The 72,089-nt window shown below is 42.4% G+C and overlaps 1 protein-coding gene across 1 annotated transcript; it reads left to right on the top strand.

The window, feature by feature from the left end:
- Positions 1-30,556: 30,556 nt before the first annotated feature.
- Positions 30,557-60,855, top strand: LOC127489831 (zinc finger protein 665-like). The gene is made up of 4 exons (XM_051841632.2): positions 30,557-30,853; positions 53,121-53,247; positions 53,492-53,584; positions 57,033-60,855. Exons 1-4 carry the CDS (start codon positions 30,827-30,829, stop codon positions 59,183-59,185), a joined length of 2,400 nt encoding a protein of 799 aa, XP_051697592.1. The 5' UTR covers positions 30,557-30,826; the 3' UTR covers positions 59,186-60,855.
- Positions 60,856-72,089: the final 11,234 nt, after the last annotated feature.

Raw genomic sequence — 72,089 nt, 5'->3', positions numbered from 1 at the left:
CTTCTGCCTTCACTCAGCTCTATCTCCTGTGTTCACCACTCACGTAAATTCACTTTGATCACTCCAATGGTTAATGAGGGAATTATTTCCTTAGCAACTCCATGATATAGAAGAGAAAAATCAAGTCTTTCATGTTGCTTCTCTCTAGGAAAATCTTTCATGGAGAAAGAAATGTTAATGTAAATGTTGGAAAGACATTATTTTATTTATTTATTTTTATTTTATTATTTTTTTTTGCCAGAGTTAGACAGAGAGAGTTATAGACAGTGAGAGAGAGAGAGAGAGAGACAGATAGAAAGGTCTTCCTTCCATTGGTTCACCCACCCAAATGGACGCTACGGCCAGCACACTGTGGTGATCCGAAGCCAGGAACCAGGTGCTTCCTCCTGGTCTCCCATGCAGGTTCAGAGCCCAAACACTTGGGCCATCATAAACTGCCTTCCTGGGCCACAACAGAGAGCTGGACTGGAAGAGGAGCAACTGAGACAGAATCTGGTGCCCCATACGGGACTAGAACCCGGAGTACCAGCACCACAGGTGGAGGATTAACCTAGTGAGCCACAGCGCCAGCAGGAAAGACATTATTGATTATTCTCTGGCCTGATATACCTGGACAAGGGTCCTACAAAAATAAAACTGGAGGGACCGGCACTGTGGCACAGGGGGTTAATGCCCTGGCCTGAAACACCGGCATTCCATATGGGTGCCAGTTCAAGACCTGGCTGCTGCACTTCTGATTCAGCTCTCTGCTATGGCCTGGGAAAGCAGCAGAAGATGGCCCAAATCCTTGTGCCCCTGTGCCCATGTGGGAGACCCAGAGAAAGCTCCTGTCCCCTGGCTTTGGATCAGCACAATTCTGGCCATTACAGCCAATTGGGTGTGAACCATCAGATGGAAGACCTCTCTCTTTCTCTCTCTCTCTCTCTCTGTGCCTCTCCTTTCTCTGTGTAACTCTGACTTTCAAATAATTCATTAAATCTTAAAAAAAGAATTAAAATAAATAAAACTGGAAATAATATTGTTGGATGCATTTAGAAGTCTCAGGCCAAGATGAGAGGCTGCCCATTTTCTTATAAAGGAAGATCCATTCATAGGATTCAATTGCAATTGCATTGTCATAAATTCAGCAGAGACTGGTGTATCTTCCTGCATTGTCACCCAAATACAGTGTGGTAACTAAGGAGACCAAGCTGGGGAGAGAAAAGAGATATGGCATTGCAGTCTTTCCCAACATTCCTAGATGACACCAGTCATGACTCTCTACTCACTTGGGAATAGCCTGCCACCAGCCCTACTCACAAACACCTGAAGAGTGACCAAAGACCAACAGAGGGAGCCCTTTTCTTATACAAGGTCAGATAGAAGAGGGCTTGAGTACTGTATCTCACAAGGGCAGTTGTCACTGTAAGGTAAGTGATGTATACATGTGTCTACACACACACACACCAGATTTCTAGGATTGTTTTCATCTAAAAGTTCTATTTCTACTGAATAGCATACCTTTTCTACCATCCATAACTACCCTTCTAATTTATGCTTCTCATAGTCTATTTTTTTAAAGATTTATTTATTTTATTTGAAAGTCAGAGTTACGCAGAGAAAGGAGAGGAAGAGAGAGGTCTTCCATCTGATGGTTCACCCCCTAGTTGGCTGCAATGGCCAGAACTGCATCGGCCCAAAGCCAAAAGCCAGGAGCTTACTCTGAGTCTCCCACATGGGTACAGGGGCACAAGGGCTTGAGCCATCTTCTACTGCTTTTCCAAGCCATAGCAGAGAGCTGTATCAAAAGGGGAGCAGCCGGGACTAGAACTGATGCCCATATGGGATGCCGACGCTTCAGGCCAGGGTGTTAACCTGCTGAGCCACAGCGCTGGACCCTCGTATTCTATTTTTTAAAAAAGATTTATTTAATTGAAAGAGTCACAGAGATAGGTAGAGCCAGAGAAAGATCTTCCATCCACCGGTTCACTCCCCAAATGACCACAACAGCCAGAGCTGAGCCAATCTGAAGCCAGGAGCCACGAGCTTCTTCCAGATCTCCCACAGAGGTGCAGGAGCCTAAAGACTTGGGCCATCTTCTACTGCTTTTCCAGGCCATAACAGAGAGCTGGGTCAGAAGTGGAGTAGCCAGGAATTGAAGAGGCACCCATATGGATTGCTGACACGGCAGGTGGAGCTTTAAACCACTGCACTACAGCGCTGGCGCCTCTGACTACTTTAAATACTTCATATGTTGGAATCTTACAGTATTTGTCTTTGGGGACTGATATTTGTGGTTAATTTCACTTAGGAAAATAACCTTACTGTTCATCCATGGCACAGGATTTTCTTTTCTCTGTGCCTGCATAACTTTGCACTGTGAGTGCAGGCCACACTAAAAGTCTTGGCTACAGTGAATTATGCTGTGGCAAACAGTGCCAATACTTTTTTTATATTGAACTTTCAATGCTTTTAGATAGTTAATAAGAACTGAGATTATCAGATAATATAAAAATTTTGTTTTCAATGTAATGAAGAACACTCATACTGTTTTCTGTGGTGGTTGCATCATTTTACATTACCACTGACACTGTACATGTAGCTGAAAATATATATCTTCATCAAATTATGCACCTGGGTTTTTTGTTTGTTTGTTTTTAAAGAACAGGAGCAGGAGGTCACATTGGCCATTACTGGCCATGGTTATGAAGATCCCTCTGCACAGTTATGAAGATCCCTCTGTACTTGCACTCAAGGTGAATCAGCATTGGGCTTCATTGTCAGTGTGGTGAAATTGCCCATCACCCAGGGAGAAGTGTATGACTGTTAAGTACATTTTCAACTTCCTGCGGTGGTTCTAAAGCCAGGTCTATAGGTATCATAACCCCATCTGGCTTTCAATATTGTTTCTGTTCCAGGTAACTTTCTGTTAGCAAGGTCAAGCACAGATTTCCATCTGAACATTTCTCTAGCTTGGGATTCACATAAAAGATGAGTGCCAGCACAACATTCCTCTACCCATTCTGCCTGCCATGACCTAGAGTGTAGACCTAACAGGCTAACCCAGATTTTAACTCTTCCAATAAATTGTTCCTACATGGGACAGGACAGCCTACATGAAGCTCCCAAAAATACCCACAAAAGGGGAAGTAGTGTTGCAATGCCCAAGTAGGATCAGCATGGTGACCTTGCCTAGAGTTTCCTTCTTTGGGACAACCCATGTCACCATGGAGTCCTTCCTGCCCAAATGCCTGAGGTATCAATAGCAAGAGCTGAGTCAATATCTGCAAAGTTATAAAGTATTCACATCCTAGATTTCTTGAGTCTGGGCCCCTAGAAAGTAAGGACAGAAGAGAACAGATGGCTTTCTCCAATGGGGCTTCAGCAAAGAAAGCTTAGACACCCTGAGTTCCAGGTTCTATTGTAGACTTTCATCAAGAAATTGATTTCATTTCTTGGGATTCTCTTTCATGGGATTCCTCAGCAGAAAAGACCTCTCCAAAGACTCATCCTCCATCTGCCTCATGCCATGTCAATAATCACACACATTTATGACACATAGCTCAATCTGAAAACCCCAGGGAGTGTCTGGGTACAATCAGGACCCAGCTTTGCAGACAAACTGAGTTCCAAGAGGGTTCCCTTTACCCTTTCAGTTATGTGACCCTGAAATATCACTGTATCTCCTAAAGACTCCATAGTCTGGGCAATGGCAAGTAGAATGGCAGTTACTGGGAGTTGGTGGTGGTGGAATTGTAAAAACTTTCCTTCAATGGGTAGAGAGTTTCAGTCTCATAAGGAAAAACAGTTCCTAATATTCATCCCACAACAATGTGCATATCCTCAACACTACTCAACTATACACTTCGAAATGCTTAAGATGATAAAATTCATCAGCTGTATTTTGTTTTGTCAGGACCACAATAATAGTACATTTTAAAAGTGGTCAAATAGGAGCTAGACCTGTGGCACAGCAGGTTAAAACCTTGGCCTGTAATGTCAGCATCCAACAAGGGTGCCAGTTCAAGTCCTGGGTGCTCCACTTCCCATCCAACTTTCTGCAAATGTGCCTGGAAAAGCAGTAGATGATGGCCCAAATACTTGGATCCCTGCACCCACATTGGGGACCTGGAAGAAACTCCTGGCTCCTGAATTCAGATTGGCCCGGCTTGGCCCATTGTGGACATTTGGGGAGTGAACCAACCAATGAAAATTTCTCTGTCTCTACCTGTCTTTCTCTAACTCTGCCTTTCAAATAAATAACAGAGATCTTTAAAAAAAAAAGTTGATATGAAAAAAGTGGCCAAATACACATCTCAAAAAAATTAACATATTCTCTCAGAAGTGCAGTTAATACTTACTAATTTTGTACAATCTCTTATATTTGCCCATTTTCACAATAACATTCCTAATTCCATTTTGTTGAGTTTTATGTCATCAATTTTTTTTGAAATAGGAATCCGATGCCATCCTCTCTCACTAAAGACACTGATGACAGAGTGGAGAAGCTGAAGCCATGTTCAGTGTGGGTGTGGCCTAGGTTCCCTCCCTCCTGGCTGTGTTTGAGGGAGACATAATTTGGTCACCCTTGGGCATCTTACACTTAGGTGGAAGCAGGTGTACCTTGTGCTGAACAGAGAGATGTTGTGTCAACAGCCAGGGCTAAATCCTGGGGCCTGTGCATTCCCTCATAAGATATGCACACCTGAGCCCCAACTCCTCATGCACCAACACTGCCACAGCAGGAAGAACAAGCATGACCCTTGCCCCTGCAGCAGGAGCTAGTTTTATGGTCACTTAACACTTGCATTGACAGGTGGGATGGATCACTCTGAAGAAATCATTGGATGATGCTCTCAGTAGAAGACGTGGACTTATGCCAGGGAAAAGCATCAGAGTTTGAGGGTCATGCAAGTCCAATCCCATTTCTACATAACAAAATGTTTTTTCTATTGTGTTTCTTTGAAGTAGAAGTTTTCTATTTATTTTTATTTCTTTTTATTCACCATTTTCTATATCTTGAAAATTGATTGATTCTTCATTGTTCTATGTGTTTTTTGAATTCCTCATTTTGTTCCTATATTATTATTGATATTGTTGAGTGTTCCTCTGTGTACTTTTCTAGGTTGAACAACATGCATACCCAACCTCAGGACACAGAATATATAAGCAAATGTTGACAGCTCTGAAGGGATAAAGAGCAATGGAACAAACAGAATGTATTACTACTCCACTTTCAAGAGTGGTAGATTTGAACAATATTATAAATCAACTTTTCCTAACAGTTATACAGAGAGCATTCTACCTGACAGCAGCAGAACATGTGTTCTTCTCAACAGCTGTCAACAATTCTCCAGGTGGGATCATCTGTTATTTCAGAAAATATGTGTCAACAATTTTTAGAAAATTGGAGTCATATCATTGCTTTCATAACTCCAATGGAATTAAAATAGAAATCAATTCCAGAAAAATGGGAAAAGTCACACGTATGTGGATGTCAATCCACACTGTGTCAAACAGCCATTGGCTTGAAGAGGAAATCAGAAAATATTTCAGTGGGTACATTTTGAGTTTTGAGCTGGGATCCATAGCCACAATCACAATCCTCAAGTCCAGGCTTGGTACAAAGAGAAACCAGGTGGACATGGAAGGTCACCAGCAGAAAAGCTCTCTGAACACTGAGAACCATGGGGATCTTTAAACAGAGCAGACAGAAGTCTTCTTACTGCCCACAACAATTAAGGAGACAAGGATACTGATGCTCATGACCGAATTCAAAGGCAGACTGCAAATTCATATATATATATATATTTTTTTTGACAGGCAGAGTGGACAGTGAGAGAGAGACTGAGAGAAAGGTCTTCCTTTTGCCGTTGGTTCACCCTCCAATGGCCACCGCGGCTGGCGCGCTGCAGCCGGCGCACCGTGCTGATCCGAAGGCAGGAGCCAGGAGCCAGGTGCTTTTCCTGGTCTCCCATGGGGTGCAGGGCCCAAGCACCTGGGCCATCCTCCACTGCACTCCCTGGCCACAGCAGAGAGCTGGCCTGGAAGAGGGGCAACCGGGACAGAATCCGGCACCCCAACCGGGACTAGAACCCAGTGTGCCGGCGCCGCTAGGCAGAGGATTAGCCTAGTGAGCCGTGGCGCCGGCCAAATTCATATATATTTTATATACAATATAAACATTTCATAGTCAGCTGAGCTTTATTTTATAAATGGACTGATTGAACATAAGCTCCTTCATTAACATTTAGTAAATAGTTCAGTTTGTTCATTCAACAAATGATCTTCATGTGTCAGGCACTAGACACTATTCTAAGTATTTGGGATGGAGATGCAAAAGACATACAATCAGGAAGGTTGCTTTGTAATAGGTCACACACTACATATGAGAAAATGAATGAAAACTCACACTGATGCTGTCATAAGAGCTATAAAAATGTAAGTGTGGACAGAGAAAGAACTGGGATACAAAAAAGCTGCTTTGAGTACTCTGAACAAATCAATCCATTTCCTCCTAAAGTGCAGTATCCCCCAGATGCTTGATCCTGAAGGGAGATATTTTAGAGATTTATTTATTTTGCTGAAAGGCAGAGTGAAAGGGAAGGAGATACACACACATAGGGGAGGAATAAAGAGAGAGAGAGAGATTTCCATTCACTGGTTCCCTCCCCTAAATGGCTGCAACAGTTGGGCCTGAGCCAGACTGAAGCTAGCAGTCAGGAACCTCATCTGAGTATTTCATGTGGGTGGCAAGGAGTCAAGTAATCAAGCCATTATCTGCTAATTCCTAGGCACAGTTAGGAGATTGGATCAGAAAGAACACAGCTAGGATTCAAGTTGGCACTCTGATAGGAGATGCAGGCATCATAAGTGATAGTTTAATGTGCTGTACCACAATGCCAGTCCCAGCAAGTGAGTTTTATGTTCATGTTCTTGATGATTGTTTCCTATTCCATATTTGCACTGGAACCTGTGAACTAAACTGCAGTGGAAGGTGAAGAGAAGTTGGAGAGGTCCCCTGCTCAGAGGCCTGGTCTGCCTCTGTGGTCTACTCTGGCAGTAGGCTGATATGGACGCCAGGCAAGGTGGTGAGGCGGCATCTTGGCTGGAGCATCTTGTAGTCTCCTTGTGTCACTTAGCAAGGGGGCTAGGGAGCTGGTGCTTCAGCTCCACATGTGAGGAGATCCAGAGGTTCGTACACACTGGGCCCATGCACACACACTAACACAGACAGTGGGGTTACAGCTCAGGGACAGCTCTGAAGGTTGGCTTGTGCCACTACCTGCTCCATGCAGAGTAGCGGGCTGCCTCTTCAACTCCGGATGTGAGGAGATCCAGAGGTTCACACACACCAATTTGGAAGAGTATTCATTTGGTGAAATATGAGTGGTTCAATTTAATTTCCATCCTAAACCACCTTGAGTTGCATTGTGGCTGATTGAGCAGCTTATAGTTACACTCCTATTACTAAGAAGAAAGTGGTGTTCTACTGTAATACTGCATGTCCTGTATGTGTGTTAAATTTAAGAGAAGTTGGCTGTTAAGTGGATTTTTTAAAATGTTTATTTTATTTGAAAGGCAGAGTTACAGAGAAGCAGAGGCAGAGAGAGAGAGAGAGAGGTCCTCCATCCACTGGTTCACTTCCCAGGTAGCTGCAATGGCCAGAGCTGGGCTGATCTGAATCTAGGAGTCAGGAGATTCCTCCCATACCCCCTCCACCCTGGATGCATGCCCAAGCACCTGAGCCATCCTCCACTGTTCTCCCAGGCCACAGCAGAGAGCTGGATCACAACTGAAGCAGCAGGGGGTGGCCCTAACTGGCACCCAAATGTGATGCTGGCACTGTGGGTGGCTGCTTTACCCAATATGCCACAGCATCCGCCCCTGTTTAGTGGATTTCCTATAGTAGAGGTTTTGTGAGAGATCTGGTAAATGCGATGGAGTAAACATTTAAATCCCTTAAACCATCCAGCAACTGTGTCTGTGGCTGTTGATGCCCAAGGAGACAGTGAGGAGTCCTTGTCAATTTAGAAAATGCAGGAGCTTTAGGGATATTTGTCCCATTCTTGACTCTTTCTTTTCCTCCCCTCCCCTCCCCTCCCCTCCCCTCCCCTCCCCTCCCCTCCCCTCCCCTCTCCTCTCCTCTCCTCTCCTCTCCTCTCCTCTCCTCTCCTTTCCTTTCATAAAGCATTTACTTAATGAATACAAATTTGATGGATACAGTTTTAGGAATACAGCAGTTCTTCCTCCCATACCCACCCTCCCACCCCCACTTCTCCCTGTCCCACCTTCTACTCCCTCTCCTATCCCATTCTTCATAAAGATTCATTTTTAATTATCTTTATATACCAAAGACCAACTCTACACTAAGTAAAGATTTCAACAGTTTGCTCATACACAGACACACAATGTATAAAGTACTTTTGAAGATGACAAGTTTTACCATTAATTCTCATAGTACAACTCATTAAGGACAGAGGTCCTACATGGGAAGCAAGTGCACAGTGACTCCTGTTGTTGATTTAACAATTGACACTCTTAATTATGAAGTCAGTGATCACCTGAGGCTCTTCTCATGTGCTGCCAAGGCTATGGAAGCTTTTTGAGTCCACAAACTCTGTCGGTATTCAGACAGGGCCATAAGCAAAGTGGAAGTTCTCTTCTCCCTTCAGAGAAAGGTACCTCCTTTGATGGCCCCTTCTTTCCACTGAGGTCTAACTCACAGAGATTCTTCATGTAGTGGTTTTTTTTTTTTTTTTTTTTTTTTTTTTTTTTTTTTGCCACAGTGTCTTAGCTTTTCTTGCCTGAAATGATGTCATGGGCTTTTCAGCTAGATCCAAAGGTCTTACGGGGTGATTCCTATGTCAATATGCTGTTTAGGGCATTTGTCATCAGCTCCCCATCAAATTTCTCTCAGCTGCGGCCCAGACAAGCTATGCAGGGTGGGTATGGATCACGGATGGGTGAGGGTGTATAGTGCAGGAAGATGAATAGGGTTAGGACTCATGGGAAGCCAGCCTTTATCATGTTGCTGTTTTTCCTTTTAATAATTTTTGGAGAATTATTAAAATCCCTTAAATGTCTCACCACCCTGGTAGGTAGATTTGCAACCTCTACAGACTGCCACTATTTCTAAAGTATACTAACTAAATACAATGTTTGGAGTTCTCTCATCTTATACTCTCACATTATGCTAGAATCTATATACAGCACCCATACTGGGGTTTTCAGATCTGAGATAGGTTTTGGAATTCTTGGTAATCAAGAAGCAAGAAATAGGACTCAGAATACTGACTCAAATTTAAAAATTTAAATATTTAAAAATCTGGACATTGCTAGGCAAGACTGCCTAATGCATGTAAGAATAACAGCCACTGATGTACTATGGAGAGGCAGAGCAGTTCACTCTTGGACAGCCCATCTCACTATTGCAACCTCATAAACAACAGGGAGGTTCCCAGCTCACAGTCACACGACCTGCTCATTAATCTAAAAATGATGAGTGTCAGCCACCTTTCTTCTAAAGCCTTCCGAGGAACATGTGCATGGATGCTTGGAACACTATAGTCCAGCAAGCCTGTATGTGATTGACATCCCCTTTAGAAATTCGGATCTGGAATTCATTTTTTTTTAAAGATTGATTTTCTTTATTTAAACAGCAGGGTTATATAGAGAGAAAGCGGTAGGAAACTATGCTTTTTCTTATTATGCAGGTGCCTATTGGATGGTGAAGGAGAGATAACTGAGCTTAAATTTCCCTACTGAGGAAGGCAATCGCCCAAAGCCAAATGGCTTGAAACACCCTCATGGCCATCCAAAGAAGAAATTTGTGCCTCCATCAAAACAAGATATTGTGTATAAAATCCCAATAGCTCTGGGATCATTTTCCTAGCTAACATGCCCATCCAGTTTAATACTATGTCTGACCTACAAACTGAGCCCTAGTCAATGGCTTTACTTACTTGAGGTTAAAAATTCTTAGTGAAAGCTGCCAACAGTTTTATGATTTGCTGTTTAGGTAGAGTAATGTTAATATGTTGTTGCTTTTATTATTACTGTGAAATGATAAGGCACCTGCAAGGTAAAACATGTGGAAACTACCTGTGTGGCTCCCCTTTCCCAAGGAGGTAGAGACTGGCTTTCAAATTCATTTCCTGGATACCATCTGGAACCAGGTCTATTTTAGGAGGAATTTTAAATGAGGACTAACATTCTAATAATGTTATTGGGAATTTACTTAGGGTTTAAAGTCACTATGTTACAGAAACTTTACAAATGAACCTATGAGCCAGAAGCTAAACAAATGTTCTTGCCTTTATCTCTCTTCAAAGGGAGAAAGCAAGGGTCAAAACAATGTCAATTTTCCATTCCAAAAATTCCCCTACATTACTTTCATTCAGCAGAAAGTAGCCAGAATGGAGTCAATTCCCCTATTCCATACATATGGATCAGAAAACTTGACAGTGAGGAATTATTAGCCATAATAAAGGCACCTTCCCTTCCCACATTTTACCTTCATGAAGGCATCTACTCTAACCCTAGTCTTGTGAATATTGTTTTCATAAGAATTTTAGGAGTCCACTGAAAGGGGATGATTTGGAATGGCAGACTTTTGACCAGCTACAGAAAGTCTCCTCCCAACTGATGTTGAGCTCTCCCAACTGATGTTGAGCTCCGCATCAAGAACTGCCAGCTGAGGGATCCATGCTACACTCCTCTGCCAAGGTAGGACCCTCATCAGAACAAAGCATGAAAATCTGCATAATTGTTAATCAAATAGACTCATTGTTCTATTTCCAACCTCACTCTGCAACTGTCCTGTTGGCTTGTTGGGAAAGAGCTCACTTTGGATTGGGGGATCTCTTTCCCCCAAGAGTACTGGATTTTTTAAATTAACCCTTTCCTTTTACCAACACTCTGATGAATTGACCATCTGAGCAGCAAGCAGCAAGGGCCTGATTATTTGGTAACTATCATTGAGATTTGATAGACTTCTGTGTCCTCGTTTGCAAAGGATTAACTGCTCTGTTTTATTCTCCCCAAAACCATGTCCTCATTATTTTAATTGGCACTTGCTGTGGGGAGATGGGCCCTGCTCCCCACAGGGCCCTGCTCCCCACAGCTCCCCCTTCTTTTTATTCTTTGTGGTGTTCATACACGCCTGTCTTCGGTGCCCCTTGGCACATACTCTGCTCTGCTAGAGTTGCCCACAGGTGCTTATCACCCTAGGCAGTCCGAATCCAAGCCCTCTCATCGCCATGTTGTGGGGAGACTTTCTTATTTTTTTTTTCTATTTCCCGACTCTCTTATCCCCCCGCAGCTTTTTTCCCCTCAGCTTTCTTTCTCTCCCTGCGGTTTTCTTCCTGCGGCTTTTTCTTATTTTCCTTTCTCCAGCTTTCTTATTTCTCTCTATGTTTCCCCCGTGGCTTTTTGTCTCTTGCTCCCCGCGGCTTTTTGTCCCTGCCGCTTTTTATCTCTCTCCCCGCAGCTTTTTCCCCCCATCTGTATCTGAGTTACGGAACCACTTGTCGCTCCCCAGCAAGCTCACGGGGGGGGGGGGGGGGCTGAGTAGCTACACCAGACTGGACGCTGTTGTTTAAGCGAATGACTCTGCCTTGTGTGCTCAAGTTTGCTCCGGTGCTAACCACATTCTAACCGCATTCCAGTTGGTGTGTGTCCGCATTCTTGTTATTCTTTCAGTGCATTTTGTGAGATGTCTGTGGCACATAAACGAATCCCTCCATGCCGCTTCTATCTTGCCTTTATAGTCCTCTTCCACCAATCCGTGCTCTGCTGCCCACGCACTGAGCATGCTGTTCTCCTCCAATCAGAGGTTGGATCAGGAATCAGCTAATTGATGAAGCAGCTGTGTAAGATTTGTTTACTTCCTCAGAGCACCATATGGTGGGACATCAGGCGCATAGAGTTAGTCTCAATAGTCTCAGTAGTCTAGTCTAGTCTTGGTAGTCTCAGTACTTATTTCACCATGTTGCAGGAGATGGGCCCTGCTCCCCACAGGGACCCGCTCCCCACACTTGGGACAGAGTCCAAGCCTTTGGAAACAACACTATTCTAATTTCTAATTAAATTTTAGTACTTTATCATCAGGTTTGATTTCCAAGTTATCTGGTTGAGCAGCTTGTTAAAATAAACAGACTACAAGAGAATATTTTACATATATGATTATTAAATGAGGAAAAGACATTTTATGTTTTGTCAAAATCTCATTCTCTACTTTTTTTGCTTTTGAAGATTTATTTATTTATTTATTTGAAAGTCAGAGTTACACACAGAGAGAGAAGGAGAGGCAGAGAGAGAGAGAGATCTTCCATCCACTGGTTCACTCGCCAATTGGCTGCAATGGCCGGAGCTGTGCCAATCCAAAACCAGGAGCCAAGAGCTTCTTCCAGGTCTCCCATGTGGGGGCAGGGGCCCAAGGACTTGGGTCATTTTCTACTGATTTCCCAGGCCACAGCAGAGAGCTGGATCAAAAGTGGAGCAGCTGGCACTCAAAGTGGTGCTCATAAGGGATACTGGCACTGCAGGTGGAAGCCCTACCTGCTCCACCACAGTGCTGGCCCCCAATATGTATTGTTTTTATAAGCAGATCATACAGGGGCCAGTGCTGTGGCACAGAAGTTTAATCTCCACCTGTGGCACCGGCATCCCATATGGGCATCAGTTCTAGTCCCGGCTGCTCCTCTTCCAATCCAGCTCTCTGCTGATGGCCTGGGAAAGCAGTAGAAGATGGCCCAAGTCCTTGGGCCCCTGCACCCATATGGGAGACTTGGAGGAAGCTCCTGACTCATGGCTTTGGATCAGCCCAGCTCCAGCTGTTGCCACCATTTGGGGAGTCAACCAGCAGATGGAAGATCTTTCTCTCTGTCTCTGCTTCTCACTGTCTGTAACTCTACCTGTCAAACAATAAAATATTAAAAAAAGAAAGCCATATGAAGACACACAGAAAGGAGATGTCATGACAACAGGGGCAGAAATTAGAGAGATACAGCTTCTAGCCACTGAATGTCAATGATTGCAGGCAATCATCAAAAGCTAGGTAAAGGCAAGGAGGCATTCTTCTCTAGAGCCATTAGAAGGAACATGGCCCTGCCGACACCCTGATATCAGATTTCCGGCCTCAAGAACAGAAAAAGAATATATATTTATTCCACATTTTTATATGCCTATCCCATTTTAGTTGTTTTAAGTCACCTATTTTGTCATGATTTTATGGCAGCCTAGGAAACTATACACGTTCACAATGCTTACATATTTTACTCTGTGACATCAGATTCCGCATTTATTCACTAGCAAGGCATTAATTTTTTTTATAGGCAAAGTGGACAGTGAGAGAGAGAGACAGAGAGAAAGGTCTTCCTTTTACCATTGGTTCACCCTCCAATGGCCACTGCAGCTGGTGCACTGTGGGCAGTGCACCGCGCTGATCCCATGGCAGGAGCCAGGTGCTTCTCCTGGTCTCCCATGGGGTGCAGGGCCCAAGCACTTGGGCCATCCTCCACTGCACTCCCAGGCCACAGCAGAGAGCTGGCCTGGAAGAGGGGCAACTGGGACAGAATCCAGTGCCCCGACCGGGACTAGAACCTGGTGTACCGGTGCCGCAGGTGGAGGATTAGCCTATTGAGCTGCGGCGCCGGTTGGCATTAATCTTTCAGTCTGTCCTTCTCCAAGATAAATCTACATTGCTTCAAACATTTTTGATGTAGCAGAATTACTACAACCTGGTTGATTCTGTATCCTGCAACTTTATGGAATGCATTTTTGGATTTAATAGTTTTTTTTTTAATTTTCCTTTTTAAAGATATATCTATTTTAGTCCAGCAACCACCTGCCATTCCGCTATACCACGTGTGCACTGATTAGAGTCCTGGCTCTTCTACTTCCTATCCAGCTTCTTGCTAATGCACTGGAAAATCAGGGAAAGATGGTTCAGGTGCTTGGACCTCTGCAACCTATGCTTCTGGCTCCCCAGCCATGCCACTGTAGACATGTGGGCAGTGAACCAAGATCAAAGATCTCTCTATCTCCCTGTAACTCTGCCTTTCAAATAAATGAAAGAAATCTTGAAAAATATTTATTTGCTATGTTTGCTTGCTATAATATTTATTTACTTGAAAAGCAGTTACAGAGAGAGAGAGAATCAATTTTTCCATCTGCTGGTTCACTTCTGCAATAACCAGGGCTGGGACAGGCCAAAGCCAGGAGCCAGGAGCTTCTTTCCAGGTCTCCCATGTGGTTGCAGGGGCCCAGGCACTTGGACCTTGGACCCAGGTGTATTACCTGAGAACTGGAATGGAAGTTGAGCAGATGGAACCCACACTGGTATCCATATGAGATGCTGTTATTACAGGAGGCCACTTAACCTCCTCTGCCACAGTGCTGGTCCCTATTTGTCTTAAAAGCAGGAGACTCTGAGATAGGCAGAGACAGATGGGGAGAGAGAGTAAGAATGACAGTTTATTTCTTGAATGGCTACAACAGGCAGATCTTTGGCAGGCTGAAGCCAGCAGCCATCATTGTCTCTTACATTGGGTAACAGGCACATAAGGCTTGGACCATCCTCTGCTGCTTTCCCAGGCATATTAGCAAGAAACTGGATCAGAAGCAAAGTAGCTGGGATTAGAGCTGGTGCTCTGATAGGGAATGCTGGCAGCACAAACAATGGCTTGACATGCTGCACAATTCAGGACAATGAATAGCCTCTCATGGAATCATTAGGGTTTTCTAAATAGCTAAGGTCCAGTTTTATTTCTTTTTCTCACTAATTGCTCCCACTAGATGTTTCAGTCCTATACACAATTGAGGTGATGAGAGTAGACATCCTTGTATATTTTGTTGTTATAGGAAATGTTTTTCTTTTCTTTTTTTAAGATTTATTTATTTATTTCAAAGTTAGAGTTACACAGAAAGAGGAAAGGCAGAGAGAGATAGAGGGGTCTTCCATCTGCTGGTTCACTCCCCAGATGGCTGTAACAGCTAGAGCTATGCCATCAGAGGCCAGGAGCCAGGAGCTTCCTCCAGGTCTCCCACATGGGTGCAGGGGCCCAAAGACTTGGGCCATCTTCTACTGCTTTCTCAGGCCACAGCAGAGAGCTGGATCAGAAGAGAAACAGCTGGACTAGAACCAGCACCAATATGGGATGCTGACACTTCAGGCCAGGGCTTAATCCACTGCACCAAGCGCTGGCCCTGGAAATGTTTATATTTTCAAGGAGTCAGGAGAGACAGAGAGAAATCTTCCATGCTCTGGTTCATTCCTGATGGCTGCAATGGCCAGCCTTGGGCCAGCTGAAAGACAGGGGCTTCTTTTGGGGCTCACATGGGTTACAAGGGCCCAAGCATTTGGAGAATTTTCTTTTGACATTTCCTGGTCATTAAAAGGGAGCTTCATCAGAAGTGGAGCATCTGGGACACAAACAATGCCATATGAGAGGTTGGCATTAGATGGTGACTTTACCCAGTATTCCACGATGTCTGCCTAAGAGGAAAAGTTTTCAAATTTTCACTGTTGACTGTGGTGTTAGCTGTGAGCTTGTCATTTATGGCCTTTATTTTATTGAGATGCATTTCTTTTTTTAAAAGATTTATTTAGTATTTGAAAGTCAGAGTTACAAAGAGAGAGCAGAGGCAGAGATCTTCCATTCACTAGTTCAACTCCCCAAATGAATGCCCAACTGATGGCAGGGATGGGCCAGGTCAAAGCCAGGAGCCAGGAGCTTCATCCAAGTCTCCAACATATGTGCAAGCAGTTGGGCCATCCACTACTGCTTTCCCTGGCACAGTAGCAGAGACCTGGATCAGAAGTGAAGCAGCTGGGACTTGAATCAGTGACCATGTGGGATGCTGATGCTGTAGACAGTGGCGTAACCATCTGTACTGCAACACTGGCCCTGTCTCTCTCTCTTTTTTAAAGATTTATTTATTTAATAGAGTTACACAGAGAGAAGAGAGGCAGAGAGAGAGAGAGAGAGAGAAAGAGGGAGAGAGAGAGAAAGAGAGAAAGAGGCCTTCCATCCAGTGGTTCACTCCGCAGATGGTGAGAGAGAGAGAGAGAGAGAGAGGTCTTCCATCCAATGGTTCACTCCCCAGATGGCCGCAACAGTTGGAGCTTCGCTGATCCAAAGCAGGAGCCAGGAGCTTCTTCCAGGTCCTCACTTGGGTGCAGGGGCCCAAGGACTTGGGCCATCTTCTACTGCTTTCCCAGGCCATCAACAGAGAGCTGGATTGGAAGAGGAGCAGCTGGTTCTAGAACTGGCACCCATATGGGATGCTGGCGCTTTAGGCCATGGCGTTAATCTGCTGCACCACAGCATCAGCCCCTGGCCCTCTCTCTTGAAATTTTTAAATAATGAATCTGGGTTTGTTTTGCCAGATGCTTTTTTCTTTGCAGCTGTTATAGAATACAAAATTAAGAGAATTTATATAACCTAAGAACCAATTTTTTGAAAAACAAATTCTAGCAGAAAAAATAAATATATAGGAGTGAATTTAATCTAGGAAGATAATTACCTGAATGCTGAATATTTTATAATGTTGGTGAAGAAATTGAATACAACAGAAATAATTGAAACATTACTCAAGTTCATAAGTTAGAATAGTATTAGGATATTCTTACTATCCAAATCAATATACAGACTCAGTGCAATTGCAAAGTTTCAATGCTATTCTTTAACAAAACTTTTTAAAAGATTTATTTATTTGAAAGAATTGCAGAGACAGAGACAGAGAACCAAGTGTTCCATCCACTGGTTCACTCCACAGATGGCCACAAAGGCTGTGGCAGGGTGCTGATCCAAAACCAAGAAACAGGATTTCTTCAAGGTCTCCAAGGACTTGGGCCATCTTCCATTGCTATCCTAGACCATAGCAGAGAGCTGAATCATAAGTGGAGTAGTCGGTACTTGAACTGGCACACTTATGGGATGCTGGTACTGCAGGTGGTGGTTTTACCCACTAAACCACAGTGCCAACCAGCCCCTCTTTAACAAAATATTTTAAAGTCCCCAGAATTGTACAGAACTGTGAAGGATAATGAATAGTCAAGTCAATATTAAAGTAAAAGAAGAAAGCTGGATTGGTCACACTACTTAATATATTTTACAAAGCTATAGTAATCAAAATAGCATATCACTGGCACTAAAGCAGATACATTAAGCAATGGGGCAGAATAGAGAACAAGTCATTAACCTATAGTCAATTGACTTTTTTTTTTTTTTTTTGGACAGGCAGAGTGGACAGAGAGAAAGGTCTTCCTTCTATTGGTTCACACTCGAATGGCTGCTGTGGCCAGTGCACCACATTGATCCGAAGCCAGGTGCTTCTCCTGGTCTCCCATGTGGATGCAGGGCCCAAGCACTTGGGCCATTCTCCACTGCCTTCCCGGGACACAGCAGAGAGCTGGACTGGAAGAGGAGCAACCGGGACAGAATCCAGCGCCCCGACTGGGACTAGAACCCGGTGTGCTGGTGCTGCAGGCAGAGCATTAGTCTATTGAGCTGTGGAGCTGGCCAGTCAATTGACTTTTAAGGTGTCTAGAACAGATGAAGAAAAATAAGTAGTCTCTTCAATACAAAGTGTTTGGAAAAGTCAACCAATTCTTTTTGCATTTGAAGAGAAATTATCCAGATAACATTGAGAGCCTGGAGTGCTTCATGAAATTTATGGGGTCATGTGAGGGTATTTTAAGGATGAAAAGAGAGGAGGTTGTAGGCATTTCTTTAATTTCTTTATTTGCTTACTTATTAATTAACAGGGAGAGAGAGGGGGAGAGATCTTCCACCTGCTGTTTCACTTCCCCAGATGGTGGCATCAGCCAGGGCTTAATCATGCCAAATCCAGGAGTCAGGAGCTTCTTCATGGTCTCCTGCCTGGGCAGCCGGGGCACAAGTACTTGGGACATCTTCCACTGCTTTTGAAAGGCCATTAGCAAAGTGCTGGATTGGAAGTGCAGCAGCCAAGACTAAAATCAGTACTCATATAGGATGCTGGAGTCATAGTTGGCAACTTTACCTGTTACACCACAACAGCAGCTGCTGTAGGTGTTTCTTTAAGAAAAAACTCCCAAGTTCTGGGTTTAGCTGTAGTGATCTTCTGCATAAATAGAAGGTTTACACAGCCAGTTTCTGCATAGCTTTATCTTGCAGGTGCATCACCATTCTACAGCAGTAATAAAAGCATCATGCTAGTATTTCTGTACCTCAAATGAAACCAGAGAAATTAGTGATTTTTCTGCCTGAAAACTTTCAGTTTAAAGCCAGGAAGAGTCACTGATTAAGACTTTGTGTGCATGGGGCTTCCACTTTAGTGTAGAGGATAAAGCCACCGCCTGCCTTGGCAGCATCATATGGATATGGGTTTGAGTCCCAGATGCTCCACTTCTGATCCATCTTTGATAATGCACCTGGGAAATGAGCAGAGGATGGTCCAAGTCCTCAGTTCCTACAACCACTTGGGAGACCTGGAGAAGCTCTTGGCTCTTGACTTGGGTGGGCCCGTCTCTGGCTGTTGCAGCAATTTGGGGAGTGAACCAGCAGATGGAAGATCTCTCTGTCTCTCCCTCTCTCTCTTTGTAAGGCTATCTTTCAAATAAATAAATAAATACTTAGCAAAAATAAAAAAGACTTAGAATGAGGCCAGACATTGCATTTTAAGACATGTTGAGTTCGGAAGCAGTCCACACAGCAGACTCATAGAATGACAATCATTTTAAAAGCATATAGGTGTAGCATTAGGTGTGAGAATATTAAGTATCATATCTAGTTCTCCTCTCTTTTTCAAAATGGGAGGGCACTCTAGAGATTGTAGTTCTAGCAGAGTCTTTTTGTGCCAGTTACTATCCATCATTCATTAAAAATCTTTATAACTTCTTTGCTTTATCTAATTTGCTTTAGAGTTCACACCAGTGACTCACTACATCTTGACTTTTGTTTCTTCCATGTGATCAAGATCTAGTTCTGAAATCACAGCTGATCAATCATGTTCCATCTGTCTCTTGTTGCAAAGTTGTATTTGACCTGGTTTTTCATGCAGACCCATGTCAAGATAGAAACATTTGATGAGAAGAAGTCAGTGTAAATATGTTTTTAGTCACATTTGATTAACAAGGAAGATTTAGGAGTGGTCATCAGGCTAACTTTATCTGTAGTCCATTGCTAAACTTAGATCTATCTGTTCTGTATACAGAAGTCATTGCCCCGAAGTACCTAGCCAGGATTATTTTGCTGGGAATTGTACTTCTGCAGAAGTATGCCATTCAATAGGCCCAAAGTTCAAAATAAAAGTGTTTAGCAAAACCAACAAGATGATAACAAATTGAGTTACATCTATGCATATAAGCTATACAGAAGTTATATGTTAAAACAATGAACAAGGTTACAAGCGAATAGCAGAATACCATAATTAACATCATATAAGTACACAGGAAATGCTTATTAACCTCAGTGAAAGTTTTCAGGTCCATGAACATGGGCTGGTATTGTGGCCCAGTGGTTCAGCTGCCATCTTTGATGCCTACATCCCATACGAGTGCCAATTTGAGTCACTTCTTATTTGGCTCCATGCTAATGGACCTGGGAAAGCAGTAGAAGATGACATAAGTGCTTGGACCCCTGTCACCCATGGGGAAGACTCAGATGAAGTTCCTGATTCCTGGCTTCAGCCTTGCCCCATTCCATATATTGCAGCCATTTGTGGAGTATACCATGGATGGAAGACCTCTCTTTCTCTGTCTCTCCCTCTTTGTCTGTAATTCTGCCTTTCAAATAAATGAAAAACTATATCTATGAAATAAAACAAAAACAATGAACAGAGTTGTGATCTGAAAGAAGGAGTATTACAGTGTGCTAACTACTTACATTAAATATGTATAATGTCTGATCCAAAAATTCTGAAAGTTAAAAATTGAATCCAAGACAGGCTTATATTTTCTTTTTTACCAGCAATATCTGGTATTTTCAAGTTTTGGGGTTCACCAAGAAGTGACAACTCTATTCACTAATTGCAAGGCTAGGAGTTCATGATGCCAGATATTCTGTGCATAATTTTTGTATATGCTAACGTTTTCAAGGATATTGTGGTATGATGATAATAGATTCTTCTTTTTTAAAATTTATTCATTTTTACTTGAAAGCCAGAATTACAAAGAGGCAGAGGCAAGAGGGAGAGAAAGATGTCCTCCATCTGCTTGTTCACTCTTCCAAATGGCCACAATGGCCAGAGCTGGGCTGATCTGAAGCCAGGAGCTTCTTCTGGTTCTCCCACACTGGTGCAGGGGCCCAAGGGCTTGAGCCATCTTCCATTGCTTTCCCAGGCCATAGCAGATAGCTAGATCAGAAGTGGAGCAGTCGGGACCTGAATCATTGCCCATATGGGATGCCAGCACTGCAGGTAGCAACTTTGCTTGCTATGCCACAGTGCTGGCCCTGATAATGGATTCTTACTGAGCTCATACAATAATGTTGCCACAAGAAATCAAAAAAGTTTTGCATTTCAGAGGAATTAAGTAGGTAGAAAGGTAAACATTTCCATCTATTTATAAAACTATACTAAAGTATAGTAACCAATAGAAATTGTAGAAATCTTCCTGAATCTAGATGAAACACTGAAATGCAGAACCAAAAAATTTAAATAAAGCATAGAAATCCATAAATATGATTAATTCAATCTCATGTAACTAATTCTATGTATTTGAAAGACAGTTACAGAGAGAGACAGAGACAGAGACAGAGAGAGAGAGCACTTGCATTTGCTGGTTCACTCCCCAAGTGGCTGAAACAGTTGGAGCTGAGCTAATCTGAAGCTAGGATCCAGGAGTTTCTTCTGGGTCTCCCATGTGGATGTAGAGGCCCAAGGACCTGAGCCATCCTCTGTTGCTTTCTCAGGAACATGAATAGGGAGCTGGATCAACAGTGGAGCTCCCAGGACTTAAACTGGTGCCCATATGGAATGCTGGAGTGTCAAGCCAGGGCTTTAACCCACTGTGCCACAGCACTGGCCCCTCTACTAGCAGTTTAATGGGATTTTTAGTTTTTTTCTTTGCCGCAGCATTCTGGAAATTAGTGTCTAAAGTAGCCTAAGATCTGTATTTAAGAATATTTTCTGCTAAACTGATTTCAACTGTTTTTAGAAAATACCAAATTATCCTTTGACATATTCAAGGGTCCAGCTAGATATCTCAAGGTCAAAATGCTTAGAACCTTGATCCTGAGAAATCCTATCAAGAATGCAAAAAGGGCTTCACATGTTTGGTCAAAACTTCTCTTGTCATGAGCTGTACCAAATCCTCTCTGGATGTGGGGGACCAAAAATTGGGAATTTCTTACACCCAGGGGGCTGAAGCTCATGGCTCTAAGGCAATCACCATGCTGAAAAATGACTATTTGACTCCTCAGGTACCCTAGTCTCTACTGTGGACCACATATTGATTGTCAGAGTGCTTTGCTTGCACACTAGAGTTTCTCACCTGATTTCACTCAGATTTAAAAGCTGTAGGAAATCATGGGAGTAGCCATTAGGAGCTTAGGTCTCCAGACATCACCAGTCACTGGGTTCCACATTCCCCTTCCTTCCCACAACTAAGTTCAGCTAAGTCAAAGGAAAAGGATAGCTCTTTGTATTTCCTTTCTGAAAACATCAATGCTGAAAACATTTAAGTGAAGTCTTCTCTAGAAATTTCACTTGGTTAATGCTCTGTCTGCGGTGCTGGCATCCCCTATGGGCACCAGGTTCTAGTCCCAGCTGCTCCCCTCCCAGTCCAGCTCTGCTGTGGCCCAGGAGGGCAGTGGAGGATGACCCAAGTGGTTGGGCCCCTGAACCTGCATGGGAGACCAGGAAGAAGCACCTGGCTCCTGGCTGCAGATTGGTGCAGCTCCAGCCATTGTGGCCATTTGGGGAGTGAACCAACAGAAGGAACACCTTTCTCTCTCTCTCTCTCTCTCTCTCTCTCTCTGTCTGTAACTCTACCTGTCAAATAACAAAGAAAAGAAAAGAAATTTCAAGTTGGAGAGAACATTTATCCAAGGTCTATGATCTAGATAGCTGATTATTTTTAGCATCTTTGAGCAAGAATTGTTAATGAGCTTTTCATCTTAGATCACCAAAGTGTTCCAAGTTTCAGTGAAGCACCACAGAATTCAAAGGAAATCTCATCAATCTCTTCCTAGCAGTTTATTTCCTGACAGTCACCTCCCAATTAAAGCAGCCAAAAGAACTTCTAAGATCACAGACACACATTAATGGAGCCACATTCCAAGTCCATGTCTATAAATTAGCTTTCAAATGGTCGGGGATTGGGGTAGTAATCTTAAATCTCCATGCACAAGTCCACAAAACAAGACAAGCTGTGTGCCAAGAAAGAGGAGACAGAGCATGGAGCCACAGGCAGACCAGGTTTATTCAGAAGATTGATTCACTCCAAGATGAATGCATGGCAGAGAGTTCCCAGCAAACACAGCAAAGAGAGAACCCCCTGTCTTACAGACTGGTGCTTTATATAGCACAAAGTGGTGGGAAGGAGCTTGGAGGTCTGAGCTAAAGCAGGGCTGCTGAGATAGAGAAGAGCTTGGGCTAGATTTAAAGGTCCTTTGAGGTCACAGTGTGAGCTGGGAGGGGTTTGGGCTGAGGCTGGGCTCTGAGGCTGAGCACTGAGATAGAGGGAGACAGCTTGGGAGGAGTGGGGGAGATCTCAGGCTGATAGCAGAGTTTTCACATAGTGTTGTGTCCAAAAGTTGAGGCAGAGCAAGGCTGGTCAAGGCGGGGTGGGGGGGAGAGGCTGTATTAGCAAGTCAGAGAAACAGGGGACTGCTTGTTGTGTAGGTGAGAGATCAACATGGACATAAGGATTTTTGTCCTTTCTCCATCACTGTGTTTGACAAAGTCAGAATAGAGCAGACTTTGGTGGGAAATTTCTGATATAAATTCTATAATAAAATTTAGCCAATCACAATCTTTTGCAGTTCGGATAGATTTCTGTGGGTGATCCCATGGGACTGCCTGCCCTGCCCATGCAGGAGGTTGAGAGGGCATGGTGCGCTATGCCTCCCAGGAGGGACCCCACAGCCTGGCTGCTGGCAAGTGGCAGGAGCTCCAGGCCCATTTCCTCCATCCCCTCTTCCTGTTGGAAGCCTTGTGGCTATGCTTTTGTGGTTCATAAACAGAGAGCTGATAAGCAACTCCCAGACATGGGCTGGTTGCACAAAGGAGCCCAGGGACCTATGTGTGCTAAGTGACCTAGAAGTCAATTAGTTGGAGGTCTTTTGGCATGTTGCCCCTTCTGCTCTATAGACTTGCTGTTGCCACCCAAGGTTTTTTCTTCCCCTCTTCCCCTATAAATTCTGAGCCTGATTGCTAAAAAACAGACAGGCTCATCAGGCCTGTCTCCAGTGTTTCTTGTGGAGAGATGCTGTTGCACTTCCAGCCGGACAGCTGAGGGTCTCACGCAAAGAGACCACAGATGTCAGTCTTTAGATAATGGGATTCATGTTTGGCTGCCTTTCAGCTGGGAACCTGAGGAAATGTCTAGCAAGGGTGAATGCCATAGGAGTTGTCAGAGACCTAGTTGAGAAAATGATGTGCACCACCAATGGCAAAATCCAGCTCTAATGACAGAACTCCCAATCCCAATATGGAGCCACACATTTAGCATCTTTCAAGTCAGCAAGGAGTACTTACATTTTGCAAGAACTCTCAGTCAAGTCTCAAGCTATGTGCATGCCTATATTTGTTTTAAGCAAATATCATTTGTTGGGCCATGTGTAGGAAAGATAAGCAGGATATTAGCCACATTAGGCCCTTTATTCACAAGTTCCAACATCATTACTGGCACCAATTCAGATTTAAGAGGAAGGCAATTGCTAACCTTGGGTGTGCATCTTGGAGAAGGGGCAAAGGAGATGCTGTGTTTCCTGTCTCTTTGCTCATTTTCTAGCCTGCAAACCTTTCTTCTCTAGTAGCCCCAGGCAAGAAATCAGCCTGCCTCACTTGCTCATAGGTTCTTCTTGAAAATCCCATGGCGCTGGCGGTGCCATAGCTCACTAGGCTAATCCTCCGCCTTGTGGCGCTGGCACACCGGATTCTAGTCCCGGTCTGGGCACCGGATTCTGTCCCGGTTGCACCTCTTCCTAGGCCAGCTCTCTGCTGTGGCTAGGGAGTGCAGTGGAGGATGGCCTAAGTGCTTGGGCCCTGCACCCCATGGGAGACCAGGAGCAGCACCTGGCTCCTGCCATCAGATCAGCGTGGTGTGCCGGCCACAGTGCACTGGCCACGGCGGCCATTGGAGGGTGAATCAACAGCAAAAGGAAGACCTTTCTCTCTGTCTCTCTCTCACTGTCCACTCTGCCTGTCAAAGAAAGAAAGAAAGAAAGAAAGAAAGAAAGAAAGAAAGAAAGAAAGAAAGAAAGAAAGAAAGAAAAGAAAATCCCATTGCCCACTCTCCCTCTGTCTGACCCTCATTCATATCAGGCATGTGAGTGAACACATGGGACAGCACCCAACATTGCACATCAAGTTGTCATTATGACCCATAACCTGCATACATTAACCAGAATCTCATCTGGTGGTCTCTCAATATCACCCACCCAGCTTATTGTACTCAATTCAGGCTCCTCTAAGTTCAGAGGAGCATAAGGGGATGGACATGTAGTCAGGAGTCCACCCTGCCTTGCAGGGCTACCCCTGCCACATCACCTTCTGAAAATATTGTTGCTATGGCAACTTTCCAAACTTGAGGCCAGTGCTGCATACTTCCTCTGCCTGTAGGTCTACACACATCCCTTGGCCTCATCAGGCACTCCAGGAGCAGACTCACTCCATGCATACTGCAATGCTGGCCAGACAGAGGCAGGATTAGCTCAAACCACTGCCACCAGTCATCCCTGATGTGTCAACAGCTGCAGCCAGTACCACGAGGCCACAGCTCACAGCACATCTGTGACCATCCTACTCTGTGGGCAGATGTGTGATGTGGCAAGCCTCTGAGTCTTTTGCTGGATCCTTTAACCAATGGGCTCTAGAGGAGCAGGGCCTTTCCTCCCCAAATGTTTTCTACACTGTCAAGACAGTGCCTGCCCAACTCTGGTCTTAGGGGATTTGTCATTGTTCCAGGAGCATGTACTCAGGGGTGGATGGCTGGGCACTTCTGAAGTGTGAACAGGATTTTCTGTGTTTTGTTTTGTTTTCTTTTTTTCTTTTTCTTTTTTTTTTTTTTTTTGCTTTGTAAGGAGGACTCTATGGTTGAACATGACCAAAGTCCTCTGCCTCAGTTTTCTCACCTTCAAGTACACCCATAAGGTGAGAATAGATTCATGAGTCTTCCATTTATATGATACCTCAAGATTCTGTTCATTCAGCCATTCACATTCACATGTGCCCAGTGATGTGGGGCTATGGGAGGTCTGGTGGCTTGAGAGGTTTATGCTAAGAAGACAAGGTCAGGAGTGAGCCTTCCTATGAAAGAGGGAATCTCAGGGTTAAAAAGATTCTGGCTTCAAATGTGGGGAGCTCCCACAGTCCCCTCAGCCACGGCCAGAGATGATTTTCTCTTTCTTGGTTATGCCTCTCTGCCAAGACATGGGCACTAGGATAGAAGTTGGGAGATCCCAGCCTAGTCCAAGTTGATGATTGGTTTGACAGCCTGCCAGTCAAGATCCGTGTGCTGATCCCAGCTTTAGTTACCAAGCTTCTACCTACCATCTGCCTATTTTCATTTCATACAATGGTGTCATTTCTGGGCTCTGCTACCTCTGAGATCTGACTCTTTTTTAAAAAAAGATTTATTTATTTATTTGAAAGTCAGAGTTACACAGAGATAGAAGGAGAGGCAGAGAGAGAAGAGGTCTTCCATACACTGGTTCACTTCACAGTTGGTGGCTGCAATAGCTGGAGCTGCACTGCTCAGAACCCAAGAGCCAGGAGATTCCTCCAGGTCTTCCCATGAGGGTGCAGGGGCCCAAGGGCTTGTGCCATCTGCTTTCCCAGTCCACCGCAGAGTTCTGGATCAGAAGTGGAGCAGCTGGGAATTGAACCAGTGCCCATATGGGATGCTGGCACTGATGGGGGTAGCTTTACCCTCTACACCACAATGCCAGCCCTGAGATCTGACCTTAACCTGGTGGGTTCCTGCCTGATGGGCATGGCATCCACAAATGATGTAGGTGATTGTATTCTGCACCCACAACTTTTGTCACATTGTTTTGAATTATCTATGTCCTTGTCATTTGTCCACCAGGACTGAAATCACCTTTAGGGTAATCATGACATTCACATTATTCGTATTGCATCAATCATACCCAGGAGAGTACCAGGCATAATGCAGACAAGTCACCCCTGTCTCCCTTCCTCCTCTGCTCCTCGTTCCCACAGTGCTAGGGGCTCTTGCTCTTCTCCTCCTCCACCCCTCCCTCTGCACAGCTACCACCACCATGAGACCCACACACCATGCTCCTCTACTCCCTCTGACCCCATACACTCTCCAGTTCCAGTGGATCCTAACAGGATGACATATCAAGTGTGGAGGTTTAGTTGTACTCATGAAGCGAAGCTACAGAGCTCCACTATCACTAAGTGAATTGTGGATGTTGGACTTGAAAGCTCCGATTCTTGTGCTCAGTTCTATGGTCCTATGACAACTGAGAGCATGGCAGAAATTAAGGAGATGCCTGCCTGCATAGCCCATTCAGTTAGGAGCCACAGAGCTCTGCAGCATTGTTGTTGGAGCCCTTTCCATTTATTCACTGCTCAAACCTATTGCTTTCTTTTCTGCTTTGTGTCCATCCACTCATATCAGAGTAGCCAGGACAGTGAGTTTTTATGAGTCATGATATGGAGAGCCAGTGGCTAGACACCTTACTTGGACTTTATAATGTGCATTTTGGCTATTCCAGGAAATTGTTTTTTTAAAGATTTATTTATTTATTTGAAATAGTTACACAGAGAGAGAAGGAGAGGAAGAGAGGGAAAGGTCCTCCATCCGTTGGTTCATTCCCAATTAGCTGCTATGGTCGGAGCTGTGTCAATCTGAAGCCAGGAGCCAGGAGCCTCTTCCAGGTTTCCCACATGGGTGCAGGGGCCCAAGGCCTTGGGTCATCTTCTACTGCTTTCCCAGGCCATAGCAGAGAGCTGGATCAGAAGTGGAGCAGCCAGGACTTGAACCGATGCCCATATGGGATGCCACACTGCAGGTGGCAGCTTTACCCACAATGCCATAGTGCTGGCCCCTCCCCAAGGAATTTTTTTTACTTCTTTCCTGCTTAATTGTGCTTTAGTTACCTAAGGTTGATGAATCTATAAATTGTGAATTAGTGAGGTATTCCAAATTTAGCTTTGAAATATATGATTTTGTGGGTTTTTTAACTTAACTTTTTTTTATAATTTTTTTTTTTGACAGGCAGAGTGGACAGTGAGACAGATAGAGAGAAAGGTCTTCCTTTTACCATTGGTTAAACCCTCCCATGGCCACCGAGGCCAGCGTGCTGTGGCCGGCGCACCGCGCTGATCTGAAGACAGGAGCCAGGTGCTTCTCATGGTCTCTCATGGGGTGCAGGGCCCAAGCACTTGGGCCATCCTCCACTGCACTCCCAGGCCACAGCAGAGAGCTGGCCTGGAAGAGGGGCAACCAGGACAGAATCTGGCGCCATGACCGGGACTAGAATCCGGTGTGCCGGCACCGCAAGTTGGAGTATTAGCCTATTGAGCCACGGCGCTGGCCTTTTTATAAATATTGAGCATTACCACTCCTTTTTAAAAATATTTATTAGCTTATTTATTTCAAAATCAGAATTACACAGAGAGAGGGGAGGCAGAGAGAGAGAGAGAGAGAGAGGTCTTTTATCTGATGGTTCACTCTCCAATTGGCCACAATGGCCAGAAGTGTGCTGATTCAAAGCCAGCAGCCAGGAGCTTCCTCCAGGTCTCCCATGTGGGTGCAGGGGACCAAGTATCCTCTACTGCTTTCCCAGGCCATAGCAGAGAGCTGGATTGAAAGTGGAGCAGCCAGGTCTTGAACAGGGGCCCATATGGGATGCCGGTACTTCAGGCCTGGGTGTTAACCTGCTGCACCACAGCGTCAGCCCCTGAATTTTACTTTTGTATTTAGACCTTTCTTATAGAAATGGATTATGTCTTTTAGTTTCTAAGTAACTGCATCATAATGAGGACCATTGTAGATTGTAGCAGTGAAAAATATTTGGCTTGATGATCAACATAAGGCTTATAGATAGTAGCTACCCATGAGATTGTGTCTTGGATTTAGGGGAAGTTTATGTCAGTTGGAGGTAGCCTTTAATTACTGATGAACATGAATGTACTGAGAACTCCTTGTCCATTAAATAATAAAATCCAAATGAAGATTTACACATGAGTTCCCTCCTGCCTTCATCTACCATTGAAATCCTGTTGTTTCTGCCTTTTGGATCTCCCTGTAATCTGTTGCCTCTTCTTCATTCCCACTACCACCATACCTTGGTTCAGGTCCTACTAAATTACCTTTGATATACTTTTTAATTGACCTCTGTGCTTTTTGTTTTTCTTACCTTTGTGTAAAGCCTCTTAGTTCATCCAAACATTTTTCTGATTGCTCAGGTTCTCTTACTCCAATAACTAGGAAAATCATGTGGCTGGTAGTTCTTTCAACACACCACACAAAAGAATGCTCAGTAAATGCTTACTAAATAATGAATGGAATGCCTTACAAAGCTAGGGTGAACATTTAACCTGCTTGGCCCTGGATGGTTTCTGTTTATACATTTCAACCCTGCGTCATTATGAATATGTCTCTTTTATTATCAAAGTTGTCTCTGAGCAACAAATTATACATTCATCTAATTGTGTGTGTTATCAAATAGATATCTATTTCATTGTCTCTTCAACTAGGTAGTTATTGGGGATCAGAAATTGTATTTGTTTAATTTTTATAGCCTCATTTATTCATTCAACTAAAAGAATGACTCTATCAAGATGCTGAGTTTCAATGTCAAAGCAAACATGTTTCTTGCCCTCCTGAATTTTCAATCTGGCAAGAAAAAGCAGTCTACACAAAGAATATCACCTGACATAATAAACATTAGTGTGAAATGAATGGATACATTTAAGCATTCCTAATCCAGCAATTCAAATCCCATGAATTATAATTGACAGAAGTAATCACAAACAGAACTCCATGTCATCCTGCTTCCATTTACATTTCTACTTAAAATCTTAAAAATCAAACACCACAAATATACCTAAGAATGCATAATATTTATATGCTATCTTGATATTAAGCATGAGAAAAAAAACCATACAGCAATAGCAATTTTGAACCTCTTTTCTTTTTTAGATAAGTTATAATCCTATGTGTTTCTCTACAGTGAAGATTAGGATTGTAGATACTCTTCCTCTCCCTCACTTTTTATTTTAGAGATGAGAAATCTGGGGTTTTAGAAACTGAGCTCCAAGATAAAAGAAATATTTCTTTTTTTAAAAGAAGATTTTTTTTATTTGAAAGGCAGAGTTACAGAGAGGCAGAGGCAGAGAGAGAGAGAGAGAAGTCTTCCATGCACTGGTTCACTCCCCAAATGGCTGCAATAGCCATAGTTAAGCTGATCCAAAGCCAGGAGCCAGGAAATTCTGGGTCTCTGATGTGCATGCAGGGTCCCAGGCATTCGGGCCATCTTCTGCTGCTTTCCCAGGCTACCGCAGAAAGCTGTATTGGAAGTGGAGCAGCAGGGACTTGAACTAGCCCCCGTATAGAATGTCGGTGCTGAAGGCGGAGGCTTAGCCCACTATGCCACAGTGCTGGTCCCGAAAGACTTCTTAAACCAATATTTCATGTTGGTTGGCCTATAACCTAGACTTTTTTTTTTTTTTTACCATACTTCCATGGGCAAATTCAATTCTAATCTCTTTCCACCTCAGCTTTCTCTTTGTAAATTGAGAATATGGTCTCCAGAATTAACCCAAGGTATAATTGATACAAAGTAAGGCATTTACTCTGTTAATCTGGCCCCTAGAAGATACTTGGCAATGTTATCCTGTATCCAGTTCTTTTTTTGTGTGTGTGTGTCTGTGTACTTGGTGAATTAGAGGGTGGTGTAAAATGCTTTGAAAAGAACCACAAATAAAAGACACAAGTAAAAATCGTATTCTCAAATCTAGATGTTAAACTGTGCCGTGTAGACCTGTGCTGAGAGTTACATTGAAATCCTTGTCATTGGTTACTTGAGAGAAGCTGTCCAGGAATAAAGCAGCAGGGGATTTTCCTGAGGGAAACAGCGTGTGTGAGGGAACCGGGATTTGGGACTCAGCAGCAGTGGCTGTCACTTCTTAAGATTTTGTTCAAGAAAGGAAGAACAGCAGCTGACCCTTGAGATCTGGGGTGGGAAGGAAGGGAAGGAGGGATGGAAACAAAAGCAAACGCTCTCTGGTTCCCAGCCTGTCTCCACCCACCCCGCACTGAAGCCCTAGGAGAGGGCCAGTAAGTCTATCTAGGAATGCCCTGGCCTGGACTCCATTTCCCAGAGTCACCCGGTGCTCTAACGTTTTCTGCTCTGAATGCCTGTGCGTGTGCATGTGGGAGAACGTGCGCATGCGTGCCTTTCCCTGTGGCTCGGGGCTGGGAACAGAAGTTCATTTACTGATCAGAGAGGTCCCTGAGAGGCCGCGCTGCTCCTTCTCCCACATTCACTGGGGAGTCTTGCTCTGCAAGTGCAATTGCAGGCGGTTCGGGAGCACACACCCCGGACCTGCCGCCCACTGCTTCTGTGCCTCTGCATCTGCCACCGTGGGCCCCAAGTTCCAGCGACTTCTCCTGTCCCACACTCTCCGCTTTGCTCCCCATGTGTCCTGAAGGAAGGGGATGTGCTCCCGAGATTTTCCACAGCAAGTATGGAGAACAGGAGGGGCACAGATGTGTGTGTGGGAGAGGGGAGGGTGCGATGGCGGGTGGCGGCTCCCAGACCTCGATCACTTGCTTCTCAGTGATGCTGGGAGCTTCTCCAGCAAAGTCAAGTCTGGGAACCAGGTGTTGTGTCTCCCACCGCCACTTCCCAGTCTCCTGATGCTCGGCCAGTCCCACGGGCTGCCTTACTCAAATTCTCCTTAAAGTACACTGGGTGAGGAACAGCACCAGCAGGGCAGTTGAGAGCACGCTGAAGGAAGGAGTCCCATTCCCTAAATTTAAATAAGCCCAGTTCTCACTTTGGGTGGGTCAGAGAATGCCTTGTGGCTGGCCTCCGGCTATATCCCCTGGTAGTTCCAGCTGGGCGGGGCTCGGTGGCCCTGAGCCAGAGCCTGAGGCAGTGGAGAGGTGGAGATGGAAGATCAGAGTAGGCTCTGGCTCCTGGCCCCCACGCTGGACCCCGCGGACACATTTTCAGCTGGGGCGCTGTGTGTTAGGCTGACTTTCCCAGCAGCACGTGAAGCTTGTGCAGTAGCTTTGTGGATTGATCGCTGCTCCGTGTTTAATTAACAGACTCTTTTTCAATCTGGAGCTTGAGGCCATAGAAACCTAGCTGATTTATTTTCCTGCGTTTCGATTTCTGTCTTCAACCCTTCTTTCTTCTCATGTTATTAGGGATGTGAACTTTTATTACCTGCTGCTAATCCCTTTGCAAAGTGAGAAGTGAGCTGAAATTAATGCAAGTCTACCGTGTGAGTTAATAATGAGCTACTTCAATCTGCATTTTCATAGTGGAGAGCTACAAAAACATAAATACAGAAAAGTATCAATTTTTCTTGTCTAGTTCTTTACAGTCACTCAATGCTCCACCAAGCTGATTATCTTACAGTCCATACGATTTTAATTAAGGGGGCCAGTTACATTTTTTTTTTTTAATTTGACACGCAGAGTTAGAGAGGAAGGTCTTCCTTCTGGTGGTTCACCCCTAAATGGCCACTATGGCTGGCGTGCTGTGCTGATCCGAAGCCGGGAGCCAGGCCCTTCCTCCTGGTCTCCCACGTAGGTGCAGGGGCCGAAGCACTTGGGCCACAGTAGAGAACTGGACTGGAAGAGGAGCAAATGGGACAGAATCCGGTGTGCATATGGGATACCGGCGCTGCAGGCAGAGGATTAACCAAGTGAGCCACGGTGCCGGCCAGTTACTTTTTTTAAAAAAATTATTTATTTATTTATTTGAAAGGCAGAGTTACAGAGAGGCAAAGACACACACACACACACACACACAGAGAGAGAGAGAGAGAGAGAGAGAGAGAGCTCCCATCTGCTGGTTCACTCCCCAGATGGTCACAATGGTGAGAACTGCATGGATCTGAAGCCAAAAGCCAGGACCTTCTTCCAGGTCTCCCACACAGGTACAGGGGACCAAGCACTTGGGCCATCTTCCACTGCTTTCCCAGGCCATAGCAGAGAGCTGGATCAGAAGTGGAGCAGCCAGGTCTGGAACCAGCACCCATATGGTTTTACCCGCTCAGCCACAACACCAGCTTCAAGTTACTATTCTTATTCTGGGTTCTGTGTTTAACACCATGATATTTTCAACATGGGAGGATATTAGTGATAGATTTGCAAAATGACTGGTCTGTGGAAGACTTTGTACAAGGTGTTGATGTGAAGACGGGTAAGGAAGAAAAGAGAAAATGTGCCCCTCTCCCCCACAGAGATGCCCACACAGTACGGTAAAAGATGTGGCTTTGGGCTGGCACTGTGGCTCAGTAGGTTAATCCTCTGCCTGTGGTGCCAGCATCCCATATGGGCACCAGTTTGAGTCCCAGCTGCTCCTCTGATCCAGCTCTCTGCTATGGCCTGGGAAGGCAGTAGAAGATGGCCCAAGTGCTTGGGCCTCTGCACCCATGTGGGAGACCCAGAAGAAGCTCCTGGCTCCTGGCTTTAGATCAGTGCAGCTCTTCTGGCCATTTTGACCAACTGGGGAGTGAACCAGCAGAAGGAAGACCTTTCTGTCTGTCTATCCATCTCACTATCTGTAATTCTACCTCTCAAATAAATAAATAAAACATCTTTTAAAAAAAGAGAGATGTGGCCCTGAAAACTATTGCTATAGACTAACTTTCAGTGTAATGAAGTTTTCACTTGATTAACTGAGTGATTCATAGATTCTGTTAGAGTCCTGTTGTCACCAGATTACTAATCTGTGAAACTCATTTAGCATAGTAAGGTTACCTAGGAAGTAAGAATAGAAAGGGAATCCTGGATAGAGGTTGCTAGGGTGACAGCATTCTTCCTCTCAAACTCAGTGTGTTTTGACCTTTTCTCGCATGTACTCCCTATCACAGTGCTTGTGAGTGGGCAAGCAGTTATGTGTTTCTGCTGAGAAGAACTGCTTCACACCCGGGAAACAACCAGTGCCCATGTGGGGTGCTGGCACTGCCAGGGTCTGCTTAACCTACTACACCAGTCCCATGTGCATGTTTCAAAGAGGGGGAGGGGTTACATTTTTTCTAATATAACTCTCAAAATAAAGATTATAATGTGTAGTAGATGATGATTTTGGTTATATTTTGAGTTTCATTAAATTTCTATATTTTTTAAGTTAATGAGTACTAGTAGTTATCTTATTTTTTTTTAAGATTTATTTATTTTACTTGAAAGTCAGAGTTACAGAGAGAAGAGGCAGAGAGAGAGAGTCTTCATCTGCTGGTTCACTCCCCAATTGGTTACAGTGGTCGGAGCTGTGCCGATCCAAAGCCAGGAGCCAGGAGCTTCTTCTGTGTAGTAGTTATGTTATGTTATCCTTGCTTTGGATAAACAAACTCTCTCCCATCCCTCAGTTAAAATGTTTTTTAAAACAGGTTTATTTTGAGGGCTGGCACTGTGGCATGGCAGGTGAGGCTGCCACCTGCAGTGCTGGCATCCCATATGGGTGCTTGTTTGAGATCTAGCTTCCTGCCGTGGCCTGGGAAAGCAGTGGAAAATGGCCCAAGTTCTTGGGTTCTGCACCGCATGGGAGACCTGACAGAAGCTTCTGGCTCCTGGCTTCAGATAGATCCAGCTCTGGCCATTGCAGCCATTTGGGGAGTGAATCAGTGCATGAAAGACTTCTCTCTGTGCCCTGCCTCTCTGTAACTCTGCCTTTTAAATAAATAAATAAATTTTTACATGCTACACCACTGTGCTGGCCCCAAGACCTAACAGGTTTTCTGGGTGTACTAAGCACAGTTATTCTGTGTGACTGCATATTTCATGTTCCTTCTTATGGAAAAGTTTTTCTCATGATCTGAGTGATTGGCTACATCTGCCCGTAGTGGAAACTAAAACTTAATTTGGCGTTTGAACACCCAGAGTGCTGATTCCTGTAATCTTTTGAATTTAATCAAAAAATGTGTTTTGAAACATTTGGTCTGTGGGTAGGCAGGGCAGTTTTCCTGGATCCCTGTGAGAACTGATGAGCTGATGGTGTGTTTCTACCCCACATTATATTCTGAAATTTACTTCCTTTTATTTTCTGAAAATAACTATATTTGAAATTTGCTCCTCCCTTCTGAAATGTTTGTGCTTCTGTCCTCCTTATAACCATGGACATGAGTAGCCCTTTTCCTTCTCTTTATGATGTTACAGGAGCAGTGGGACATTGCAGCTCTCTCCCCTGGCAGCATATCTTCCTCATTACGTCTCTTTGAATTAGACCCTGGGTTAACTTGGCTGCACAAAGGCATATAGCTAAACCCAGTGTACCTAATGAATGAAAGTCATCATAAAGTCAATATGCCTTGTAAACCTCTCATCTCTTGTTTTGGAATGTGTTGTGAATGTGTCTTTTATGTCAGTGTCTGTAAGCTGGAGACTTCCCACTTAAGGCAGAAGGCTGCTGAGGGACAGCACAACTATAGCTTTGCTCTGTTACTTTACTGTGGCTACTCTCTCACCCTCTCTATTTTATTAAGATTTAAAAATTTTATTTTAAAGCAGAGTTACAGAGGAAGAGGCAGAGACAGAAGGATGGGGATCTTGCATCTGCTGGTTCACTCAAGAGACTGCAATGAATAATGCTGGCCCAGCCTGGAAGTCCAACCCAGTGTCCCACATTGGTGCAAGGACCCAAGTACTTGTGCCATCTGTTTCTGCTTCCCTAGTTGCATTAGCAGGGAGCTGGATCAGAAGTGGAACAGCTGTGACTCAAACTGGCACTCATGGGGCACAATGGGGAAAGCCACGATCTGCAATGCCAGCTTCCCAGATGAACAGCCGTTCATGTCCCAGTTGCTCCACTTCTAACCTAGCTCCCTGCTGATGGTTTGAGAAAAGCAGCAGCAGATGACTCAAGTGTTGGGGCCATTGTAACCCATGTGGGAGACCCAGATGAAGTGCCTGGCTCCTGGTTTCTGTGTGCTTCAGCCCTGGCCATGGCAGCCATCTCAGATGGAAGATCTCTCTCTTTTTTAGCATTTATTTATTTATTTACAAGGCAAAGATAGAGAAAGGGAGAGAATGAGAAAGAGATTTTCCATCTGCTGGTCTACTTCCTGGATGGCTGCAATGGCGAAGACTGGGCCAGGCCCAAGCCAGGCACCAAGAGCTTCATCCAGGTCTCCCACTTGGGTGTCAAGGACCCAGGTATTGGGCCATCTTCTACTTTTCCAGGGCCACTAGCAGAGAGCTGGATCAGAAGTGGAGGAGTCAGGACATGAACTGGTGCCTATACCAGATGCCAGCACTGCAGACAGCAGCTTTACCTGGTAGTCCACAATGCCATCCCTTCTGACTCTCCCTCCTCTCCATAACTCTGACATTTTTTTTAAGATTTATTTTATTTATTTGACAGAGTTACTGATAGAGATAGAGACAGATAGAGAGGTCTTCAGTCTGCTGGTTCACTCCCCAAATGGCCACAGTGGCCAGATCTGAGCTGATCTGAAACTAGGAGCCAGTAGCTTCTTCTGCATCTCCCACGTAGATATAGGGGACCAAGGACTTGGGCCATACTGTGCCACTTTCCCAAGCACATTAGCAGGCAGCTGGATTGGAAGTGGAGCAGCCAAGACCTGAACCAGGGACCATATGGGATGCAGGCTAGTGTCTCAACCAGCTGTGCCACAGCACTGGCCCCCAAAACTCTGACTTTCAAATAAATAAATCTTTTTTAAAGGATGGACACACATATTGGATCCCAGCATTTTATTTGGTGGTGGTTTAATCCACTGTGCCACAAAGCCATTCCTACCCTTTATCCTGGTGACTTGTGTGTCAAGATCTGGGTAATATCTGCTGAACAACTGTTGGTATTATGGTAGACTCTTCTGTTTTATTTTGGTTCTCATTTGTTGAGTTTATTTTGGCTGCCACTTTTGGGTAGCAAGCTGTGATGTCATCAGTGGCTAAAGCTGCTGTGTGTTAGGCTGGCACTGATTCTACCTTTCCATTTCTTCAAGTAGAAGTGGAAAATGAAATCCTCTCAAAAGTAACAAGCTACAAAGTAACAACTGGAAATCAAGCTTCCTTTCTTCTCACCTAACAGACCCAGCTGGTCTCTGTGTTTCTCATTTTAGCCCAAACCTACATCAGATTCCTAGAGCAGAAGGAAGCTTATTTTTTAATGCAGAATTCATAGATGTGGTTGTCCATTCACCTCTGAGAATTAAAGCCATCACTCTGCTTTTTGACTGGTTTTCAATTTGTGGTGGTGTCCTCTCTCACAGGAGGACAGATTCCTCACAGAAGAATACACCTAGGTGGAGAAAACTTTATGGAGTGGGTTTTCCAAAGTGAAATGGAATTCTGGCCTGGACATCCTTGAGATCATGATCAGCAGAGTGGGGAAATTCTTTGCTATGTCCATTCACATCCTTTCCCTTTTGTTCATTGTATTCCTCCCTTACATAGTGCTCTGTGCTCTCCTTCTGTTGCACACACACAAGGCATGTCTGTGATTGAGGCTGTTTGTGTACCACTGCAGCATCTGGAGTTGCCTTTGTCTCCATCTCTAACCAGAAACTCAGATGCAGAGTGAGAAGGGGACTGCCAGCCAGCCACACAGGGTTTGGACCCCTTGCTCCTTTACTTTTTTTTTAACCCGGTGTGCCAGCTCCACAAGGAAGAGGATTATCCTAGTGAGCCGTGGTGACAGCCGCCAGGTGTTTTTAAGCTGCTAAATATTCTCCTAATTTGTATTTATTTAAAGACTATTAACTCAGTATGACAATTCTTGTTATAATAATTTGATTGCCAATAAGGAATTTACAAATTCATACCTTGACTAGAAGTTTTACTTTGTAACAATCACAGACTAGCAGAAGTCATTAACCATTAACCCTCATTTTTCTAAAATAAGAGGTTGTAATTAATATGTATATTTAAAGAATATATTTTTTAAGATTTTATTTATTTATTTGAGAGGTAGAATTACAGACAGAGGGAGAGTGAGAGACAGAGAGAAAGGTCCTCCTTCCATTGGTTCACTCCCCAGATGGCTGCAATGGCCAGAGCTGCATCAATCTGCAGCCAGGAGCCAGCTGCTTCTTCCTGGTCTCCCATGCAGGTGCAGGGGCCCAAGCACTTGGGCCATCTTCCATTGCTTTCCCAGGCCATAGCAGAGAACTGACTGGAAGAGGGGCAGCCAGGACTAGAACCGGTACTCATACTGGATGCTGGCACCACAGGCAGAGGATTAACCTCTGCACTGCATCACCAGCCCCAAGTACATGAAGAATTTAGAACAGAAAATCTACCAACCTCATGGAGTTTATCTCCCTTTCAAAACTTTTAATAGCCTTTGGGATGGAGAATGCTAATTTAAGGTACTGTAATTAAGTTCACACAAACAAAAGATGTTTTAGGATGTTTTCCTTCATTATTTAAGTTAGATACTGTTAGGAAATTCTAGATTATTTGGGGATAAATTGTAATTTCTTTTCACAAGTGTATTTGAGTAGAAACACAAGCTTTCATAATCAATTATTTATGTTTAAAACATATGCTTATGTATGTTTTGTATTAAAATAACAGCATTTTATGAAGTTTAGATACATCTTGTTCAATACAAGCCTATACTTTTTTTAAGTTTTCTTTAAAAAGAATCTTCGTATTCATTTTTTTAACACAGCAAACTCAGGTGACACAGTAAGTCCATTATTTCCCACAAAATTCATAAACTTAACAACTGAGTATCTTAAGTCTTATAAATCTTCTGAATCATTCATAGTTATGCACTTGATGGAACGTACTCCTCAGCAGCTGAGAAGAATCTTAACTTAAAAGCACCAACTCTTCAGGCATCTCTACAGACCTCTATTTTTCATTCCCTAAGACATGCAGTCAGACTGCTGATGCGCAAATACCAATTCACCTTAAGCTGAATGGATAAGAAAAAGCATTTGGGAAACCAACATTCTTAATATTAAGTCTGAAAACATTTCTACCTCTTTACTGAATGACTTTCCCTTCTGTCAATGTTAAACTCTAATGAATAAAAATTGTGTTTTGAACATAATTTTTTCAGGTTAATCTAGCACTTTAGGACATTTGTATTTGTTTTATAAGCCTTAAGGAAAACAGAAAGATAATCTCTAATCTAGACAATTCTGGACTCTTTCATTAGATTTAGAATTTTACAGCAAAGTAATATGATGTGTCCAAATAGAAAGCCTTTTAAAAACTTCTCTTCATGTATGTAAATTAGTCAAGCTTATTTCCAATATATATTTTCTGTATTTTCATTTGCTGAAGCAGGGTTCAAAGGGTGTTTTTAGGATCTTGCCAACATCAGCCCTATGTACCCATAAATTATTGGAGCCATTAAATGGACAATAAAAACTGATTGAGGCTACTGATGAATGCTTCAAAAGGAATCTGAATCTTTTCCAGGTGTCTTTTTAGGCCATTAAGGCGATTGATAACATCCCAAAACCCTGTAGTTTGGAACATACACCCTAGCGGTTTGGACCCTACACTTTAACCAATCATTTTAAAAAGCATCACCCCCAAAGCCATCTAACCACCTTTACTAGGTCTATTCCCACCACTGGATTTACTAATCAATTTTAAGAGATGTTCTTTAAATTCCCGCAGAATGAGGTGATTTGCTGAATGGTGCTATAATATGTAGAATGTCTCTGAAAACTCTATATAAACCCCACAAAGTATATGGGATGGGTCCTCATCAGATGACCACTGTGATGATTGGAGTGGACCCTAGATCAAGCTAGAACAATAAACCTCTTTGCTTTTGCATCACTGAAGTCTCTCATTGGGATAATTGAGTTCCATCCAAGTTCGGTCTAACAGAAAGAGAGTCGGCCTCTGCCATGCACTAGTTCACTCCCCAAATGACCACAGTGGCCAGAGCCTTGCTGATCTGAAGCCAGGAGCCAGGAAATTCTTCCAGGTCTCCCACATGTGTGCAGGGGCCTAAGGACTTGGGCCATCTTCTACTTCTTTCCCAGGCCAGAGCAGAGAGCTGAGTCAGAAGTGAGCAGCTGGGACTTGAACTGGAGCACATATGGTGTGTCAGCACTGTAGGCCAGGGCTTTAACCTGCTGCACCACAGTGCCAGCCCCCCAAGTATTTATTAAGAGCTCCTAACTGACCTGTTAATTTTGATAAAAATTTATGACACTCATGAGTTTTATTATGAATCTTCATTCTAGTTTGCATGGCATATAAATGACCCCCTTGGTGAAATACATAATGATCAAACAATGGCTGACAAGAAACACCCCTCAGATCAATTCTTGAGCAACTGTTCAGTAATAGGCCACCACAGGGCCCTACTTATCATGCTCCTGAACTATCAGGTGATGCTGTATTTCTTTTATTTTTTAAATTATTTTATTTTATTTTTTTATTTTGACAGGTAGAATTACAGACAGTGAGAGAGAGACAGAGAGAAAGGTCTTCCTTCTGAATGTTGTTGGTATTTTGATTGAGATCATGTTGAATCTGTAAATTACTTTTGAGGGGCTGGCACTGTGGAATAGTAGTTTGAGCCTCTGTGGCATTGGCATCTCATATGGATGCCAGTTTGGGTCCCAGCTGGTCCTGTGATCCAGCTCTCTGCTCATGGCCTAGGAAGGCAGTGGAAGATGGCCCAAGTGCTTGGGCTCCTGTATCCACATAGGAGATGAGGAGGAAGCTCCTAGCTCCTGGGTTCAGATCAGCCCAGCACCAGCCATTACAGCTATTTGGAGAATTAACCAACAGTTAGAAGGCATCGCTTTTTGTCTCTCCGTCTCTCTGTCTATAACTTCTTCTCAAATAAATAAATGATTGTAAAAGTAAAATTAAAAATAATTTCTATTGGTAGAATGGGAATTTTGATGATATTTGTTCTTCCAATTTATGAACATCAAAGATTTTTCCTTTGTTTGTGTTTTCTTTTTTTTTTCTTTAATGTTTTGTAATTTTTCTTATAGAGATCTTTCACACCCTTGACTAAATTTATTCCAAGGTAATAAAAAATTTTATGGTTATCAAGAATGGCACTGATCTGATAAGTTATTTTTCAGCCATGGCATTTTTGTGTATATAAAGGTTATTGATTTTTGTGTGTTGATTTCATATTTTACAACTTTGCCAAACTTTCTTGTGAGTTTCAATAATCTCTTGGTGGAGTCTTTTGGTTTCCCAATATTTAGGATCATGTCATCTGCAAACAAATTATTGGACTTTCTCCTTTCTAATTTGTTTTCCTTTGATTTCTTTTTCTTGCATTATTGCCATGGCTAAAACTGTCAGTAGTGTATTGAACAGCAGTAGTGAGGGAGAGCAACTTTGGTTTCAGATCTTAGTGGAAATGCTTCCACGATTTCCCATTCAATATGATGTTGGTTGAAGATTTGTCATATATTGCCTTGATAGTGATAAGGAATGTTCCTTCTATTCTCAACTTGCTTAAGGTTTTTATAATGAAAGGCTGTTTTTTATCAAATACTTTCTCTTCCTCTATTGATCATCATGTGGTTTTTATTCTTTAGTTTGCCAGTGTCACATATCACATTTATTGATTTGCATACGTTGAACTATCCCTGCATACCATAGGTACATTCCACTTGGTCCAGGTAAATTATCTTTATGATCTGTTGTTGGATTTTATTAGCTAGTATTTTGTTGAGAATTTTGGGACCTGTGGGTATCAGAGATATTGTTCTTTAATTCTCTTTATTGTATCATTTTCTGGTTTAGAAAATAAGGTGACACTGGCCAAGCAGAAGGAGTTTGGGAATACTCTTCTCTTTCAATTGCTTTGAATAGCTTAAGAAGAATTGGAATTAGTCTTTTTTTTTTTTTTTTTTTTTTTGGACAGGTAGCCTGGACAGTGAGAGAGAGACAGACAGAAAGGTCTTCCTTTGCCATTGGTTCACCCTCCAATGGTCGCCGTGGCTGGCACGCTGAAGCCAGCGCATCGTGCTGATCCAAAGCCAGGAGCCAGGTGCCTCTTCTGGTTTCCCATGGGGTGCAGGGCCCAAGCACATGGGCCATCCTCCACTACACTCCTGGGCCATAGAAGAGAGCTGGCCTGGAAGAGGGGCAACTGGGACAGAATCCGGCGCCCCAACTGGGACTAGAACCCCGTGTGCCAGTGCCACAAGGCAGAGGATTAGCCTATTGAGCCATGGCGCTGGCCAATTAGTTCTATTTTTAAAAGTCTGGTAGAATTTAGCAGTGAAGCTTTCTGGTCTTGGGCTTTTCTTTGGAGGGTTTTTGTTACTGATTCAATATCTGTTTTGGTTTTTGGTTTGTTTAGGTTTTCTATATGTCTTCATGGCTCATTTTTTTTACCTAGCATGTGTCTTGATTTCTTCCAGGTTTTCTAATTTGTTGGTCATTGCATGTGATGCCCACATTCTATATTGCAGTGCTAATCTAAGTTTTCAGTGTTTCACTTCCAAACTAGTTTCCTGCTTAATATCTCTGAGAAGCATGGGGTAATGGCTCAAATTCTTCAGTTCCTTTCACCTAAGTGCAAGATCTACTACTTATTAGGGGACCTGAGAGCCTGGTCCAGCCATAGCTGTTGCAGACATTTAGAGAGTGAACCAACATAAGCAAGACCTCTCTTCCTCTCTTTCTTCACCCACTTTCTGTGTGTTTCTCTGCCCTTTCTAAAATCATTTTAAAAGTTATTTACTTCTTTATTTGAAAGTCACAGTTAGAGAGACAGAGAGAGAGACATAGAGAGATCTTCCATCATCTGTTTCACACCCCTGGTTTCTCCAATGGCCGGTGTAGGGCCAGGTTGAAACCAGGAGCATCTTTTGAGTCACCCATGGGGGTGGCAGGAGCCCAAGTACTTGGGCCATCTTCCACTCTATCAGGCCATTAGCATGAAGCTAAATCAGAAGTGGAACAAGTGTGACTTGAACTGGTGCCTATATAGGATGCCAGTATAACAGATGGCAGCTTTGCATACTGCAGCACACCGTCCTCCTCTCTGCCTTTCAAATAAACAAATCTTTAAAAAAGAAATGAAAATGTCCTTAAGATAGTAAAAGTCATCATGATTGAGCACTGAGGAATCTATTGAAATAATTACATTTTAAAAGATTTATTTATATATTTGAAAGGCAGTGTTAGAGTGAGAAAGGGAGAGACTGATCTTCCTTCTGGTTTGTTCTCCAAAATGGCTGCAATGACTGGGGCTAGACCAGGCTGATCTCATGAGATAGGAGCTTCTTCCAGATATCACATGGGTTCAGGGGCCCAAGCATTTGGGCAAGCCTTTGCTGCTTTCCCAGACACATTAGCAGGGAGCTGGATAAATTTGGAGCATCAATATCTATGACATCTTCCTTGCAGTACAAGGATATAGAGCCCATCTGGCACAATTTACGTTCTATATATGGGTGGGCCAAGTATAACAGCTTCCAACTCTCAAGGTTTGGACTAGATGGGTTCTGAGGAATCATGTTATAACAGATATTAATCCATAACTCTTGGTTTAAGCTTTTGTTAGCAGATAACGACTGTGACTGCTTTGGGTCTCTGGATTGTCACCAGTGAAGGCATCCAGATTAATAGTAATGAAATCAACAGTCAGTAGAATGGTGTCCAGCTGAACTTAAATGGTTTTTCTTTATTATTGTTAGAATAGTGACCTCCTGCTGTACCCTGGCATCTGGACATAGACAGCAGACATTGGAAGCCATCCCCTTTGCCAAATGGAGTATGCCAAGTTTGGGTCCATCATCTATTAAGGAGGCCTTAGTAGCCATTCTCATGTTTTACTGTTCTATATCCATGGCCAAAGTCCTACTAGATAACAAGGTTTGGAGAATCACAGGCTCAAGGTGTGTAGGTGACTGCTTTTCCAGTCTAGCACAATTAATAGAAATCTAATTTAATTTTACTGGCACATAGCAAGGTTCCAAGAGAGGTTATTCCTTGCATCATAGCCCTTGAGAAGCAGTGGATATCACAAATGATCCAGAGAATTTAGAAGGCATATGATCTCCACGAGTGAAGAAGTCACTGAGAGCACTAAGGATAGTGCCTACAGTATTCAATTTGACTTTTCATTGGAAGGGGGGCCATATAAGCTGGACTGATTTGTAGCATCCATGACAATTAATTTTTTAAATGAGGCATGCATTGCACCAAAACCCAGGAAGGACTAAAAGGTATTAGCATTGTATGTTCTTCACAGTGTGTCAAATAGTCTCATGAAGGGAGGAAGTCATCAATGTGATATATTCTTGTGCTCCTGATAAAAGCTGGGTACAGTTAAATTCTTTGCAAAAATTATGTTTGATGGCCAAGTCAATGAGATGCTCATGTACACCCTAGAAAAAGTGTCTTTCCAAAGTGAAGGCAAACTAGACTGAGGAGCTGTTGGAAAAGCTTTAAGCAAAAACACATTTCCCACTTTTGTAATAGTTAAGACAGGTCATTTATCTACTAAGAGGCATCAGATATGTTAATATTAGATATAAAGTATGGTGGACATAATCAATGGCATATAGCATTAAGATTTTAGTAATCTACCATGAGATGCCATTTACTTTTTTCCAGATTCAACAGGTAAAATTGGGCTGCCAAGTGGGAAACAGCTGGAATAATCACCTTTTTGTTTATTAAGTTTAATGTAATACATTTTAATGCATGAAGACATTGAGTTTCCTTTTATTATGTCATCTTAATTATTTTAGTTTGGGACCTGTGGAGTGTTATTTTCCCTGGTTAAGTTGTAGCTTAAAATTTTTATTTTAATAATTACTCGCTGTGTTAGGCCATCTCTCCCACCTGTGGGAATTTTTGAGTACATCTGACTATTGGAAATTTAGGTAATACTATAGTTAAAATGAGATGTACCAAATAAATAATTTTTTTCTTCTGATACATATTTTGGAACTTTTCTAAAATGGTATTGAGCACCCGTTTAAATTTAGGGGGATTCCCTGTGTAAGACTGTTATTTGAGACACATTACTGATTACTTCTATGAAAATCTGTGAATAAGTGCATCTAGAACCTGGAAAAGTTGATGTCTTATGTTGAAGAGACATAAGAATCAATGTCTTTTTATCTTTTTTAAATTATATAATTATAAATAAGTTTTAGATGACAAAAAGGATGAAATTATGTACTTTTCAGAAATTTATACCTATATACAACTATAATTGATATATTATACATTTTCTTTCTTTAGGTTTTTAAGACTTATTAGGGCTGGCACTTGGTGTGGGCAGAGGCCCACACACTTGGGCCATCTTTTGCTGCTATTTTCCCAGGTTCAATAGCAGGGAGCTGGATCAGGAGTGGAGAGACTGGGACACAAACTGGCACAAATATGGGATACCATTCCCATCTAGTAAAACTTGATCAGATAACACTGGTTGCTTCTATTAGTGATAAGTAGCTCAAGCTTGACCTCAAATTTAGTCCTTGTAGGATCCTGAATTAGTTTCAGTCTGTGATCCTCACTCTCTTTACATCTTAGGGACTATATTTTTCATTATTGATTCAGTAAAATCAAGTGTTAGAGCTCCTATTTCTAAGTGCCTGAAATTATAAATGCTGGTCAGAAGGTGTATTTAGGGTTTGGTGCCATGGCTCACTTGGTTAATCCTCCACCTGTGGCACTGGCGTCCCATATGGCCACCAGGTTCTACTCCTGGTTACTCCTCTTCCAGTCCCGCTCTGTGCTGTGGCCACGGAAGGCAGTGGAGGATGGCCCAAGTGCGTGGACCCCTGCACCCCCATGAGAGACCAGGAAGATGCACCTGGCTCCTGGCTTTGGATCAATGCAGCACTGGTGACAGCGGCCATTTGGGGAGTGAACCAGCACAAGGAAGACCTTTCTGTCTCTCTCTTACTGTCTATAACTCTACCTGTCAAATAAAAACAAAGGTGTATTTAAAATCAGTGAGAGAAAATGAATTGTAAAAGATCAATCAACAACAATTGAGTGTTGCGTGCTGCCTTCCCACTTTCTTCTCAGGAATCCCCACAGAATTTTCCAGCATAATTCTAAAATCAGCAACTCCTGCTGTCAGAAGTGTGTGGCTACCACTATGGGGAGCAATAATTTTTAGAAAGGACAAGGGAATTCACTATTTCATGATACTATTCTTGTTTGATGCCTACAACTTCATTTTCTGTTTACACTGTATGATGCTGGGAACTAAGTAATAATTTTATTCTGGGTCTGAGGTGAAGTTATGTAAGATTGAAGTTTAAGACTGAGATCCTTCAATTTGCAGAATGAAGTCACTGAAAGGCAATTACCAGATAAGTGCTGATACAGGCATTTGCATGGCACAATTCATACACTATACATAGAAAAAATGACCAGTAGCTGTGGGCCAATAGTCAATGTCCCATGAGACCATCACTCAAATCCTCAAGAGTTTGTCTATAATTTCATGGCAATTCTCATTTAGACTAGAAGAGGAGTAAAAGCAGGAGCTCCACGATACCCTAATATTTGTCTCTTGCCTAATTTGTGTCAGAAACCACTAGTTAAGTGCAGTTTTTTTTTTTTAAATATAGCTTTGTTAAAAATATACAGATAACTGGATGTGATGGATAGATGAATTCAGGATGTTTTGGGTAAAGAATTTCTAGATAGTGCAGTTTTAAATATTCACAAAGACTTTACAAGGCATTCACCCTGTTTTCCAGCCATATTAATGCACCAAATTATTACTATTTTACTGTAAAATATGATCCATTGATGGTCCACAAATTATTTTAATAGGTAAGATCAAGCATCATTTTAAAATCTAGTCTGTTATATACTTGGTACCTGGGCTATGCTTCTGCCCACTGTATTCTTTTTCTCTTTAACTTTTATTTAATAAATATGAATTTCCAAAGTACAGCTTTTGGATTACAATGGCTTCCCCCCCCATAACTTCCCTCCCACCTGCAACCCTCCCATCTCTGGCTCCTTCTCCCATTCCATTCACATCAAGATTCATTTTCAATTATCTTTATATACAGAAGATCAATTTAGCATATATTAAGTAAAGATTTCAACAGTTTGCACCCACACAGAAACACAAAGTGTAAAGTACTGTTTGAGTACTAGTTATAGCATTAATTCACATTGAACAACATATTAAGTACAGAAATCCTACATAGTGAGTAAGTGCACGGTGACTCCTGTTGTTGATTTAACTATTGACAGTCTTGTTTATGGCATCAGTAATCACCCTAGGCTCTTGTCATGTGTTGCCAAGGCTGTGGAAGCCTTTTGAGTTCACCGACTCTGATCTTACTTAGACAAGGTCATAGTCAAAGTGGAAGTTCTCTCCTGCCTTCAGAGAAAGGTAGCTCCCTCTTTGAAGGCCTGTTCTATCCATTGAGATATCACTCACAGGGATCTTTTATTTAGGCTTTTATTTCTTATTTTTTTAATTTTTTTTTTCCAGTGTGTCTTGGCTGTCCATGCCTAAAATACTCTCATGGGCTCTTCAGCCAGATCCAAATGCCTTAAGGGCTGATTCTGAGGCCAGAGTGCTGTTTAGGACATCCACCATTCTATGAGTCTGCTGAGTATCTTGCTTCCCATGTTGGATCACTCTCTCCTTTATTTATTCTATCAGTTAGTATTAGCAGGTACTAGACTTGTTTATGTGCTTCCTTTGACTCTTAGTCCTTTCATTATGATCAATTGTGAACTGAAATTGATCACTTTGACTAGTGACATGGCATTGGTACATGCCACCTTGATGGGATTGAATTGGAATCCCCTGGCACATTTTTAACTCTACCATTTGGGGCAAGTCTGATTGAGCATGTCCCAGATTGTACATCTCCTCCCTCTCTTATTCACACTCTTATATTTAACAAGGACCACTTTTCAGTTAAAGTTAAACACCTAAGAATAATTGTGTGTTAATTAAAGAGTTCAACCAAAGTATTAAGTAGAACAAAAAAGTACTAAAAGGGATAAAGTATTAAGTTGTTCATCAATAGTTAGGAAAAGGGGTGATCAAGTCACTGTTTCTCAAAGTGTCTGTTTCACTTCAACAGGCTTCCTTTTAGGTGCTTGGTTAGTTGTCACAGATCAGGGAGAACATATGATATTTGTCCCTTTGGGACTTGCTTAATTCACTCAGCATGATGTTTTCCAGATTCCTCCATTTTGTTGCAAATGACCAGATTTCATTGTTTTTGACTGCTATGTAGTATTCTATAGAGTACATGTCCCATAATTTCTTTATCCAGGCTACTGTTGATGTGCATTTGGGTTGATTCCAGGTGTTAGCTATTGTGAATTGAGCTGCAATAAACATTATGGTGCAGACATCTTTATTATTTGCCAATTTAATTTCCTTTGAGTAAATTCCAAGGAGTGGGATGGCTGGGTTGTATGGTAGGGTTATATTCAGGATTCTGAGGAATCTCCAGACTGATTTCCATAGTGGCTTGACCAGTTTGCATTCCCACCAACAGTGGGTTAGTGTCCCTTTTTTCCCACATCCTCTCCAGCATCTGTTGTTGGTAGATTTCTGTATGTGAGCCATTCTAACCAGGGTGAGGTGAAACCTCTAAGGTCTAATTGATAGGCAAAGATTGTGTTTATAGGAGCTTTTTTCTAAGTTTTTTAAAAAAATTATTTGAAAGTATTGTATATAGAGGAGAGACCCAGAGAGATCTCCCTTCTGCTTGTTCACATCACAGATGGCTGCATTGAGCAGGGCCAGGAAAGAATGAGGTCAGGAACCAAGATCTTCACCTGGATCTCCCACATTGGTAGCATTTGCCCAAGTATTTGGATCATCTTCCATTGCTTTTCTCAGGCCATCAGCAGGAAGCTGGATCAAAAGCAGAAGAGCCAGAACATGACCCAGTGCTCATATGGGGTGCTTGTATTGCAGACGGCAGGTTTACTTGCTATGTGACAATGCTGGCCCTGTTTTATGGGAACTTCCAAATGAAATTTTGAAGTTGTATGCATTGTAGTTTGCATGTAATTCAACTTTCTGCCATACTTACTGATATATATCAGCATTTGATGTAGGACAAATCAGAAAACACAATGGCTTAACAAATAGCCATTTGATTTGCAGTTCAGACTCTGTTATGGGCTGTATTCAGCTGGGCAGTTCCTATGATCAGTCCAGGAGCAGAAATGAGAGTTCAGCCATTTGGGGAACTGATTGAGGCTTCACTTAAGTGTCTGGGGTTTGTGGTGAATCTTGGCTATATATTATCTCTTTTTTCTTTTTTTGACAGGCAGAGTTAGTGAGAGAGAGAGAGACATAGAGAAATGCCTTCCTTCCATTGGTTCACCCCCCAAATGGCTACTATGGCCAGCATGCTGTGCTGATCCAAAGCTAGGAGACAGGCACTTCCTCCTGGTCTCCCTTGTGGGTGCAGGGCCCAAGAACTTGGGCCATCCTCCACTGCCTTCCCAGGCCACAGCCAAGAACTGGACTGGAATAGGAGCAACTGGGTCAGAACCAGCACCCCAACTGAGACTGTCACCTGGAATACCAGTGCCATGGGCGGAGGATTAACCTAGTGAGCCACGGCGCCAGCCTACATACTATCTCTTAAACAGGCAGGCCTCAGGGTTTTTCAGAAGATAACTGTCAGAAAAAGAAAATCTGAGAAGGCAAATACTTTACAAATTGTCTATTTCTGGGGCTGGTTCTGTGACATAGCAAGTAAAGACACCACCTGCAGTGCCAGCATCTCATATGGGTGTCAGTTCATGACTCAGCTGCTCTACTTCTGATCCAGCTCTTTGCTACAGCCTGGGAAAACAGTAGAAGATGGCCCAAGTCCTTTGGCCCCTGCTCCCTTGTGGGAGACCTGAAAGAAGCTCCTGGTTCATATCTTTGGATCTACACAGCTCCAGCCATTGCAGCCATCTGGGGAGTGAACCTGCAGTTCGAAGACCTCTCTTTATTCCTCCTTCTCTCTCTCTCTCTCTCTCTCTCTCTCTCTCTCTCTCTTCTCTGCCTCTCCTTCTCTCTTTGTGTAACTCTTTCATATAAATAAATATTTTAACAAATTGTCTATTTCTATCACATTTACTGGTATCTCATGGGGTAAATCAATTGAAATGGTGAAATTCATGGTCTTTTTCAAAAATATTTATTTATTCATTTGAAAGAGTTACACACAGAGAGAGGGAGAGGCAGAGAGAGATAGAGAGCTCTTCCATCTGCTGGTTCACTCCCCAGTTGGCTGCAATGGCCAGAGTTGTGCCAATCCAAAGCCACGATCCAGGAGATTCTTCTGGGTCTTCCACATGGGTACAGGGGCCCAAGGACTTGGGCCATCTTCTACTGCTTTCCCAGGCCATAGCAGAAAGCTGGATCAGAAGTGGGGCAGCTGGGAATCAATCCAGTGCCTATATGGGATGCCAGTCTGCAGGTGGCAGTTTTACCCATTAGGCCACAGTGCCAGCCCCAATCCAGGGTTTTGTGAAGTGAAGGGATGAATACAGGGAAAGGTGCTACTTGGAATCATTACTGGTAAAGTGCACTGCATTAAATATACATTATGTGTATTTGTTAACATTCTTTAGTATAAACTTTAATAACAACATAATGTTTATCTCTGATAACCTTATTCATTTGAGTACTCAACTTTTCTTTTTACTTTTACATTATTATTTTACAAAATTTGTAGATAATGCTTTTGTTAAACCAATGCTAACTTCTGTTTAATCTCTGCCACTTAATATAGGTGGGTGCATTTTCCTATGTATTTCTATTTTTAGAGGTTTATTCCTCCACAGTGAAGCTGATGTTTTCTTGGTTAATGTATTTATTATTCTTTATTTATTCTATTATATCCTTTTTCTCCCCATTGTTCAGTGCAGAAGGAAACCAGAGGGTTTTTTTTTTTTTTTTTAAGATTTCATTTATTTATTGAAAGAGTTGCAGAGAGAGAAAGTCTTCTATCTGCTGGCTCACCCTCCAAATTACTGCAAAGGCTGGAGCTCAGCCGATCCAAAGCCAAGACCCAAGAGCTTCTGGGTCTCCCATGCAGGTGCAGTGGCCCAGGGACTTGGACCATGTTCCACTGCTTTCTCAGGACATAGCAGAAAGCTAGATTGTATGTTGAGCAGGCAGGACTTGAACCAGACCCCATATGGAACGCTGGCACTGAAGGCAGCAGCTTTACCCATTATGCCACAGCGTTGGCCTCCCGAGTTTTCTTTGAACTCCTGCCACTCACCTTCTCTCCCAGGTATGATTCTGGGTCCTCCACATGTTTCTAAGAGGAAAGAAAATTAATATATCACCTGTAAGTGTTTTTTTTTTTTAATTATTCCCCAGCTTGTCAGTACTCATTTTAGGTGTTTAATGCTAGTTTATTTATTTATTTATTTTTTTAGATTTTTTTTATTTATTTGAAAGTCAGAGTTACAGAGAGGCAGAGGGGGAGAGAGAGAGAGTCTTCCATCTGCTGGTGCACTCCCCAGTTTGCCACAATGGCTGAAGTTTCACTGGTCCAAAGCTAGAAGTGAAGAGCTGCTTCTGGGTCTCCCACATGGGTTCAGGGGCCCAAGGACTTAGGCCATCTCCTACTGAATCCCCAGCCCATAGCATAGAGCTGGATTGGAAGTGAAGCCACTGGGACTTGAACTGGCACCAATATGGGATGCCAGCACTGAAGGCAGTGGCTTTACCTGCTAGCCACAGTGCCAGTCCCAGTATACTAGTTAATTAAAATGGAAAATATGGGGCTGGCTCTGTGGCTCAGTGGGTTAATGCCCTGGTCTAAAGCATCAACTTCTCATATAGGCACCGGTTTGAGACCCGGCTGCTCCACTTCTGCTCCAGCTCTCTACTATGGCCTGGGAAAGCAGTGGAAGATGGCCCAGGTCTTTGGGCCCCTGCACCCATGTGGGAGACCCAGAAGAAGCTCCTGGTTCCTGGCTTCAGATTGGTGCAGTTCCAGCCATTGCAGCCAACTGGGGACTGAACCAGCAGATGGAAGACCTCTCTCTCTCTCTCTGCCTCTCCTCTCTCTGTGTATCTCTGACTTTCAAATAAATAAATAAATCTTTACAAAATTTTAAAATAGAAAAATAAACATAAAATTTGTTCTCACAGAATATACAGAAATGAATTATGAATTTGGCATGATTATGAAACATTACTGTCATCTATAATAATGCAGTTTGGTCTCTTGTCTTTCTGTTGCTATAGCAAAATATATTATTGTTACATGAATTGAGTTGAAACTAAGCACAATATGCTACATTTTTGGGGTCATGTCTGAAACATTCTACACATAGATGATGTACTGAACAGTGTTTTAGTGCTACCTATGAAGTAAACACTTAGCATTCTGCAAGAGGAAGTTACCTAGTGCTGGAACACAAATCAGTTAAGTTTGTTTTCAAATTGTTAGAGTAATGGAGTTCTTAATACCTTTGAGAAGTTGAATTGGATTCTGGAATAGGATAAGGAATGTGTGGAGAAAAGAATCTACTGGAGGCTCATTTATTTTTTTAAGATTATTTATTTGAAAGGTGGACTTGCAGAGATTGGGAGGGACAGGGAGACAAAAGGTGTTATATTCTATCTACTGTTTCATTCCCCAAATGCCCACAATGGCTGGGACTGGGCCAGGCCAAAGCCAGGAGCCTGGGACTCCATGGGTCTCCCACATTGGTGGAAGGATCCAAATACTCAGGCCATTTTCACTGCTCTTTCAATCAGGTTAGCAGGGAACTAGATTGGAAGTGGAGCAGCAAGGACTCAAGTCCTCTGTTTACATGGGATGCCAGCATTGATGGTGGAGGCTTAGCCTGCTGGATCACAATTCTGGTGACTATTGCAGGTTCTGAAACGAATCTCTAAGCATTTTTCTCAGAGAGTCACAAATGCAGATTGTACTGCAGACATTCCCAGGTTCTCTTTTTGGGCAAAAAATTCCATTGCTTTCATTTAATTATGTATAATGTCATTTCAAATGTTTATCATTTGAATGTTTTGGGCAAGTATTTCCATTGCTTTCACTTTAATTAGGTATAATGTTATTTCAATTGTTTATCACTAGAATAATCATAGACAAGGGCAAAAAGCTAATTTGTATTCTTTGTCTTACCTGTATTTTCTCTCTTACTTAAAAATATTTATTAGCTTGATAGAGAAAAAAGTTGATGGACTGAGAGATAGAGAGCTTTGACACATTAATTCACTTCCTAGATAACCATACCAAACAGGTGGGGCAGGACTGAAGCCAGGATTGGGGAATGGAATCTAGGCCTCCTTCATTGGTGACATCACCATTGCTTCCCCAGGTTTGCATTATCTGGGAGCTAGAAACTACAGCTGGCATTGGAAATCACAGACACTCTGAGGTGGCATCATAAACAACACTAAGCTAAATGTCTGCCCTGTCTTTTAATATATTTTTCCTCTGACATATTGGAAATGATATGCATGGTGTTTTCCTGGAAATTGTTTTCTGTTCATTCCCATCGTAGTTTCACTGATGGTTTCTTGCCTTTTTTCTCAATGCTTCTACATCTCCTTAACATTGCCCAGTCAAGAGTCAGTATTGCCCCTCTTCTAGCCTGCTGTGTAATTCCCCTTGACAGATGTGGCCTTTGTGATTTGAACCTCCTGTTTCCCTCCAGCTTGGGCATGTCTCACAGCCTGTAGATCATGGGTTTGACTCTGTTGAATGCTCCATGTGGCTTTCTAAACACTCAACAAGTCTAATGTGAAACCATATCCTTCCTTTTTTCCTTCATATCCATACACAACTATCAGTGTTTATTTTGTGACAGAGTTAACATGTTGACTGGAAGTGTATTATTATAGGTGATGACAGCATTTGAAGACCTGGCTGTGTACTTTACGTGGGAAGAATGGCAGAAAATGAACAATGCTCAGAAAATCCTGTACAGAGATGTGATGCTGGAGACCTACAGCAGCCTGTTCTCCTTGGGTGAGTGACACCCATCACATGCCCAGTGATAACATTTTCTTGCTATTTGACAAATAAGGGAACACTTTATAATGTTTAATATTGGGCAGGATTAGAAATTGAGTCCATGAATAATCTGAATATCTACCATCTAACAAAAGATTCAAATTGGAACATTTGTTGCATAGCTCCTGAACCAAGCTGTAGTCCTTTAAATAACCCAAGATAGTGATTTTACTAAGTCTTACTTTGTTTCCATTAATAGGGCACTGCATTACCAAACCTGACTTGATCTTCAAGTTGGAGCGAGGAGAAGAGCCATGGATGGTGGATGAATGCTTGAATCAGAGCCTTTCAGGTCAGTCTGCACATAAGAGACAGGGAGGCCAAGGCAGAAAGTGTGCAGATGTTGACTGGTGTTCTTTCCATGAAATTTTCTCAAGCCTTACTCCTGATGACAGCTGGTTTTGTGCATCAGACACAGGCATTTAGAGATACCAGTATCTTCCTAACTTTTGTTCTTAGTGAAGATGTTCTTTGATTAAAAAAAAAAATCCAGTCATTTTCTGATGTTACTAAGGCTTTTATCTAGGTTTGATACATTCCCCCAATTCTAACTTGTCCTTCTCTACACTTTCATACCTTTCCCTTCATGCACTTATTAGTTCCTTCAGTGCTTGTTAATTAGGTAACATACAGAAACTTATTTTTTTTTAAGATTAATTTTTCTGTTTTTTTTTTTTTTTTTTTTTTTTTTTGACAGGCAGAGTGGACAGTGAGAGAGAGAGACAGAGAGAAAGATCTTACTTTTGCCATTGGTTTACCCTCCAATGGCCACCATGGCTGGTGTGCTGTGGCTGGCACACCACGCTGATCCAAAGCCAGGAGCCAGGTGCTTCTCCTGGTCTCCCATGTAGGTGCAGGGCCCAAGGACCTGGGCCATCCTCCACTGCACTCCTGGGCCACAGCAGAGATCTGGCCTGGAAGAGGGGCAACTGGGACAAAATCCAGCACCCCGACCGAGACTAGAACCTGGTGTGCTGGTGCCGCAGCAGAGGATTAGCCTATTGAGCCACCACACCAGCCTGTTTCTGTTTTTTTTTTTTTTTTAAGATTTATTTATTTATTTGAAAGTCAGAGAGAGAGAAGAAGGAGAGGCAGAGAGAGAAAGAGGTCTTCCATCCACTGGTTCACTTCCGAATTGGCTGTCGTGGCTGAAGCTGTACTGATCTGAAGCTAGGAGCCAGAAGCTTCTTCCAGGTCTCCCATATGAGTACAGGTGTCCAAGGACTTGGGCCATCTTCTACTGCTTTCCCAGGCCATAGCAGAGTGCTGGATCAGAAGTGGAGCACCTAGGACTTAAACTGGTACGCATAAGTGATGTTGGCACTGCAGGTGGTGGCTTTACCTGCTATGCCACAATGCCAGCCCCCAGAAACTTATTTCTAACTCATTGCTCAGATTGCGTTCCCACTCATGATTTTGCCCAGGCATAGAACTTGCTCAGGACTGAATCAATAAATGTGAACTCTCTCTCTTTCTTAGTCTCTTTCTTTTTTTTCCTCTGTGCCTCTCAAATAAATAAGAAAATTATAGTCTGTTGGAAACATTTGAAGAGTGAGCCTACAGTTGGCAAACCTCTGTTTCAGTCTGTCTTTATCTCTCATTCTGTCTCTCTGACTCTCAAGTAAGTAAATAAGTAAATGTTAAAAGATGGTCATGTGGCTGGCGCTGTGGCACAGTGAATTAACACCCTAGCATGAAGCACCAGCATCCCATATGGGCACCAGTTTGGGACCCAGTTGCTCCACTTCCAATCCAGCTCTCGGCTATGGCCTGGGAAAGCAGTAGAAGATGGTCCAAGTCCTTGGTCCCCTGCACCTGAGGGAGACCCAAAAGCAGCTCCTGGCTCCTGGCTTCAGATCAGCACAGTTCTGGCCATTGTGGCCAACTGGGGAGTGAACCATTGGTTGGAAGACCTTACTCTCTCTTTGCCTCTCCTCTCTCTGTGTAACTCTGACTTTCAAATAAATAAATAAATCTTTAAAAATAAAAGATGGTCATGAGTAAGCCTCTGTGCTGTGACATCAGAAATTATGAAGCTAGGAATGACACTGTGGTGCAGTGTGTTAAAGCTCCAGCCTGCAACACTAGCATTGCATATTGGTGCCAGTTCAAGTCTCAGCTGGTCCCCTTCTAATCCAGCTCTCTGCTAATGCACCTGAGAAAAGAGCAGAGGTTGGCCCAAGTCTTTGGCCCCCTGTACCCATGTGGGAGACAAGAAAGACACTCTGGCTCCTAACTTCATTTTGGCCCAGCATTGGTTGTTGTGCCCATATGGGTAGTGAACCAGCAGATGGAAGACTTCTCTGTGTCTCTCTCTCTATAATTCTAGCTTTCAAATAAATAAAGTAAATCTTTGAAAAAAAGAAATCCTAAACTAAGCATTAACTTACATAAAACATGAAAATAAGTGATCCTAGACTCACCAAGAAAATAATGAGATTTTGAGACCCAAGGTCAAGTAGCCTCATGGGGTTATGTTGAGTGACTCAGATTTCTTTAAGGGTGGAGTTTGAAGTATGATTTCTCTCTTATTTTCAGTATCATTGAAAATAAGCCAATAAAAAGATAAGAAAAGCATAGGAAATGAAGCTTTCAGTGAAAATAGGAGGCAACTGATCAAAAGCCTCCAGAAATTCAAATTATCACACAGGAATGTTTCTAGAAAGAATTTAGAGGAGGTAACCAGTACTGATGATTTCAGAATGAGTTAGAAAACACTTTTCAAAGAAGATGAGCACATCCCAGTTTGCAGAAACAAATTCTTCAAATTGATTGGGAGTGTTTAACTAAAGTGGTATATTGGGAATTTTCTGTACCTGTTGTACTTCTGAGAAGCTGAAGGTGTTGGGTGTCCTTAGGAATTTGGGGAAGCTGTCATAGAGTAGAGACAAAGTAGTTTTTCATTTGAAAAATCCCACAAATGATGTTTACCTAGGAAGACTGAGCATGAGACACTCATAGATTCAAATCCTACTCCTTAAATGTTGTCCTGCTTAAAGTACAGGCACATTTCACTCTTCTCCACCTGCAAGTAAATGATTAGTGAAACTTTTTCATGTTTATGGTTGAGATATCAGAAAAGCAAAAAGCACACAATTTTTATAAAAATAAACTGGAGAAAAAGCACAGGGGAAAAAATGGTTGCTAGGTAGTGGGTGAATATTTTTATTAAATATTTGCCCATTCTTTAAAATATTTTATATTTATTTCATCTTTGTGAAAGGCAGAGTGATAGTGAGAGAAGAGAGAGAAAGAGGTCCTCTATTAGCTCTCACTTCCCAGATGCCTGCAACACTTAGGTCTAACTAGTCTGAAGCCAAAACTCTAGAATCCCTCTAGTCTTCCCTGGTTTCTCACAGGTTCCCAGGCACATGAACCATTATCTGCTTCCTTCCAGTTTACATAGGCAGAGAGCTGTACTGAAAGCAGAGTAGCCAGGGCTCAAACTGACACTGTTTTGAGATGCAGGCATCCCACACATCATAGCACAAAAGTCATTCTACCATCCTTGACAAATTCCCATAGTAAAAAGGATCATGTTTGAACATTGGGAAACCTCATGGTATATTAATGTATTAAGGAAAAAAACCATATAATGGTCACAAATAAGTACCTCATACTGATTTTGTGAAAATCTTATGCCACTTGGATAACAAGTAACTTCATTCCCTTTACATGAGTATGGCAGGAGAAACAGTTACATGTGATTCAGTGACATGATTGCTTTTTTCTCATTTCAGTGGTCATGAAAAGGGATGACCTGATTAGGATCAACCAGGAAAGTCAGGACAAAAATCTGAATCAGGATTTTATGAAAAATAACAAGATATCAGCTCTCAAGAGAATTGAATTAAGAAGAACACTTAGTTTAAATTCAAGCCATGTTCCAACACTGATTATTAAAAAGGGAATCTATTCAGGATTGAAGCCTGAGGAATGCAATAAATGTCACACTGTGTATCCTCCCAGTGGGCCTGATCAACTACAGGCTGGAGAGAAATTTGATAACACTAAGATACCTGGAAAATCTCTCCAGTTCTGTGAGCCTCTTAGCCAGCTTGACAATATTCACATCATGAAGCAGCCATTTGGACCCACTGGACAAGCAAAAGTCTTCACAAGAAAGATGTTCTGTAAATCTGAGAGGGTTCATATGGCAGAAAACTGTAATAAGTCAACTGTCACTTTTGGAAAAGCAACGCAAATAGAAAAAGCTATCCATGAAAATTCTAGCCTCAATATGCATCAACAAACTCACACAAGAAAGAAATTTTATAAGTACATTATGTATGTTGAACCTGTCATTCACCAGTCACATCTTACAATAAACCAGAGACTAAATACAAGGGAAAAACTTTACACATGTAAACCTTGTGGAAAATCACTCAGTTTTAATTCACCTTCTGAATGTAATGACTGTGGAAAAGCCTTTAGACAAAATTCAGTCCTCAGGAAACATCAGCAAATTCACACAGGGGAGAAACCTCATGAATGTAGTGACTGTAGAAAAGCCTTTACACAAAAGTCATACCTCATAAACCATCAGCGAATTCACACAGGAGAGAAACTTTATAAATGCCTTGAATGTGAAAAAGGCTTTCTGTGGAAGTCAGACCTCATCATACACCAGCGAATTCATACAGGGGAGAAACCTCATAAATGTAATGACTGTGGAAAAGCATTTGGATACAAGTCAGCCCTCCTCATACACCAGCGAATTCACACAGGGGAGAAACCTCATAAATGTAATGACTGTGGAAAAGCCTTTGGACAAAAGTCACACCTCATCATACACCAGAGAACTCACACAGGGGAGAAACCTCATAAATGTAATGACTGTGGAAAAACCTTTGGACAAAAGTCACACCTCATCATACACCAGCGAATTCACACAGGGGAGAAACCTTATGAATGTAATGACTGTGGAAAAGCCTTTGGACGAAAGTCAAGCCTCATAATACACCAGCGAATTCTCACAGAGGAGAAACCTCATAAATGTAATGACTGTGGAAAAGCGTTTGGATACAAGTCAGCCCTCCTCATACACCAGCAAATTCACACAGGGGAGAAACCTCATAAATGTAATGACTGTGGAAAAGCCTTTGGACAAAAGTCACACCTCATCATACATCAGAAAATTCACACAGGGGAGAAACCTCATAAATGTTATGACTGTGGAAAAGCCTTTGGACACAAGTCAGGCCTTAGGAAACATCAGCGAATTCACACAGGAGAGAAACCTCATAAATGTAATGACTGTGGAAAAGCCTTTGGACAGAAGTCAACCCTACTCATACATCAGCGAATTCACACAGGAGAGAAACCTCATAAATGTAATGACTGTGGAAAAGCCTTTGGACAAAAGTCACACCTCATCATACATCAGAAAATTCACACAGGGGAGAAACCTCATAAATGTTATGACTGTGGAAAAGCCTTTGGACACAAGTCAGGCCTTAGGAAACATCAGCAAATTCACACAGGAGAGAAACCTCATAAATGTAATGACTGTGGAAAAGCCTTTGGACAAAAGTCAGACCTCATCATACATCAGCGAATTCACACAGGGGAGAAACCTCATAAATGTAATGCCTGTGGAAAAGCCTTTGGACAAAAGTCAGGCCTCATAATACACCAGCGAACTCACACAGCTGTGAAACCTCATAAATGTAATGACTGTGGAAAAGCCTTTGGACACAAGTCACACCTCATCATACACCAGCGAATTCACACAGGGGAGAAACCTCATAAATGTAATGCCTGTGGAAAAGCCTTTGGACACAAGTCAGGCCTCAGGAAACATCAGCGAATTCACACAGGGGAGAAACCTCATAAATGTAATGCCTGTGGAAAAGCCTTTGGACACAAGTCAGGCCTCATCATACACCAGTGAATTCACACAGGTCAGAAACCTCATAAATGTAATGACTGTGGAAAAGCCTTTGGACAAAAGACTAACCTCATATCACAGCAGAGAATTCACACAGGATAGAAAACTCAATTGTAGTAACTGAGGAAAGCATTTAGCCATAAGTCAACCTTCATCATGCATCAGAGAATTCACACAAGGCACAAACCTTATGAATGTAATGACTGGAAAAGCCTTTGGACAAAAGTCAAACCTGAATGCACCAGAGAATGCACACAGTATTGAAACTTCATGAGTGTAATGACTGTGGAAAAACTTAAGTTCCAACTCCAAATGCATCAGAGTATTCACACAGGGAAATAACCTTATAAATGTAATGACTGCAGAAAAGCCTTTTTCTATAAGTTATACTCATATCAAAACAGTTCACACAGGGCAGAAACCTTATGAATCTAGTAAGTGTGGAAAAGCCTTTATAAATCATATGTTATAAATCATAGCTCATATCACACCACAGAATTCACACCAGGGAGAGACTTCATGAATGCAATGACTGTAGAAAAGCCCTTGGCAATAAGTTACATCTCAGAATGCATCAGAAAATGCACAGGAAGAGAAACCTTTTGGACATAATGACTTGGAAAGCTTTTCCCCATAATTCAGCCCTCATTGCACATCATCTAATTCATATGGGGGAAAACACTTCGGATATAATGCATATGGAAAAGCCTTTATCCATAAGTAACACCTCATAAAACATCAGAATTCACATGGGGGAGAAACCTTATGAATGGAATGAATGTTGGAAAACTCTGCCAAAATCACACAATATAACATCAGAGAATTTATTACATGGTGGATATCTTGTAATAAATGTGGGAAAGCCTTTTGTCAGAAGGAATACCTCATAACATGTAGATCAAACAAGGGAGAGAACTTAAGAATATAATGAATGTGAAGGACTTTTTGCAAAATCAACATAACCATGTGATAGAGCCTTTTGCTGGAAATTACATCCCATACAATAGGCACTCCCATAAGGAAGAAAGGTTGGGACCAGCGCTGTGGCACAGTAGGTTAAAGCCCTGGCCTGAAATGCCTGCATACCACGTGGGCACTGGTTCTAGTCCCAGTTGCTCCTCTTCTGATCCAGCTCTCTGCTATGGCCTGAGAAAGCAGTAAAAGATGGCCCTGCACCCACATGGGAGACCCAGAAGAAGCTCCTGACTCCTGGCTTTGGATCGCTGCAGCTCTAGCCATTGCATCCATCTGGGGAGTGAACTAGCAGATGGAAGACCTCTTTCTGCTTCTCTGTCTCTCTCTAACTCTGTCTTTCAAATAAAAAAATTGTTAAAAAAATGAAGAAGTTCAGAAATATTATTAGTGTGACAAAAAGCCATTTGTCAGAAATGGCATTATACATCAAAATTCACACAAGGGGTTTCTTAGGAGTGTAATGAATGTGGAAGTATATTTTCATAGAATTCAGGCTTGCATAAATATAGGTGCCAGTTCTAGTCCCAGCTGCCCCTCTTCAATCCAGCTCTTTACTGTGGTCTGGGAAAGCAGTAGAAGACAGCCCAAGTGCTTGGGCCTCTGCACCCACATGGAAGACCAGGAAGAAGCACCTGGCTCCTGGCTTCAGATCAGTGCAGCTCTGGCCATTGTGGCCATTTGAGGAGTGAACCAACAGAAGGAAGAATTTATCTCTGTCTCTCACTGTCTGTAACTCTACCTGTCAAATAAATAAAAATCTTTAAAAAAAAAAAAAACAAGAAATTAAACATCAACTAACAGAGAATTCATACAGTAAAATTTCTTTTTTTTTTAAAACTTTTATTTAATGCATATAAATTTCCAAAGTACGACTTATGGATTACAATGGCTTCCCCCCCATACCGTCCCTCCCACCCACAACCCTCCCCTTTCCCACTCCCTCTCCCCTTCCATTCACATCAAGATTCATTTTTGATTATCTTAATATACAGAAGATCAGCTTAGTATACATCAAGTATGGATTTCAACAGTTTGCTCCCACACAGAAACATAAAGTGAAAAATAATAGATGATTTTTTTTTAATGATGATGAAATCAGAGCAGACCTATTGTCATGTTTAATCCCAGTGAGAGTCAAGTTGGGAATTGATAATTTCATACAGTAAAATTTCAATTTAATGCATGTGAAAAATTTTTTCTGCCATTAATCAATTCACATGAAGAGACTCCAAGATGAGAAAACATACATGCATAGAAAAGTCATGTACCATGGCCATGGTGATTTCACTTTTATTGTAAGATCATCATCACCCCCAACATTCTGTAAGTTGCCCTGGAAACTGTCAGGTACACAGTGTATCAGGGCCATTTTAGCCAAGGGTAATAATTCTTTCTTCTCAATGTAGTATATATATATATATATATATATATATGAATATATGTAACATATAACATACATATATTTTATACATAGATAAATTTGCCACTGTGTGTCTAGATACTAATATATTTCCTGAAAATTATGCGGGAAAATAGTGGGATCTTAATGTGATTTTTATCCCAGAATTATGTGTGTGTGTTTAATTTTAGAGGTTGGTAGACTTGGAGACACAGAAAAACAGAGATTATGAGCTACAACTTGGTGGCTTACTCTTCATTCTTGTAATGATCAGAAACTGGATTATTACAGAAAGCTGAGCTATTATTTTCTGATGATAAATACATTATAAAAATTTCAAAAGGTTGCTCTATATATTTATATTACAAATTATATGTACATTTATATTGTAATGTCATAAATTAAACACACACACATATATATTATATATATAAACACCTTTAAAATTCTTCTTGTTATTGGTATAAATATTTTGAATTTTAAATATTTACTTTTAAAATTTTATTTAATATAAGTTTGATATATTTCATATATACAGACTAATGAATGTAAGTGACATGTCCCCTGATACCCTCCCTCCCACACACACTCCAACCCTTTCTCCTCTTCCCTCTCACATTCCCACTTAACTTTTACAAAATCTGTTTTCAGTTTACTTAATGATTATATAGTTAACCCTACACTAAGTAAGAGTTCAACAAGTCAGCAAATAGTATGAAGCAAAAAAATAAATTAAAAAAAAATCACTGTTCCTCAATGGAAGAGACAAGGGCTCTAAACAATCATCAAATCTCAAAATGTGTATCTAACTCCAATACATTACATTTTAGGTACTCTATTAGCTACCTCAGATCAGGGAAAACATAGGATATAAGTATAATGGTTTCCAGTTTCATCTATCTTGTTGCAAAAGACAGGGTTTCTTTTTCTTTCTTTCTTTTTTAATAACTGAGTAGTATGCCATAGTGTGTATATACCATAATTTTCTTATCAAGTCAACAATTGATTGATATCTGGATTGTTCCCAGATCTCAGCTATTGTGAATTGTGCTGCAATGAACATGGGGTTACAGATAACTCTTGCATATGCTAATTTCTTTTCATTTGGGTAAATTCCATGGAGTGGGGTGGCTGGGTCAAATGGTAGGCCTATGATCAGATTTGCAAGATATCTCCATACAGTCTTTCACAGTGGCTTGCACCAGTTTACATTCCCACCAACAGTGGACCAGGGTAACTTTTTTCCACATCCTCATCAGTTTTGTCATTTGTTGATTTATTTTATTTATTTATTTATTTATTTTTGACAGGGAGAGTTAGGCAGTGTGAGAGAGAGAGAGACAGAGAGAAAGCCTTCCTTCCATTGGTTCACCCCCCAAATGGCCACTACGGCTGGCGCGCTGCAGCCAGCATGCTGTGCTGATCTGAAACCAGGAGCCAGGTGCTTCCTCCTGGTCTCCCATGTGGGTGCTATTCTTTCTTCCCTATTTCTGACTCTTAAAACTGTTCCAAATTATGGGATTTGATTCAATGCACCAGGTCTTAAATTTAAGGTTTTATTTCTGACTTTTGAACAACCAAAGAGACAGATTCTGTGTTATTTTAAAGTAATATACTATGCTCTCTTACTGCCTCTTAAGTTCTAATTTTTTAAAACAACTGAGTTTTAAATGAGTTATGATTTGATCAAATCTGGTCCTTGGGCTAGATGGTGAAAGTGACATCTTAAGTATTAACATATTTATATATATATATGATTAAGTTTAAAAGTGACTGTATTTGATTGCATTAAGTTTTAAGTTGATCATGTAGGAGGCATTGTTAAAGTGATCATATCAATAGAATTAAAGAGTAGTAAACATGGGAAGTAGTCCATACAGCAGACTCATAGAATGGCAATTGCTCTAAGTAACGCTCAATGACCTCAGAGTCATCCCTAAAGGCATTCTGGTCTGGCTAAAAAGCCCACAAGAGCATTTCAGGCATGGAAAGTCAGGACACTTGTGCAAAAAGGTGTGCCTACATGGAGAGTCTCCCTGGGTGAGACTCCTGTGGAAAGAAGTGGTCATCAAAGAAGGATGTACTCTCTTCAAAGGGAGAACTTTCACTTTGCTTACGGCCTTCTCTAAATATTGATGGAGTTTGTGGATTCAGAAGGCTTCCATAGCCTAGACAGTTCATGTCAAGAGCCTTGGGTGATCACTGACAGCACACAAAAGAGTGTAAATTGTGAAATTAACCATAGGAGTCACTGCACTAATTTCCCATGCAGGGCCTTAAGACTATGCTTAAAAAACAGAGGGGAGAGTACGGTACCCCCACTATGAGTGTATTAACTTTGCTCCTTTCACCGTAAAGTTCTTACTGGTCTCACCCCCTGGAGAGCCACCAGCAGTGAGACACTGGAGACCTTTCACAGGTGCAACCCAATTGCCTCTGGTTTGATGGAGGGACCCAACCACCCAACAATGGAAGGGGCCTGATCCCCTCATAATGATGGGCAAAGGTTTTGCTTGTGCTTTCCAGAGATCACTCTGCAGCCTTTGTGGAGGGCAGCCTGAAATGCCAAACCCTGGACTCAGTCTCTGAAAGCTGACCCTCTACAAACCAACTTCAGCACCTTTCCCTGAACAAGCCATTCATAGAAAGATCCTCTTCAGATGGGCTACAGCTTAAATGGAAGGGACCTTTCCAGGTGCTACTGAACATGACTACCTCAGTAAAATTAGGATTGTCTGCCTCTCAAGTCCTCACAGGTGTACTCAAAAGACATGCCTGATTATTCCTGTAAGCCAGAGATCTTAAGCAAAAAGAAAAGTAAAGCCTTTGCTTTCCTCACATCAAGAGTGCTGCACCTGAAGGCAAGCATGGTGTACCTGCCTCTTTGATTCTCTCTGTTATTAACAATAAAACTCCTAATGTGTTCTTCTAATATAATTCTCTATACTCAAGCTAAATGGGTTTATGTATCACCACCCACTATCTGGGAGTCTGTAGGATGTGGTCTTTTCATCTTAAAGGGGCACTCCACTTACAATTGGTCATGTTCCAGTTTTGCTCATATGAATTTACAAACTTATATGTTCCAGAACTCAACAACTTCTGGGAGTCACTGACCATGCAGGGGACACAGACATTGGTGGTGACCAAGATTGCTCCAGTTCACAGAATTTGTTAGATGAGATAGGCAGAGACTTCCAGACTGAGGACAGGCAGGGCCTGCACTACATCCCTCATAAACAGGAAGCAGCTATAGAAGATGTGATGATTCTACACCCTTCAACATCCCTAGGATTAAAGGAATGGAGTCTCTGAAGGGGGATGATGCAGGCAGTCATATATCATTAGACTTGAGAACTGGAAGGCTACACCTTCATCACACTGTCCTCAGCCGCTGTGTGATCTCATGCCCCTGCTTTCCCATACCTGTGCACCGCCTGCCAATTACAAAGGCCTGAAACATGGTGGGCCTGGCCTTTTTCCCTTTGCCCTTCTTTTCCTCCCTGCCCTTAATCACCATGCTAGGCGTTCTTCAATTTAATTTAAAGCTTATTGTGGGCTGTGGCTTGTTGCTGTGCCACACTAACCAGAGTCACACTTGCCCTAAAACAAAGGGGAGAGATGTGGGTGATCCTGTGAGACTTTCTGCCTAGCCCATGTGGCTAGCCTGACTGATAGTAGGAGGTGGGAACCTCAGGCACATTTTCTCCCACCCCCACCTTCTGCCAATTAAGTAAACTGTTTCTGGGGTGGTCCAGGCCCACATGGAAAGCTACCCTAACTATGAGACCTTCAAGCTAATTGGAGATGCATATTGGTGCCAGTGTTGGTTCTATCCTATAGAGTTAGGGTTGCCCTGAATTAGTTATGCCCCTTCTGCCTGCCCTTTGAAAATGTACATGGTCATTAATAAAGGTGGACATGTTCACTGAAGCCTGTCCCCAGTGCTTCCTGTGGAAGAACACCATTGCCTCACCCTCCCCGATGGTGTGGGCCTCACAGGACAAGTCCACAGCTCTTGGCCTGCTCCCTGCTTGGTATGGCCCCTACTTAATTTCCAAACTTTCCTTTCTCCTTTAGATAGAACCCTCACTCTCCTATGTGTTTCTCTCACTGAATAAAAGCTTAAAAACTCAGCTTATCATCTGGTCTATTTGAGCCAGTATTCAGAATTTGTCTCTGAATTCATGGCAAGAACCCACAGATTATTAATTTCAGAAATATTAATAAGTGCTGAAGTCTCAGGGCCTAATTATGGAGTCTTTTATTTCTAAAAGCCAGTGGCTGCACAGGGGCGTGTACTCTCCAAATCATACTGCCCTGAAGGAGCTCAAGGTTAAGCTTCTAAAGGCCAAAACCATATCTTATTGAAGTTAATTACAAAGCCAAGCATTTGTTACAGGAGCTAGAGCAAGCAACATTATGCTTATCTTGGGGATATTAACAAGTTTCCCAGTACTTAATGTAAATAAACTTACAAAAAACCTCTCAGAAGATTAGTTTTTGAGTAGCTAGCAGTTGTGGGACTGGTTAGAAAAAAATAGAGGACAATCAGGGACAAAATGGAGTGACTCTGGTCAGGCCATAGATCATTTGCACTTGAAAATCAGTAAAACTTAGCCTGAGGATCTGCAGCACCTCCTGCATGGACCCAGAGGCCCCTCTGACTTTGACCACCTTGACCTCAGCATGATCCCAGCATGGCTCCCCATTCTCTGTTACAGGAAACTGGGTTGCCAGCATCACTGCAGAGAACAGGACAGTCCCATAGTGACAGAGGTGGAGCCTGGAGCTGGAGTCTCTACAAGGGGCAAGGACCCATGGCAGTGTGGCCAGGAGTTCCCCATGTCTCACAGAGGACAGTGAGTGTGCCTCTGGTGGACTTCCTGTTGCAGGCAGAGGATTGCTCACTTCAGGACTGGTTACTACATGAATCATGCTGGCTGTGAGGCCTTAGCTCCTTGCAAATTTTGGCTCATGCGTTGGCTGCCTAGAATTAATCTCAGACATGGCCAAACAGGCCCCAGAGCACTGCTCAGTGCATGGCATGGCCTCTGTCAGCAAGGATAGTGTCAACATAAAGAAGCCACACCACTGCCCCTGAGCCAAGCTCCCAAAAGCACTTGTCTATCCCAATGTCTGAACACCAGCCTGTTTTCATAATCAATTTCATTGTGACAGGATGAAGACGTCCATAAAACTGGAGAAAAAGTGGGAAAAACTAATGTAATTCTACACACTTTTCAAAAGACAAAGAGAAAGAATACATCTGGACTAATCCAAAATGCAAACATTATCCAACTGCAATGATTGAAGAAATCAAATTTCCACATGAGCAATAATATAAAAATCAAACTAAATTTTGAAACAGGATATTCTTCAATAGGTGAATGTATGAGTAAACTGTGTTGTATCTCTGAGAGACCTGAGCCTGGATCAAGGCACAGCTATTTTAGAATAGGCCTCCATCTTGTAACTCGGGCCTGACTGAGCCCTGAACCCTGAAGCTCATGAAAGAAAAAATAAATAAATGAACTCCCCTTGCAATAAACCCCACCTAGCAACAGCCAATCATCAGATAGCAGGGAGATACCTAAAGTTTCAGGTGTCTTTTCAGGCACTTAAGGTAATTGATAATATCCTGAGACCCTGCAATTTGGCACATACACCCTAGTGGCTCAGACCCTATACTTTAGCCAATCATTTTAAAAGGCATCAACCCCAAAAGCCATCCCACCACTTTTAATAGGTCCATGCCTGCCGCTGGATGCACTAATCAATTTTAAGAGATGTTCTTTGAATTTCCCATGGAATGAGATGGTTTGCTGAATGGTGCTAGAATGTATAGATTGTCTCTGAAAACCCTATAAAAACCCCCTTCACTGAAGTTGGGGCTTTCAACCAGATCCAAGGCATCAGTGATAGTTGATCGCCCAAGCCCAGACCTGCAATAAAACTCATGTGTTTTACAATGGTATAGGCTCCTTGGTGGTCTTTGGGGACAATCTAAGTGGGCATAACATATCATACAAAAAATTGTATTGCTAAAGGAAATGAGCTCACAAATCATGTGGTCCATTAGCATTTTATACCACATCCTGTTTCAACAGCCTGAACATGCAGATGAATATCTGTGAGATGGGATAACTTCAGTCAGAGTAAAGTTAAGTTTCAAGATAAAGTCTGGGACCTGGCACTGTGGTGTAGTGGCCTAAGCCTCTGCCTACAGTGCCATAATCCCATGTGGGCTCCAGTTCGAGTCCCTTCTGCTGCACTTCTCATGCAGCTCTCTCCTTTGGCCTGGGAAAGCAGTGGAAGATGGCCCAAGTCCTTGGGCCCCTGCACCCAGGTGGGAGACTCAGAATGAAGCTCCTGGCTTTGGATTGGCCCAGTTCTGGCCATTTGGGGAGTGACCAGCAAATGGAAGATCTTTCTCTCTTTCTCTCTTTTTCTCTGTCTGTAACTCTACCTGTCAAATAAATAAATAAAATCTTAAAAAAAAAAAGATAAAATCTGCCTGATTTTTTTTTTTGGACAGGCAGAGTTAGACAGTGAGAGAGAGAGAGAGAGAAAGAGAGAGAGAGAGAGAAAGGACTTCCTTCCATTGGTTCACCCCCAAAATGACCACTACCTTCCTGGGCCACAGCAGAGAGCTGGACTGGAAGAGGAGCAACCGGGACAGAACCGGCACCCCACCTGGGAATAAAACCCAGTGTGCTGGTGCCACAGGCAGAGGATCAGCCCAGTGAGCCATGGCACCAGCCTGAGTAGTAGTTTTACCATTAATTCACATAGTACAACACATTGAGGACAGAGATCCTACATGGGAAGCAGGTGCACAGTGATTCCCATTGTTGATTTAACAATTGACAGTCTTATTTATGATGTCAGTAATCACTCAAGGCTCTTATCTCGAGCTGCCAAGGCTATGGAAGCCTCTTGAGTTCACAAATTCTGATCTTATTTAGATAAGGCCATAATCATAGTGGAAGTTCTCTCCTCCCATCAGAGAATGGTATCTCCTTTGATGGCCCATTCTTTCTGCTGGGATCTCACTCACAGAGATCTTTCATTTAGCAACCTGGTTATTTTTAAAGTAACAAGCTGATATAAGTGCATATGAAAATGCAAAGAATCTAGGATAGCCAAAATAACTCTGAAAAAATAATAAAATCAAAGGGATGATTTTTAAGTGTTATAAATTTATACTAACCTAAAGTGTGCTGTTGTCATACAGAAAGCCAGATGACTGGAACACAAAAGAGGTTCCAGAGAAGATCCAAACACAGTGAACAGGTTTTCTACAGAGGCACTATTGCAGTGCAGGGGAGAAAGTATAGCATTTTCAACACTTGGTGTTAGCACAATGAGATACTAATTTCCAATAAAATAGCTTCTATTTACAAAATTGAAAATATGCCACAGATCTAACTGTAGTTCTGAAAACTACAATACTTCCAGAAAAAAAATCATAGAAGAAATTTTTTTACTTTAAGTTAGGCAAAGATTTCCTAGATACAAGAAAAAATTAAAATCTATAATTTAGTACAGGGATAATTTACACTTAATCAAAGTCTAAAACTTCTTTTCTTCAAGACTTACTTATTTATTTGAAAGGCAGAATTACAGAGTGGCAGATGCAGAGAGAGAGAGATCATCCATCTGCTGGTTCACTCCCCAGATGGCCACAATGACCAGAGCTGGGCTGATCTGAAGTCAGGAGCCAATAGATTCTTCTGAAGTTCCCATGTGGGTGCAGGAACCCAAGCACTTGGGCCATCTTCTACTGCTTTCCCTGGCTATAGCAGTGAGCTTGATCAGAAATGGAGCAGCCAGGACTTAAAGTCATACCCATATGGAATGCCGGCACTGCAGGCAGCAGCTTTACCCACTATGCCATAGCATGGCCCCAAAAACTTCTTTTCAAAATGCTGTTTAACAGCACTCTGGCCTCAGAATCAGCCCTTAAGGCATGCGGATCTGGCTGAAAAGCCTGAGAGAGTATTTCAGGCATGGAAAGCCAAGACACTCTTGCAAAAAAGAAAAAAATGACCTAAATGAAAGATCTCTGTGAGTGAGATCTCAGTGGGAAGAACAGGTCTTCAAAGAAGGAGGTACCCTTCTCTGAAGGGAGGAGAGAACCTCCACTTTGACTATGACCTTGTCTAAACAAGATAAGAGTCAGAGAACTCAAAAGGCTTCCATAGCCTTGGAAACTCATGACTGGAGCATAGGGAGATTACTGATGCCATAAACAAGAGTGTCAATTTGTTAAGTCAACATCAGGAGTAACTGTGCACTTACTCCTCATGTAGGATCTTTGTCCTTAGTGTGCTGTACATTGAGATTTAATGCTATAATGAGTACTCAGGCATTATATTTCACTTTGTGTTTCTATGGGGGTGCAAACTGTTGAAATCTTTACTTAATGTATACTAAACTGATCTTCTGTATATATAGAAAATTGAAAATGAATCTTGATATGAATGGGAGAGAGAGCAGGAAAGGGGAGGGTTGCGGGTGGGAGGGAAGTCATCGGGGGGGTGGGGGAAGCCAGTGCAGTCCATAAGCTGTAATTGGAAATCTATATTCATTAAAGAAAAGTTAAAAAAAATGCTGTTTAAAGAATGAAAGTCAAAGCAAAAAAAAAAATCCTTGAAAAATATACTATGAGACCAGCTCTGTGGAATAGTGGGTAAAGCTTCTGCCCAGAGTACCAGCATCCCATATATGCAGCAGTTTGAGTACCAGTTACTCAACTTCTGATTCAGCTCTCTGCTATAGCCTGGGAAAACAGTAGTAGATGGCCCAAATCCTTGGGCCCCTGCACCCTCATTGGAGATCCGGAGGAAATGCTTGGCTCCTGGCTTGGATAGGCACAGTTCTAGCCATTGCAGCCAACTGGGGAGTGAATTAGCAGTTGGAAGACCTATCTCTCTCTGCCTCTCCTTCTCGCTCTGTGTAACTCTGACTTTCAAGTAAATAAATAAATCTTTTTTAAAAAAAGAAAAAGGAAAAATGTACCTGATAAATTAAATTTTATAGTGCAATACATAAGATGCCAACAAAACAACGCTTAATTCTAAAATAGTAAGCATGTTAGAAATAGTTCACCACAGAAGACAGGAGAGGGAGCTGTTGTTTAATAATGGGTTTGAGCCATCTCCTACAGTACTGGGATTCTATATGAGTGCTGATTTGAATTCTGGCTGCTATACTTCCAAACCAGTTATAGTAATGCTCCTGGGAAAGCAGCAGTGGATTCCACACATATTCTGACCCCCTGGCACATATGTGGGAGGCTGATATGCAGTGATCCTCACCAGATAATCAGCAAGCTCTGAGTACATGCAACTTCCCACAGTGACTGCCCAAAGTCCCAGCCACACCCTGAGCCCTCCCACACAGCATCCGTGTTTTCACAGTCCCAGCACACAAGCCTCCCACAGTCATGAGCACTCAGCCCTCCATCAGTTCTCTCCACCAAATTCAAGTTTCTCTGCTCTGCTGTTTGTTGGGTGTGCAGACACTGGTGCATCTATTACATATGTCCAAAATGATGCCTGCTCTCTATCAGCTTGTTACAGAATGCCAGTTTCAGGGTGGTCAGGGAGACAGAAACATGGCAGGTACACTGTCCTACCTAGGGCTCCTAGCTGGATTCCCACCAGGATCTTTCTGCAACTTCATCACCAGTGGCTTGGGTTGCTCCAGTCTGGTCTCACTTCCTGAGCTGCTGCTGAGGTTCTTGGCTGCTGGGTTTCTGAGTTGTGCATGTCCACACCCTGCACATGGTCCACAGTGTCCCTCTAATTTGTGTGGAGTTTCCTCTGCCATTTTTTCCCTAACTCTTCCTTGAGACTGTACTCTCTCCACTTTTTTCATACTATCTTCTACAACAGTAAGCTCCCTCTATTCCTCCATCTTAATCCAATCCTTGATTTATTTTTTCTCAAGAAATTCATCAATAGGCTTTTACTCATCTGTTCAATTGTTTATTATTGGGTTCAACAAATACTTGTTGAACAACCAATGCATGTCCATAATAGTCATGGTGGAAAGAAACATGGCTTTTAAATTTTAAAATTTTATAATAAAAATGATAATCTGTGATAGATTGCCAATATTTTATTTTCTAAAGTACATATACCAAGTCTTCTCATTTTTCCTAGAGTATAAACAACTATTATACAGCACCCTGAAAAATCATAGCCATTTATGATAACAGGGTCAATGACACTGTCATATATATAATGCTAAGGAATGGCTAAATTTCATCTTTCAAATTGCTTTTATTGGATGCATGCTTGTGAGAACACTATTAGAAAGGCTTCACCCTAAGCTCATTTTCCCAACCGCACCTCCCTCCCTACAAACTGCCCTCTCTAACTTGGATTCTGTATCATCTTCACTCTCTGAAAAAGAATGCACCTGCCAACTAATGTGAAGAGCAAATCACTTCATCTCCTGTTTAGATGCTGTTTTTCAGACACTTGTGTGCTTCTACCTCCAAAAACAGCCACTCTGTCATTC

This window comes from Oryctolagus cuniculus, chromosome 7 (assembly GCF_964237555.1).
Source record: "Oryctolagus cuniculus chromosome 7, mOryCun1.1, whole genome shotgun sequence".
NCBI classification, from domain to species: domain Eukaryota; kingdom Metazoa; phylum Chordata; class Mammalia; order Lagomorpha; family Leporidae; genus Oryctolagus; species Oryctolagus cuniculus.
Note: the sequence above shows the minus strand (reverse complement) of the source record. Positions and strands in the feature narration are given on the sequence as shown.

Bases quoted from the DNA above. Each gene is read 5' to 3' on its own strand.
- LOC127489831 (XM_051841632.2), top strand. From the start codon at position 30,827: ATGTGCTCCCGAGATTTTCCACAGCAA. The intron at 30,854-53,120 runs GTATGGAGAACA...GTATTATTATAG, and splicing joins CCCGAGATTTTCCACAGCAA to GTGATGACAGCATTTGAAGA. The intron at 53,248-53,491 runs GTGAGTGACACC...TTCCATTAATAG, and splicing joins CAGCAGCCTGTTCTCCTTGG to GGCACTGCATTACCAAACCT.